This window comes from Notothenia rossii (genome assembly GCF_949606895.1).
Source record: "Notothenia rossii genome assembly, chromosome: 8".
Lineage (NCBI taxonomy): Eukaryota > Metazoa > Chordata > Actinopteri > Perciformes > Nototheniidae > Notothenia > Notothenia rossii.
The window spans coordinates 30,798,673-30,870,761 of NC_136906.1; the positions used below are offsets into that span (position 1 = coordinate 30,798,673).

At 40.3% G+C, this 72,089-nt stretch overlaps 2 protein-coding genes and 1 long non-coding RNA gene across 4 annotated transcripts; all 3 read right to left on the reverse strand.

Moving 5' to 3' along the window:
• Positions 1-3,333: 3,333 nt before the first annotated feature.
• Positions 3,334-36,909, reverse strand: LOC307015192 (MBT domain-containing protein 1-like). 2 transcript variants are annotated; one of them, XM_079643668.1, is made up of 18 exons: positions 36,807-36,909; positions 32,969-33,209; positions 31,978-32,111; positions 31,650-31,761; positions 30,822-30,901; positions 30,591-30,708; positions 28,274-28,408; positions 26,330-26,418; positions 23,640-23,738; positions 22,396-22,531; positions 22,079-22,134; positions 21,806-21,910; positions 21,439-21,586; positions 16,162-16,244; positions 15,355-15,592; positions 14,857-14,925; positions 11,076-11,258; positions 3,334-10,184 (listed from the first exon to the last, which is right to left on the reverse strand). In XM_079643668.1, exons 1-18 carry the CDS (start codon positions 36,840-36,842, stop codon positions 10,075-10,077), a joined length of 2,172 nt encoding a protein of 723 aa, XP_079499794.1. In that variant the 5' UTR covers positions 36,843-36,909; the 3' UTR covers positions 3,334-10,074. The 2 variants fall into 2 exon arrangements, with proteins under 2 accessions (XP_079499794.1, XP_079499793.1); XM_079643667.1 differs by having other exon boundaries at positions 36,712-36,814.
• LOC307015193 (putative nuclease HARBI1) lies at positions 19,649-21,426 on the reverse strand. The gene is made up of 2 exons (XM_079643669.1): positions 20,080-21,426; positions 19,649-19,990 (listed from the first exon to the last, which is right to left on the reverse strand). Exons 1-2 carry the CDS (start codon positions 20,883-20,885, stop codon positions 19,768-19,770), a joined length of 1,029 nt encoding a protein of 342 aa, XP_079499795.1. The 5' UTR covers positions 20,886-21,426; the 3' UTR covers positions 19,649-19,767.
• Positions 36,910-40,546: 3,637 nt separating the features above from the next.
• On the reverse strand, positions 40,547-47,567 carry LOC307015194. Its single transcript, XR_013801435.1, has 4 exons — positions 47,412-47,567; positions 41,450-41,555; positions 41,243-41,317; positions 40,547-40,947 (listed from the first exon to the last, which is right to left on the reverse strand). It is a non-coding gene; the product is annotated as an uncharacterized lncRNA (long non-coding RNA).
• Positions 47,568-72,089: the final 24,522 nt, after the last annotated feature.

Here is a 72,089-nt window from a genome sequence, read left to right on the forward strand (position 1 = left end):
CACACACACACACACACACACACACACACACACACACACACACACACACACACACACACACACACAGGGGCGGGCCCACCTGTCACTTCTTATGCATGCTAATGTGATTGAAACAGCATTTTCTTTAGTTTAATTTATTTTTGTTAGTTTTTTTTTTTTTTTTTTACGCCATAAGGCGTTACAGTGGGGGCTTTTCAAACCTGTGAATACACATCACCCCCTCCTATCGACGGATCTCACACCTACTCGGGATATCACACCTACTTGGGATATCACACCTCGACCAAATGGGAGGCGGGACTTAGATAATTTGCATAAATGGGGGAGTTGTGACCTGTCACCTTTTTATGCATACTAATGAGACGAATGCGGCATGAATATAACTACTCCACTGAGATAACTTAGACTAAAGTTAACTATCTAAACACTGAGTCTCTCAATCTGAAAGGAGAGCACTCCTCCACTTTGTTGTTGAAAAAGCTCATTATATCTGTTAGCGTAGCTCGCTAGCACCAGAAGTTAACAACAATGATCTCCGGTACCGGTGCGCTCTTTCTCTCTTGCTTGCACACTAAATGGCTCGTTCCACACACACAGAGCCGAGCTTTAATGAAACAGCGAACCAGACTTACTTGTACTGTATCATATTATTTTCGAATCAATCATTTTCCAAATTAAGATTTTTTTTCTTTCTCCTTGTCTCTTTATTTCTCCTGGTCTCTCGCTGTCGTGCCTCTGCGGCCCCTAGGGGGTGCGCGCCCCCCACTTTGAGAACACTGGTATAGTACTGTATGTTGAAATATATCAGAAAAAACGAATAAAACTAATATTATAGTATGTGTAAACTATTCCCAAAAATGTATGTTGAAATATATTAAATAAAACCTCATAAAATAGTATGTCAGAAAGAAAACGTCATAGTATATGTTGAACATTTTGAAAAATACGTCAAAATATATATATATTTAAAAAATGCATAGAATAGTATGTTGAAAGAAATCCTCTTATGCATGGGTTAATACTATGTATAAGAGGGTCGACATCTTATACTATGTCGAAATGTCTGAGAATTTTTTTTCAGACAGTATGTATAGTATGTCCCAAATAAAACATCGTAGTGCAGTATGATATGTCCCAAAATATCAGTAAAAAACGTCATAATATACTAAGTAAAAAAAACTTCATAATATACTAAGTAAAAAAAAAACATTCATATTTGTAGTCATTATGGTTTGTCGAAATATATCAGAAACAACTTCATAGTATACAAAGTAAACAAAAAATGTCATAGTATAGGACAGGGCTATTCAACTACACATTCAGTTGGGCCAGATTTTATAACTACAAAATTCAGCTGGGCCAGACATTCAGCGGCCTGTAAAAAGCGGGTAGTGACACATTTTAAACAAACACATATTACTGCGTTGAAAAACATGCAATTTTTATTCATTGTTCATCTAACAAAGGTAGGTCAAAAAGTGCATAAAAACACAACAAATTAGCATTAATTTAACAGAATCTGGAAAAAAGTGCACAGTTGTAGCATTACATTTGTTTGCTTTAGAAGTCAAATATTCAGGTTATTTTTTTTGAACCAGGCACATCACAAAGTGCATTTACTGAATACAATAATAGCAGTCTTAATAAATGTGCTCACATACAAAAAAAACAGCTAAAGAGCTCCAATGTAACACAAAGAGGTAGTACTGTTGCAATATCTTTTCACTTTTCAAGTAATAACAAAAAAATCATACGTTTTGGTCACATTTGACCGAGACACATTACAAAGTGCACTTAAATGAATACAGAAAGAACTGTCAAACACTTAAGTGCACAAACCCGTAACAAGGGATAAGGGTAACTAACATATGAATGAATACTACACTACACGTCTACTATAGTAAACTAGGTGCTTACTATCACCTCATTTGTGATTTGTCATCGCTGACTTTCTCAATGGGAGAAGGGACATTTTTTTGTTTTGAACAAGAGCAGTGATTTTTGGCTCATAGGATGTCAATGCAATCCTAAGACATTGGTGAAGAGTGCTGTCAGTCAGGGAGCAGCGAGTGCTACTTTTGATTGAGTTCATGTGTGAAAAGCTTGATTCACATGTGTATGTTGATCCAAACATACTGAGCACACAGATCGCTACTTTTTGAACGTTAGGGAACTGCTGTTTTTTGACATCAATCCAAAACTTCGCTGGCCCGTTAGTGCGCTGCATGTCAATAAGTTCCAGTGTATATTTCCCCTTGTCGATGCAGGGGACCACTTCCTTTGCTCTGGTTAATACGTCCCCCTCTATTGCAACAGCGAAGGGGTCTCTGGCAAAGCCCATCATCACGTCTGTGGGCAGAGCAAGTCCATCTAATCGACCGGCAAAGTTCTCTTTCAACCTCGCAAGGAAATCTGTCATCACTTCCGACCCGTACTCAAGTCGGTAGCGAAAAGGTCCAGCTTGACTTGGATCTGCTCCACAAGATCAATTACCGTTTTGTCTCTGTTTACGCTTCAGAGTTGAGAGGGACATGTTTTAGAGTTGCTATCATAGGACCACCGTTACTAGCACCACTAGATGCACTTTCAAAAAACGTGCTGCGTTGTGGTTTGGTGGTTTCTATGCAACGCGGAGTGTTGTGTTCATGGTCTGTACTAGTGTAGGAATTTGGCTACGGGAGGCTGGGCCACTCGGGAGTTGGTTCTGGGCCGCATTCGGCCCGCGGGCCGCCAGTTGAATAGGCCTGGTATAGGATGTTGAAAAAATACCTATATTTACACTATGTTGAAATGTATCAGAAAAAAACCGTCTTGGACTGGTGGCTAAGAGGTGCCAGTTCCCCTCCTGGGCACTGCAGAGGGGTCCTTGAGCAAGGCACCGACCTGCTCGCCGGAGAGACTGGCAGCCTCTTCGCTCTGGCCCACTCCAGATGCATGTTTATTCTACCTGTATTCGTATAACTGCATTACAGTGCCAGCAAGGGACCACCTTCCGGTATACTGTGAAAACTGAATTTCCCCCTGTGGGGATAAATAAAGGTACATGGAAGAGTTGTTGTTATGGCTGCCGGATTTTGCCCCCCCTCCGTCACTTTGGCCAGGATGGTCCTAGTCTCACCAGAATCACACTGGTGGTAGTTATTCCCCTTTAGTTCAGGCAAACAAAAACAATTTACTCAGGTGAGATATACAAGAAAACCTCATAGTAGAGTATGTCTAAAAATATCACAAAAAAAACGTCATGGTGTAGTATGTTAAAAAAACCTTGATCAAATAGTCAAAACACCGCATTCTTAGGATGTAAATAATATCGGAAATAATGTGCAAAACTCGTTATTTTCTCACATTTTTTTTATTGCATAAAAATGTAAAGTGAGTCATCTAAATGTAATAAATTCTTTACAATCATGCTGCCAAAAATTGCACAATGTATTAAAAAAAGCTTCATGAAAGTTAACATCAGTACATAACTACCTTTCTTTTGTCATACACTTATAGTATATAGATGTATATCTATAAATAGATTTTTTTGTACGTTTTTAAAGAGCTCAGTAAGCGTCATGTTCACAACACGAACATCTGGACAAAATGGACATTAACGCAGGTTTTCGTTAACCTTATCAGTGTGGGACACAAATAGATTCAAACCTAATGTTTTTTTTGTATCCAATGGTACATAATTATAGTAAAGTATTTGATTATTTTACTATTTTAAAATGAACACTGTACCAAAGGAATATAAAATAAAAAAATGTTTTGCACATTGGGATTGAGTGGTTTTTTGCACATTTGTTTGAGACCCGATCCAATCCTGATCCAGTGTTGGATTGGTTCAAACAATTAGCAACTGATCAAAGCCCTTCAATCTAGAGTTAATAAACGTTTGACCTCGACTTAACAATCTTCATATATTGTATCAATGAAACTCATGATCTAGTGGAATGTCGTATCCAATCATGTCTTGGTCTGACTTTTGGTTTTTGTGCAAGATGTTGGCCTTTTTGCCCAATTTAATCATCTCAAAAACGTTACAATACATGTTAAATGTTTTGACACAAGTCCAAACTTTTGGACCTGATTCAAGACCTCTAATCTCGAAATAAAACACTAACTCCAGAAATGTGTTCACGGTACTTTTTTATAAATCCCTCATCTTTCTTCACAAAATCTTGACCAAATTTCATCCGAACATTGTTTAGTTGTGATTCCAGTGCAACATTTCGTACCCAATGCCAGTCATCTAATCACAATATATTAAACTCCTGATTTTGATTTCATTATATAAAACATATTGTACTTAACCAAAGGGTTTTGTTATCCAATCCTGTCAAGGATTTATCCAACGATTTTTATCTGATCACATTTTTGACCCAAATTCTCCAAGGCATTAAACTCATTACCTTAACTTATTTGTCTCTAAACTTCAGTTCTAGTTTTTTGTACCAGTGTGTCATATTTTTTACTTGAGCTGATCAAAGATCTTTAAGTCTTTGTACCCTAATTCAAGATCTCAAACGTCAAGATAAAAATTCACGATTGGTTTGATCGTGTTTACCCGATCACTAATTTCAACACATTCAACTGATGACCTTAACTCGGTTATCTCAAAATGTGTATACTTTTTTCTGTCTTTGTAACTGGTTTTGGTTCCTTAGTCATTTAATCTCAAGAAATTAAACTCCTCAGGGTCATTTAATTGTCTCCAACATTTTGTACCTAGTCAAGTTTTGTCCGAACTTTTGACCCTATATCTTTAGCATCCACACTTTTTGAACTGACTAAGACTGGAGTTAGAACAACAACTCTATAATGACACAGAGTCATGATAACCGTTGAACTATGTTCGATACATTTAAATAATCCTTAGATTCGATACGTTGTCAGTTGTGATCACATAAAAACTGAGATATTGGGTTTGAAGAAACTAAAATCAACCACAGCTAATCTTCCGGTCACAATGAAGTATTATTTTTCTTACGGTCCCACACCACAGTCAACTAAAACACTGCTACATTAGACAAAACATTTATAAAACCCATGAAGTCATCTTTCCAATCACTGATGTACACAAATAACATCACAAACTGACAAGGAAGATAGCAAAATTCAAGGTCTTAAACTCAACTCTCAACTTGCGTCATAGCAAACACAAATATTTTTACCTTGAAAGACACATCAATCATTTTCTCCTTTTACAAAATCTGCTGCTTCCAAAACATGACTTCTTCACCGGGCTGCAGAAAGTCTGTCAAAATCCTTTCGTAGAAACGTTATCAAATGTGTATGTTTCATCCTTATATAGCACCATAAAACAAATGATGGTTAGACGTTGTTAAAGATTACATAGAAAAAGACAACACTAACCACACACACACACACACACACACACACACACACACACACACACACACACACACACACACACACACACACACACACACACACACACACACACACACACACACACACACACACACACACACACACACACACACACACACACACACACACACTTTGGATAAGTATTCAGCTTATCTACCTTCTTTAGAGTTATTAGTGATTTAAGATTAATTATTAAATGGGGTACATAAGATAAAATAAATAAATAACTTTGACTTGATTTTGTTCGCAACATTAGACCTGTCCTCTAATCTCTACTAGAATTTGATTATATCTGACCTGTTGATTCATCATGCCTCTTCCCCCTGAACAACTATCACCCAAGGAAAGTAATTGCAAAATACTTAGATAATAATCACAGTTAAATTCTAAGTAACTAAATCAAATATGAGAACATATTTTAATAATTTGGAGTTCCTTGGTAACAATGATGCAATAGAAAGTCAACATTTTAGTTGCTTTGACAAAACATTGCGAAAATGTAGTTACAAATTATGAAATGAAAAGTCAAAATGTTTACTTTAGTAGGAATTGTTGGAGGAAGTCAAAGTTTTAAGTCAAAATAAAACAAAATTACATTTTTACTTAAATGTTCTCTTTACTTGTCATAAGAGTGTCCGTAGTTTAAATTATATTTACCTACATTAAATACAATGTAATTTTCAGTGTTCATTTTGGCACCAAATTTGAATGTCTTTTTGTGATACATTTTGCATTTAAAGCTCAGTAAAACATTATGTAAACGTTAGCTCTCTCTTTTAAAAATTATTATTTTTAGAGTTGTTTTTAGTTTTTAAATATCCAGCATAGGTTGTTCACGGACTGTTATCAACTAAACTAACTTGATAAGGATAACATTTTGAATTTGGTTAGTTTTTATTTCCAAAGTTTGAATTTGGTTAGTTTTTATTTCCAAAGTTACTCCTTATTTAGATTGTCTAGATTTTGACATTTTTAAATTTGGAACCAAGATGTAATCAATTATTTGCGATTGACACTGACAAAAATCTAAATTAGATTAGATTGACTTTTACACTGCAGTTGCTGTCGAGTGTAGCTGTACTATAATGTCTGCGTTATAACCTATCATTGTTCCAAAAACCCAATAGTATGTTACGTTTCGTAAATTGAATACTAGTAGTTTGCTAAATATGTTATGACAGTAAAAATATGTCAATGTTGTTTTTTTTTGTTCACACAGGACATGAAATGTGAAACCTTGTGTTTGTTTGATCTGCCCATTAACCAAAATGTACAAATGTAATCCGGGAATTATATAAATTATGTTTCCCTCCAATCTTAATTGACAATGCAGTTTTCTTTTATGAAAACCTCATTTTTAGGAGCCCTGTCCGGTCAATACAAACTAACTAGGCGATACACATTCAAAATGATTCATTATTTAAAGTCACTTGCTGTTTTTATAGATTACTGCAATTTTACCAAATCTACAATGGCACTTACATAGACAAGTGTAGACACAACTGACACTTAGCATTACTAAGACAAACACATTTTACAAATATTTTATCCAATAACGTTTTTAAAGGCATCTTTTGTTTTATGTTGTCCTTTTACACCAAGGCGTTTTCATCTCAATAAACTGAGCATCTCTAAAAATGATTACTACTTAAATTAAAAATATTTGTAAGCATAATTATATTGTTTAGTGTTAAATTTAAGGTATGTCTTTTTTCTTTTTCTTTGTGTAGCTTTATTTAAAATACTTAAAATACTTAGTCGTTTTTTTTTAAAAATGGCAATCTTTACTAGAGTTTTTAAATCAAAAATACTCTTCTATGTTTTTGAAATAACCTCTGCTATACCATATTATACTTTTTTGTTCCAAGATCCATTTAATCCTTACTTAATACACTTTTTGTGAGGTATCAATAGTTAGCAAAATAAAACATTCATCATAACTCTTTTAGATGTCGGACAAAGTTGTTATTTATGGAGGGGAGTCTGACTGTGCATTTCCTGTTTCCATCAAAACCCTTCACATTCATACGGTCAAATCAAGTGACTCCTGGGAACATTCCAGTACAGCTTGAAGTTGTATTTTTGCTTTAAAAAAAACAAAAAAACAAGGGAAGAACCAGAGGAAGCTTACTTAGCTTACAGCCGTGTTTCTAACATTCAGTTTTCAAATGAAAGTCGTCTTTTGAAAACATTCTTTTAAAAAATAAAAACAATGTTATTATAATAAATTTAACTATTGACACATGTAAACCAACATTGTTTTTTACATATAACTGCTTAATTATTTCAGATTTTAATGAATTTCATGTGCCTTTTATGTTTTTTTAATTATTGAATGAAGTAAGATTTTATAAACTTAAAAAGCTGCCAGAATGCTGATTTATATAGCATTTTTTAAATATGAAACAATAAGGTCTGACATTTAGTACCAACTAAACTTATTGCAATCGTTTGGACGTTTAGTTATTGCAATTACTGTGGCAGAGCACTGTGGCTTTGATTTAACTGATTCTGAACACACAGAAACAATATTCAAATAACTGGAGCTATCGATTATCTGGCCTGCTGAGAATGTGTTACCCTGCACACTTGCAGCAGTGTTCAGCAGCAACAAAACTAAACAAGAGTAACTCTTGTTGGCTGGTTTCTTGCTTAATGGCATCCTGACAACTTGTTCCAAACCACAGCATGCGCGCACGCGCACACACACACACACACACACACACACACACACACACACACACACACACACACACACACACACACACACACACACACACACACACACACACACACACACACACACACACACACACACACACACACACACACACACACACACACACACACACACACACACACACACACACACACACACACTTTTAAATGACTGCTAATCTCAACATGACATTACACAGCATCCAGTATCATCATTACGTCAAGTTTTGACCCTTGAACACACAACATCAACACCTAACACATTCTGGCTTTGTAAAAAATCATCATAAAAAAGTTCCGTTATTTTTTCCTCAGTAGACATATAATTTTCTCAGAGGAACCAAAGATGAGTAACACTGTCCTGGACGTAGCTGTATATCATCAGCTTCATTATCTAAACTTTCTCTGCATTCTTGTTTTCTTTGCCCTGGTTGCCCAGTCAGAAAACTCTTAAGAGCATGTAGTGAACGTTCCAACAGCCATAGGACCATAGGACCATTTTCCTCACATGGTTAAGAAACCAGCAAATGGCGGCAGACATTTTTGGAAAGGATGATTAAGGGCCCGGTCAGACCAGAAATAATTATATAAGAAATCATTTCAGCTGAAAATCAATTTCATTCAAAACTAATTACAACAATTTGCTCATTAAGAAATCCTGATAAAATCACAATCTCTTCATAAGTGGCTATTGCCATGCTAGTTAGCTGGAGGCATTTTGTTGATGGCTAGTGCTACTGTAGTTCTAAAAAAATATTAAATAGACTTTAAATAGCAAAATACACAATGAAGTCATTGTGCTGAGATGTAATTAAATTCATTCATTTGGATTTTGTCTGGCTAGCGGCTGATAGTAAGTTCTTCACTGGCAGTAAGTAAATAATATGTTAGCTTGGCATGCTATTGTGGCTGGTTAAAATTATTCCAGTAAAAACACTGCAGCTCTAATAAAACAGATTTTTGCAAGATAAGAATAATACAATAATGTTAATAAAACAATTTGAGCCAGTAAAACATTTGGCTGGTATGAAACAGTTAGATGTCTGCTAGCTTAGTGTGCAATAATTGTAGCAGGCTTCAACATGTTTTCTGCAAAAATACTGGAACAAAATTAAAGGAACAAAAGCCAAATGTGATATTTCCTGTTGAGAATGGAGCAGCTTCCTAACTGGCAGTTAGCAGCAAGTTAGCTTGGTGAGCTATTTTGTCTGGTTAACAAAAGCACATTCCAAGCTAGCATGTTAACAATTAGCTTACATCCGTAAATAGTAATTTTGCAATCATATACCATTTATATTTAGCTGCTATATTAAATATATTCCCTTATTTACAATTAATATATTTTTGTTTAATAACCCAAATGTGTTTCATTATTCCTCGTACTACTCAGACAGATACACAAGGATTTTAATACTACGTTCAGCAGTCTTGTTTATACATTTGTTTTTGAAAAGTTGTCACTAGGTTCTTTATTTTTATGTACTCACAATTGTATCATTGTAATTAAGTAATGCATAATGTATTTATTTTTATTATTTAAAGTTATAATTTTGAGATACTGTAACTGGCTTATTAAATATCCACATGTCTATGTTTATAAATGGGAGAATGTAAACTCACCCTAGAAACAACACCTCACAAGACATTAAGACCTGGTTGTCCTAAATGTAGCTCTTAACCCAACTACCTCACCAAGCTTTAACTCAACCTAGAATTTAAGTCACTTTCTTGTCTGACCGGGCAAAAAGAGAAAGACTTGACGTAAAACTGGGAAAAAGTTACTTTTGTTATACGTTTTGAAACAAAAAGATTTTTTTTTAAAAAGATTTTTGGCCGAAGCGAAGTGCATTATGTAGCTTATTTAGCCTGTTCAAAGTGTTCAGAATGATCTGATTTAATCACAGTTTGATGAGTATTGAAACTCACGATTTCAGAAAAAACATTAATGGAGAGATGAAGACAGAGAGGGATGAGTTACTGCTTTATGTTGGTGAAGAATCCTGCAGAAGATCCATTGGTTTCGCTTTCAGTCCTTTCAGAATAAAACTCACGTGCTTCCAAGTTCTCTTCTTTAATCTGCGAACCTGCAAAAACAAAAGTAGAGATTTAGAAAATCCCTTGAAACAGTTCTGACATTTTATAGGGAAGTTATACAAGTGTTATTAATATGTTTGGTGTTGTCGTTAGTCATGTTTTTTAATTTAATTGTATTGCTTTCTTCTATTTATTTATTTTTTGTTGAAGTCATTGTTTTATGTTTTGATCTTTAATATTAGTTGTAATTATTAGCGTTGTTTTTTTTGTGTGTTTTAAAATATATTCTTCCTATGTTTTTCTAATCATCTGTGTTTACATGGAAAATAAGCATTGCATTGCATGTTATACAATGACAATGTTGCACAATATTAATGTAATTATTATTATGTTTTTAATGTATTTATTTGTTTATTGTTATATATTCATATTTGAATTTTTTTACATATATTTGTATTTTTTGCAAACAATATATTAAATTCTTGCTAATATTATATTTAATTTAGCTATTACCATTGGAATGTAACTTGTATTTGTTTATTTAAATGATATTAACTAAATATTTTGTTTCTAATTACAATAATTTTCTATTAACTAAAACATTCAAAGTTTGTCTTTTATGTTGCTTTCTACATGTAATACTTTTACATAAATGCATAAGTATTAATAATGTAATGATATTATATATAATAGTTGAAAAGTCACAGCATTGGACATTTTTATACTTTTAATAACTTTAAGTTATTATTTAGTGAAATCTTATTTTTTATAAATGTATGGCAAAATGGAGACAAAAATCCATTCCAGTGTTTTAATTTTTAAAAATATATTGTATATTAATTCTCAGTGCACCGCCGTTAACAGTAGTGAAGCACAACTTGTGTTAGTACTTTTAACCGCAGTATAGTATCTGAATGAACAGTATTTATGTGTTTGTGTACCTGCTCCCCCATCAGTGTTGGGGCTGCTCTCCAGGTCAACTGGGGGGGGCGGGGCTGCAGGAGTGGGGGGTGATGGGTAATTTGGTGGTGTCTCGTTCTCGTCTCCTGATATGCTCCTGGAGATACCCGTTACTATAGTGCCAGAGAAGCTGACCGGTCGCTTAGCAACAGGCAACTTCCTCTCTGAGGGGAGAAGAAGGTGAAGTCAGTAAAACTGTTTAAAGTAATACATGATGAAGCAAAAAGTATTCTTACAACACTAAAATAAGTTATTAAATCAGAAAACAATATTTACACAACCTTTAGTTGAATTCTCCTGGTAATTCACAATAAACAATAACAATAGTTACAAAATATATATATTCAGGTTCAAATTATATTTTTGAAACATAAACACAGACACATGCATTTTTATAAATTATAAGAGAGGAAGGGCAACGCGCTTGGGCTGCAAAAAAGATAAACATAAATATATTTTTACCGAATTCTTATAATTTAACGAAATAAAAAAGGAAAATTAAAACTGCTGTCGCACATGTGCGCGCAGTGATGAGCGGGCCCTCGCGTCCGAGCGCCTGTCGGGGAGGGCAGCCGGTCGTCCCGGTGTCAAGCAGACGCGCGCGAGTCCTGGGAAATGAGCCGTTTGTCATTTCTATAATTTTCGCGTCACAGACTCCCAGGTCATCCGGCAGCGACCCGGAAACGGATGTCGGTGCGCCGTCTCGAAGGAAAACAAATTTCTCTAAAGGGTCGTCGAGGATCGATTATCGAAGAGGCTGTTTGGAGGAGCCGTAACCGAGGATACACTGATTTAGAGGAGAGAGGAGTCTCTCTGGAGGAGCTATGACCGAGGGTACAAAGATGTAGAGGAGAGAGGAGTCTCTCTGGAGGAGCTATGACCGAGGGTACACTGATGTATTCTCCGGAGTTGATTTCAGCCAACAGTGATGTTTAAAAGAGGCGTGACGCATGGCTGGAATTATGTCAACGAAGCCCAGCTCTGCAAACTGTTCCCGTTGTGATTATAAGTTATTCAAGATGATCAAATGTGCATCAGATTTTACACCCTTTACCGTTTGTTTACTCACTAATCACATCCCCCTGGATGTTAGGCTATTTATTTTAATACAACTGCTTTCATTGTGAGGCGATGTTTACAGTGAGAACAGCAATACTATATGTAACAGGCCTACATTACACACTTTATTTGTATGCTTTAGTAGATATCTACAAGTAAACACTAGATATTTTTCATGAAACCATATAGTGCTTCACATAATAAAATATACAAGGGCTGTAGCCTGATATACATTATATGCTTTAGGAGCTGTATGTGTGTGTTGTACAGTCAGTAGGTGTCTGCTGTGGAGTCTATAGGTGTCTGTTGTAATTGAATTTGCCGCAAACAGAGCCGGTGTGTGTGTGTGGGTTAGGGGTAACCCTAACCCTAAACCCTAACCCTAACAAGTTATGAGCATTTATTTCTAAGCCCCGCCTTTTTGTTGAGATTAATGACGGGCATATTTATCGACCGAACATGCTCATTTTCTACGGTAATGTGTCTGACCCTCCACCGATGCTGTATACTAAGTTTGGCGTTGAAAAAGAAAACATGGACATTTAAGGTAATATTTCACTGTTTTTAACATTATGCTAATTAAACAAAAAAAATGAAGTAGGTCGAGCTTTGGGGTTCAAGGACATAATATGTAGAGTTTGTCCACCCGAATAAGTGGGCAACATTTCAGGTCATTCGGAGTTGCGGTGCCACTTTGTAAAGGTTTCCAAAAATGGAAATGTAGTAGTTTGGATTAATTTGTGACATGTAAATCGGCAAAAATGGTACATTCTCTGTTAGTTTACGAGCTCCCCGTTTGAGCTAGCCACTATTTTCTTCGCAATTTAGCATCATATTGGATAGGGGTTGAATTTGTCCTGGATTGGAATTTTTCCGATCATACCCCTAGGAGGAGTTTGCAAAAATGTCCTTAAAATGGCTGAAAAACGCACATTTTTCAAAATGGCCGACTTTCTGGGGGGCGTGGCTAATGAAAAGCAATTTGAAATATGTGTGCAATTATAATAGCAATGTGTATACAGCGTTTTGTGAATATCGGAAAAACTATATGCGAGTAGTTTGTGACATATAAATCGTCAAAAATGGAACATTCTCTGTTTGCTTACGAGCTCATCGTTTGAGCAATCAATTATTCCTTCGCAATTTAGCATCACATTGGAAATGGGCTGAACTTGTCATGGATTGGAATTTTTCCGATCATTCCCCTAGGAGGAGTCCGCAGAAATGTCCTTAAAATGCATGAAAAAACGCACATTTTTCAAAATGGCTGACTTTCTTGGGGTCGGGGCTAATGGAAGGCAATGTGAAATATGTCCGCAATCATAAGAGCAATGTGTATACAGCGTTTCGTGAATATCAGAAAAACTATATGCGAGTAGTTTGGAGTAATTTGCGACATGTAAATCGTCAAAAATGGTGTATTCGCTGTTAGCTTACGACCTCCACGATTGAGCTATCAAATATGTTCTTCTCAATTTAGCATCATATTGGATAGGGGCTAAAGGTGTCCTGGATTGGAATTTTTTCGATCATTCCCCTAGGAGTAGTTCGCAAGAATGTGCTTAAAATAGCTGAAAAACGCACATCTTTCAAAATGGCCGAATTCCTGGGGGGCGGGGCTAATGGAATCTATTTACAAATATGTCCGCAATTCCATGAGGAATGTCTGTGCCAAAAATCATGAAGTTCTGAGAAACTATATGTGAATACCACACAATAGGGGGCGCTAGTGAGCAATTTTTTATATTTATTTTTTTACATTCTCGAAAAGGTTGTGGGCTGTGACGTATGTCCCAAGTTTTGCGTCCGAAGCTCAATTTATGCTATCGCAATTTAAAAATTTTTTTATAGGCCACGCCCACATTCTGCATTTGTTGCAACACTTTAAATCTCAGTTTGTAGTCACCCCCAGAGTATGTGTAAAAAACAAAAAAAACATTCGTCCATCCGTTCTTGAGTTATAAATTGGTGGTGTTTTTGGCGCCCCCTATCGTCCAAAATGAAAATACTTTGTTGTGCCTATTCCCCAAGACAGACTGAACCTATCCACTAAAATCTGTGATGTTTGGAGACATTGTTGATTAGTTATGAGCATTCCTTTCTAAGCCCCGCCTTTTTGCGAGTACGTTTTGATTGACGGCGGCAATATTTATCGTCCTAACATGCTCATTTTCTACGGTAATGTTTCTGACCCTCCACCGATACTGTATACGAAGTTTGGTGTTGAAAAACAGAAAATTGAAATGTAAGTGAATATTTAACTGTTTTGAATATTATGCTAATTTAAATTATGTAGGCGGAGCTTAGGGTTCCAAGAGGATTATTTGTAGAGCAGGTCCACCCGGATATGTGTGCAACATTTCAGGTCATTCGGAGTTACGGTGCGACTTTGTACATTTATTCCGAAATGGGATTTTGATAGGTGACGCTAGTGAGCAGGTTGGAATATTTAACCCAATGACTCCAGAATATTGAATTTTCCACCGGTCCTGGCGTCCGTGCAAAATTATACAACTTTTGAAGCATCCTAAAGACCTCAAAAAGAGGAAACGCCAGCACTATAATAATAATACCACTAATAACAATAGGTTCCTCGCACTTCGTGCTAGGACGCCGTAAGGTCCTAGCGCTCCGTGCTCGGGCCCTAAAAAAGTATCCAACTATGAACATGTTTGCTTCAGTGTGTGTCCAGTGTTTACGTACTTTTCTTCTGTCCCTTATACTGCTGAGACTTCTTCCTCTGTTTGGATGCTGACTGCAGTTCTCTGGAGCCTGAAAACAGAGGCTAATATTGTAACTGTTGTAAATTAGGTAGAATAGGATTTCAGTGATGGCTGCGTAGACTCGTTTCAAACTTGTATGATCTAACTTTTACAAATAACTCAACAACATTGTAACGTACAAAAACTGACATTTTCCTAAATAACGATTATACTTCAAAACACATATGTTGATGTTTTTTAATCTAACTTAATATCATTAAATAAAGTTTTTAGATATTAATGGCACCAGATCAGATCCAGGAGAAGTCATGTGTGGTGTTCCACAGGGATCAATCTTAGGACCACTACTACCAAATCTAATATATGTAAATATATGTTCCGGGTATCGATTAACATTTTTAATCATGATTAATCGCATGATTTTCTTGCTATGCGCAGACATATCTGTTGATGTTTTTTCTCAGACAGTATGAGTTACCCGCAGTGACAGCAGGCGGCTGCAGCTGGTATCCGGTCAGCTGACACCACCCCACCGGGTACAGGTCAGGTGACTCGCAGTCCACCCACTGATCGTACTCATCCTCCCAGCCATCAAAGTGTATCCGTAGCAACCGGTGGACAATGCGTGTCACCGTGGCGACGCAGACAAGTCGCGGCTCCATGAGGTCCACGGCCTCCAGCTTCATGCCGGGGCAGAATCTGTGGTTAGGGACTTCCTATGAGGGCAGGGCGGAGGACACACATCAGGAGTTATTCATACAACTACATAAAAGGAAATATTATCAAAAATGTTATTATTATTTTTCATTTTTGTCATTACTTTTTATTCATATGATTTTTATTATTTGTACTTTTCATGGTAATATTATAATTGTAATCATCATATCATATCATCAATATCAAAAATATTTGAAACTCAAAACTGAAATGTATTTTTTTGCAATAAATGACAATAGAAAACAACAAAACAAAAAAAACAAAAAAATAACAAGATTCAAACATTTATAATTTAGGAAATATAGAGACAGAAAACCTCAATAATGAAAAAAATAAAATAAAAAGAGAAGATAAAATCAAATAAAGTAATCTTAAAAAAAAAAGAGTTATGTATATTGAATATTTATTATTTTTTTGCCTGAAAAGGTGAACTATAATTATTATAATAATAATTTCACAACCGCAAAATATGGGTTTGGGTTTTTGCTTCCGTAACAATTTAAGACATAACCACAAAAATCCTTACACTTGAGATACAGGAGCCATTTTGATGTTTGCAGAGGCTTACCTTGTTGAAGAGGTTGACGGGAGCCGCCAAAGACTTGCTCTCCTTCAGATACTCAAACCATCTGAAGGGAAGATTGCTGTAACCTTGAGACACAAAAACGACATTAATCCACAGCTCTTATTCTAACAAACGTTAGTCTCTAAAAGTGATGTTATTTCTCTTTTAACTTGGATCTTTAAAGTCTCAGTTTGATTAAAGTAATATTAGGAAAAAAAACAGACTGCGAAAGTGAGTCCTATTTATTTTGGTATTGGAGAAATAATGATTATTTAAAGGTCCGATGTCATGGCCATTTCTACTGATCATAATTCCATTGTTGAGGTCTACTAGAATACATTTATATTGTACACAATGTTCCAAACTCACGTTGGTTTCTCATACAGCATCTCTGTATAGTATGTGTATTCACTCTCTGTCCTAAACGGCTTGTTGGAGCTCCTGCCCCCCACACCCCCCCTTCCCTGTGAGCCCAGTGGCCGTCTGCGAGACAGCGAGACAAAGCGAAACCCAGCCCGAAACACACACACACAGCCTGGCTGGGAGTTTGTGCTCACACACCGACTCACAGCCCCGCCGTCTCAGGGAGGAGAAATCGGCAGAGCTGCAGCTGAGAAAAAATTGAGTGTGTGTTTGTGAGGAAGTCCGTGGATTGGTCGTAACGGCTCCGCGACCGTAGCGTAAACATCCATTTGGACCAATGGGTCCATTTGGGTATGGGCACGTCACTGTACCCAGGAAGAAAAATAAAAATCCCCAACGAGGCGTTCTGGGGCAGCATAGACAGGTATTTTCTGTGTTTTCTGTGTTTTCTGTGTTTTCAGAGTTTTACTCGCTCCAGGGTGTATTTTGAGGGTTTGTGACTCTGCAGACCGTTTACATGCAGAAAAACTTTCATAACACACAAGGGGACGGGTAATAACCGGAAAAGCATGACCTGGGCCCTTTAAGATAATGAACTTAACATTAAATAACTAGACTTTTTTTATACAGTGGAGGAAATAAGTATTTGATCCCTTGCAGATTTTGTAAGTTCACTCACTGACAAAGAAATTAACAATCTATAATTTAAATGGTAGATTTATTTTAACAGTGAGAGCAAGAATGTCAAAAAGAAAATCCAGAAATGTACATAATATAAAAGATAGAAATTGATTTGCATTTAACTGTGGGAAATAAGTATTTGATCCCCTTGCAACCAACAAGGATTCTGGCTTCCACAAAACGGTTAAATAAGTCCTCTTCCTTTAGGAAAGTACTCCTTATATCAACTTGTTACCTGTATAAAAGACACCTGTCCACAGAATCAATCTATCAGATTCCAACCTCTCCACCACGGGCAAGACTAAAGAGCGGTCTAAGGACCTCAGGGACATGACTGTAGACCTGCACCAGGCTGGGATTGGCTACAAGGCCATCAGAAAGCAGCTTGGTGAGAAGGAGAAAACTGTTGTTGTGATTATTCAGAAGAAGAATGTGTGTGTTTCTAAATGGAAGAAAGACAAAATGACCATCAGTCGCCCTCACTCTGGGGCTCCACACAAGATCTGGCCCCTTGGAGTCTTGATGATGATGAGAAAGGTGAGGGATCAGCCAAGAACTATACGGAGGAACTTGTTAATGATCTCAAGGCAGCTGGGACCACAGTCACCAAGAAAACTATTGGTAACACACTACACCATAATGGATCAAATCCAGCAGCGCCTGAAGGCCCCCTGCTCAAGAAAACATGAGAGGCCCGTCTGAAGTTTGACAAGGAACATCTGAATGATTCAGAGAAGGCTTGGGAGAAGGTGATGTGGTCAGATGAGACAGAAATGTTGATCTTTGGCATCGACTTGACACCCCATGTTTGGAGGAAGAGAGATGCCGACTATAACCCCAGAACACCCACCCCAACCGTCAGCATGGAGGTGGAAACATTCTGCTTCGGGGTTGTTCCTCTGCTAAGGGGATAGGACCACTTCCCTGCATCGAGGAGATGATGTACGGGGCCATGTACCGTAACATATTCGCCGATAGCCTCCTTCCCTCAGCCAGGACACTGAAAATGGGCCATGGATGGGTCTTCCAGCAGGACAATGACCCTGAACATACGGCCAAGGCAACACAGGAGCGGCTAAAGAAGAAGCACATTCAGGTGATGGAGGGGCCTAGCCAGTCTCCGGACCTTAATCCCATAGAAAATCTGTGGAGGGAGCTGAAGCTTCCAGATGCCAAGCATCAGCCTCAACCCTCAGGATCTGGAGAGGATCTTCAGAGAGGAGTGGACCAACATCCTTCCTGAGATGTGCACAGACCTGGAGTGGAGTGCACCAGCTGGGCGTAAAAAAGCAGGGCTTAACTCTAACGTCGGGCTTAGCTACGTCCGACTTAGTGATTCGAATTTACACCGAGTGCACAAAGCCTGACTAGTCTCAGGCGTAGCTGCGCCTGGTCTTAAGATGCGCGTCCACGTGAATACACGCGAAACAGTAATTGTTGCCAAGCAACACACGTCTATATAATTTAACACTCAAATTCCTCCATTCAGAGCAAACTAAGACTTGGATAACGAACATGGATAACGGAAAGAAGAGAAAAAAACAATTTTACTGATAGAGAGTTTAGAACATTAATTGAAATATATGCAGTGCATAAAAACTCGCTAACTGCAAAAATGTAATAATACCATGACAAACAAACACAAACTCGCAACCTGGAAGTCAATCACTGGTGCAATAAATGACTTGGGGGATGGAGGGATATGGACGGTGGAAGAGTGTAGGAAAAAGTGGAAGGACCTACTATCCAGAGCCAAAAAGGATGCATCGGTTCTCAAAAACCCTCCGACCGGCGGAGGCCCTGCTCCAAAAACCTCTCCATACAGCAAAATCATTATAGCTATTTTTGGAGAGGATTCCCCAACTTTCACCAGGTTGAATAGGATCGACAGCTCAGAGCCCTCAACCTCAACATTTGAAGAGGTTGACGCAGACGTGTCAGCTGTCACTAATGGTAAGTCATTAATAGAGTAATATCACCCTACATTATCTACATAAACATTACCCCCATGAGACATTACGGCTAGCAAGATAACAATTAGCAATCGCGGCAGTTGATAGCAACTGACAATAACTGACAGTAACTTGCCATTTTACAGACTCAGAGGACCGCAGAGAAGAGGGAAGTCCCTCACCCACAGCGTCAGCAATGACTTGAGGGGAATCCCAAATGGCCACACCCCAAAAGAGAAAGAGGGATTTGTCAGAGCTACAGCGGGAACTGACGGAGAAAGAAATTGTTCGTGTGGAGGTGGAGACCGTCAAATTGAGAGCAGAACACGAAAAAATTGAGCTGGAGAAGGAGAAATTGAGACTCCAAATAATCATTCTTAATAAATCAGCTTCTAATCACTGAAGAAGACAATGTGTTCACCATTCTGTAATCATGTTGTACTTGTTTTTTATCTCAATTTCATGTTAATAGTTCTCCAAAATGTTGTTATTTAATGTTCTTCTGTGTTCTTTGAATAAAATAGGCCTAATGAAAATATGTGGTCACAAAGGGAGCTTATTGAAATGCGATTGCAAAAAAAAAACGCGTTCATATTACAAATATATAGGTCTATTATAGGTTGTTTATTATATGATAAATAATAAGTCGTCCACCGATATCTTCACGGATGGCAGCAGGAGCCACAGGGTTCTCATCCGCCTCCAGTACCAATTCTCCTTGTATCAGAAGGGGGATTCTCTTTTTCACACAGATGTTGTGCAGCACCGCAGTGGCAGCAATGATCACGCAGACGCGCTCAGGGTGCATTCGCATTTCACTGTGGAGGCAGTGAAACCTACAAAAAAAAGCAAAAAACAATTTAGCCTATATCTAGGCTACATTAAAAGGCTGGCCTTTTATATATTATAAAAATGACTTACTAACCTACGTTTGAGCACTCCAATGCAGCGCTCTACAATGTTCCTTGTTTGTGTATGCTTCTCGTTATAGTGGCGCTCTTGTGCAGTTCTCTCTGCGATGACAGGTGTCATTAGCCATCGCTTCAGAGGGTATCCACTGTCTCCGAGAAGAAGACCATTCACTCTCCCTGCCTCAAATTCCCATTGAAAGGCGCTCTCTCTCAGGATGCGAGCATCATGGGTCGACCCAGGCCATCTTGCAACGAGGTCGACAATGCCCATGTCCGAGTTGCACACAATTTGAACATTTATAGAATGGTAACCCTTTCTATTAACATACAAATACTCATGTTCAGAGGGGGCCTGAATGCGAACATGAGTACCGTCGACACATCCGACAATAACAGGTATACCTGATTTTAACAAAATATCTTGCCTGGATTTCTCTGCTTCTTCTTGTGTGGGTAGGTGAATATAGTTCCTAAGGCGGTGCTGGAGGGCCAATGAAACTTGTCTTATAGCCCGACATGCAGTTGTGCGATGAACATTAATCATGTCTCCCACAGTATTTTGAAAGGCCCCGTTCGCGTAGAATCTGAGCGCAATCAGCACCTGCAAGGTTGGGGAGAGCGCAGCGTTTCGGTCTGATCCGTGCTGGAGTTGAGGGGAGATCTCCTCGATTAAATCAAAAAGGGCTTGTCTGCCGAAACGAAACCTCTCTATCAGTTCACTGTCTGAATAGATGTCCAGTGGGTTTGTTCGATCACGGACGACTCTTTCTCTTCTTAATGCCCTTTCATTGTTAAACCTGTAAACAAAACGCCCTGCCATCGTTAATATCCTTCTTGCCTGTTTTGCGTTACTATGGATACTAGTCTGTCTTTCCGATTTACGCCTGCTCCATACTAGGCGTAAAAGTTACACCCGGGCGCAACCCATACAGGGCTTAAGTCTAAGTGGTGCACTAGTCATAACTTTAGTTTGGTCTTAACCTTTGGTTCTACGTCGGACGTATAGTTACGCCCAGCTTACGCCCATCTGGTGCACTCCACTCCTGGAGACCAGCTACAAGAAGCGTCTGACCTCTGTTTCCAACAAGGGTTTCTCCACCGAGTACTAAGGCATGTTTTGAAAAGGGATCAAATACTTATTTCCCACAGTTTAATGCAAATCAATGTTTATCTTTTATATGATTTCAATTTCTGGATTTACTCTCACTGTTTATATAAACCTACCATTACAATTAAAGACCGTTGATTTCTTTGTAAGTGGGTAAACTTACAAAATCTGCAAGGGATCCAATACTTATTTCCTTCACTGTAAGGAGGAATTGTATTGTATGTATTTATGGAGTCATAAACATGACACAATAATCAAAAAATACCTCTGGGGGGCGTCAGCTCGATGTTGTTGATCTCACAGAACCCAGCAGGGAAGATGGATGGAGACATGGAGTGATAACAGAACCAGTCCGACCCGTCAGCCGCCTCGGAGCCGTCGATCCCGATCATCAGATACCCGTCTGCCAGCACCTGAGGAAGAGGACAGGCTTACTATCAGGTGATTAATCAGGTTATTTCATATCAGATGATTCATCTAGTGTTTGTTGTATTCATCTTAATATTTTAGGTGATTAATCAGGTGATTTAGTTGTATCTGTTAATCAAGTGGATTCAATCAGATGATTAACTATCAGGGTTTATTCAGGTGATTAATCAGGTGATTTTTCAGGGACATTAGCTTCTCCCGACCTTCCTCACTGTGGCCACGCAGATGGCGGACAGGTTCAGAGGGTCGATGGCTTCTAGTTTCATCGTGTCTTCAAACCAGAAGCCGCTTTGATCCACCTCCTTCACCTGCAGATACATTACACACTCATCAAACTCATATTATTATTATTATTATTTTTCCAAGCATTTTGTCCGTTGGACTGCACACGGCACACATTTAGTAGAATGTCAGAACAACTACTAACTCCACACACACAGTGAAATATATCCTAAATCATGGATTCATAACGTTACCTTAGCAAAGACCTGTCCAGGAGCGTCCAACTGAACATTCAGCTTCTTCGACACATCTGGAAAAAATAGTTTCATCTTCAGTCTGCCTGCTTAAATTGAACATTTCCTAAATGCAGTCTGGTGACATCTGCACACATCAGTGAGTCTGATCTATGATTATTTTTAACACACATTTTTTATTTATATTTTATTGATTTATTATTGAGTTTTCTCCCTGTTTTTATATTCATTCTGTGTGTGTATTTCCTTATTGTGAAGTTCTTTGTGATGCCGTCATGCAGTCCTTTATTTATATCATTAAATGAGTTGGAACCCACCGGATCGTTTGAATCTGTGTCCGATGGAGCGCGACCAGCCAATGCTGTGGATCAGAGGACTGTACATGTGACACCAGAAGTCGTCAGAGCCGTCGTCACACTCCTCGTACACCAGACGGAGGCGACCTCCGATCACCTGTAGCAACACACACACATAATCATCGTCAATCATACTATACAAAGACGTCTCCATGTGTGGACCCCGATTATTGATTTTTTACTCAAAAAGCTCAAAATCATTAGAGATATTAGTTAAATGTTTCTAAAACGCCAAATAAGAACTTTTTAACGACTAAGCCTTTCAACTTTTGGCTAGATTTAGGGTTAATTTAGAACAACACCTCATGTGTGATTACATCTTGTAAGGTTTTTGCAAACATCTCCTTTGTAAAGTAACTCGTAAAATACATGTATACATTTGAAAAGATATTCAAAATGAAGGAGCAAAGAAATCAATAATCCTGCACCACATGATTAACTTTCACTGTGACAGAAATAAAGGAGACTTAATACCGCAATACAGCTTTTAAAAAATTATTTTAAGGCGACATATATGGAAAATATGACCAGGATGGGACTGTAGACGGCTTTAAAGATGATTACGTTTTGAAAACCTCCAAACTTATTCTGCACAAGTATAATAAGCTTCATCAGCCTTTTATTTTGAAAAGAAACCCAGAGAAAAACCTCAAGAAAATAGGAACATTTTGGACAAAAAAACTAGACTTGATCCATAAAGCTTACCCAGATACATTTAAAGATGATCCTTTACATTATGATACTAAAAAAAGACTACTCTGCTACTACTCTGCTACTCTTACAGTATATTATTAAGTAATATTTACTAAAAGAGCCTTCTTTCCACCTTTCTTAAGCTCTTTTCTGTTCTTTGGTTTTAGCGCCTGGCCGACACGCTCACACATCACTCAGAGATATATTGTTTGTTTTTGGTACATTTATTTCCATGTTATCGTTTCCATTTCTTCACTGTTCATTCTCTTCTTTAAACACACAAATGAAGGTATCTTACCAGACGATGTGGAAACAGTTTTCGTCATTTACCATAAAGTCCTAATGAAAGCTTTTGCACTTAAGATAAGCAGGCTGTAGCATTCTTACAGTATAAGCATGCAGAGACTTGCATTGAAGCACCAGCATATTCCCAACAGGCACTGCACGATTAAACAGGAATACGCATTAAAAATTAAATTGTTCATTTATTTCATGTGTGAATATTGTCCCACCTGTTCCACCAGAGCCACACGAGTTCGACACAGGTGAGTTTTATCCACCACCTCCACCCTCATCTGCTTCATAAAGGGAACCTGCAGACTCTCCTGCACCTGAGGAGGATTTCAAAGCAAGGACATTTTGAAAAGAGCTGCACAGAGGTGGGTTTCTCCATGGTCAATAATTTCATTAACTTTTTATTTTATTTAAAGCTCAAGCTTTAACTCAAGTTCAATGCATTGTTTAGCCCCTGCTGCTGTAACAAAGAAGAAGAAAATGAATGCCAATTTGGGACGATTAAAATACATCTAATCTTATTTGACGTTATAATTTATGGTTTTTCGTTGCATGGCCTCTGATCTACTTCATATAGTAAACAAATCTCTTCACTCAGGTATTTTTCCATAGGCCCTGAAAACTTCAGTCATTAAACCGCTCTTAAAATAGAATAGTCTTAGAATAATCTAGACGCTTCAGTAATGAACAATTAAAGGCCCATATCAAACCTGCCATTTATAGGTAAAATCATTGAAAAAGTTGTTTTTCAACAGTTGAGTAATTTCTTGCATTTAAATAACTGTTTCGATGTGTTCCAGTCAGGCTTTCGTCCAAACCACAGCACTGAGACTGCTTTTGTAAAGGTATTCAATGACATCCACTTAAACACAGACAGTGGCAGAATTTCAGTGTTAGTATTATTAGATCTCAGTGCTGCGTTTGACACTGTTGACCACAAGATATTACTAGACCGACTGGAAAACCGGGTGGGAGTTTCGGCAACAGTTCTAAATTGGTTTGAATCCTACTTAAAGGACAGAAACAACTTTGTTTCTATAGGTAAATACACATCTGAGTTGACAAATATGACATGTGGGGTACCTCAAGGCTCCATCTTGGGGCCTCTTCTCTTTAACATCTACATGCTACCAGTGGCTCAGATAATGAAAAACAACAAAATAAGTTATCATAGCTATGCGGATGACACACAAATTTACGTAACAATTTCACCAGGAGACTATGCTCCAATTCAAACACTGAGTAAGTGCATTGAACAAATCAATGACTGGATGTGTCAGAACTTTCTCCAATTAAACAAAGATAAAACTGAGGTAATGGTTTTTGGAGCCGAGGCAGAACATTTAAAAGTTAGCGCTGAGCTTCAGTCTGCAATGTTCAAAACAACAGATAAAGCCAGAAATCTAGGTGTAGTCATGGACTCTGACCTGAGTTTCAACAGTCACATCAAAACAGTTACTAAATCAGCCTACTATCACCTAAAGAACATATCTAGGATTAAAAGACTGATGTCACAGCAGGATTTGGAAAAACTTGTCCATGCTTTTATCTTCAGTAGACTGGACTACTGTAATGGTGTCTTCACAGGTCTCACTAAAAAATCTATTAGAAAGCTGCAGCTAATTCAGAACGCCGCTGCTCGAGTCCTCACTAACACTAAGAAAGTGGATCACATCACTCCTGTTCTGAAGTCTTTACACTGGCTTCCTGTATGTCAAAGAATAGATTTAAAAAATACTGCTGCTGGTTTATAAAGCTTTGAATGGTTTAGGCCCAAAATACATTTCTGACCTCCTGCTAAATTATGAACCATCCAGATCTCTCAGGTCTTCAGGGACTGGTCAGCTTTCTGTCCCCAGAGTCAGAACTAAACATGGTAAAGCAGCGTTCAGTTATTATGCTCCAAATATCTGGAACAAACTCCCAGAAACCTTCAGGTCCGCTGCAACTTTTAATACTTTTAAATCCAGGCTGAAGACTTTTCTTTTTGTCGCTGCTTTTAATTGAACTATTCATATCTTAGACTGCACTGTAACTTTTATCCATGTATTTTTCCTTTTAATGTTTATTTTATTATCTTTTCTTTTTAATGACTGATTTTAAAAGCCATTTTCTTAATGTCTTTCATTTTTTGTAAAGCACTTTGAATTGCCTTGTGTTGAAAGGTGCTATATAAATAAACTTGCCTTGTCTTGCCTATAATATGTTTCTTTGCATCTGATAGGAGCAACAAATTGGACGCCACATTACTGAAGTGAAACCAACATCTATTTAACCTACTTATTGTCAGCATTGTCCCACAGTGCACTTTTTTTTCAATATAAAAAATAAACATGGAGTTCAAGTGCACTTAAAAGCAGCATTACTACTATTCAAGCTTATTTTACATAGTATGTCCACTATTTATCTTGTAGTAGCTCATATCTTCATCATTTATTTATTCACAAATACAAGTACAATCATACGACATGGCGGTGACATGGGAAATGGGACACCCAGATAAGCTGGAAAGTATGGGCCCAGAATGTAAAAGGTACATTAAATATGATTAACACATCTTGTATTGGAGAGGGTTCAAAATCACACCTAAAACTAATAATTTATAAACTAATCCAATCTAACACTAAATGTTCCAAAATATGTATTTCATCCGGAAACATTGATTTTAAATTGGTAACAAATAAACACTGACACATTAAAAGGGGAAATATTCATATATATATATATAAATGCATTTCAGAGTAAGGACACTTGTGACACCGTGTGTGGTGTGGTGTGTGTGTGTGTGTGTGTGTGTGTGTGTGTGTGTGTGTGTGTGTGTGTGTGTGTGTGTGTGTGTGTGTGTGTGTGTGTGTGTGTGTGTGTGTGTGTGTGTGTGTGTGTGTGTGTGTGTGTGTGTGTGTGTGACCTTGGAAGGAAAGTCCTGTGGCAGCGTTTTGGACCCCGTCAGTCTTTTGATGAGGAAGGTCTTCCAGTTGGTGATCCTGTGCAAGATAGCTACATACACACATCATCAAAAACATAATAAATTAATATTTAGATGTATTTCTGTTTCTACTATTTATAAAGCTCATAAAGATAAATCATTATGCTAGCTAACTGAGGATATTTACTCATACAAGCATAACATTTCATAACTTCAGATTTGCTGTGTTATGTAAGTGAAATGTAATTCAAAATTTCAAAATGTTCTTTTTTCTTATCAACTTAGATTTGTTAGAAAATGTTTTCAGCTTTAAAGGTCACCTATCATGCAATTTTTAGTCAATAGCATAGGACTCAGATATATACAAATTAGGGCCGGGACTTTAACGCGTTAATTAAGATGAATTAATTACACAAAAATTAACGCATTTTAATCAAACTTATTTTTGCACCGCGGAACGTTTCTCACTGGATGAGTTTCAGGGGTACCGATTATACTGGAGCACCAACTAACGTTCATGACTTCAGACAACAACAAACCACAGTGAACAATAGTCAAACATGAACGAAGAAGCTGATGAGACCGCTTTGGTTGGCCCCGTGGATGGGACATTTTGTTTTAAAAAACGGACGGATGGAAGCGTCAATAAGAGCATGGTTGTTTGCAAATTATGCAAAAAGGAATTCGCATATCACCGCAGCACATCAAGCCTCAAGTATCACATCAATGCAAAACATATAGCAGCTAGCGTGGAAGCTAGCGTGGACGTTAGCCCGACTCGGAGTACAAGGACCCACATCCAATACGCGTTGATCAAACAGTGGCCTATGCAACAGAGAGATTTTATCAGGATATTGGAAGAATAGGAGGGATTGAGGTCAATCACTGGCACTTTTTTATTTTATTTTAAATGGTACACTTTATGTTGAACTATTTATTACGTTGTTGGTGCAACTGGCACTTTATGTTGAACTGTTTATTGTTTTGGCCAAGGTTATTGAGAGAATTGGACTGAAATTGATTAGATTTTTTAAATCAACTGTTGGTAAATCAACAATGGCCTCTGCAGCAACAGAGAGATGTTTTCTATTAGTCAGGGTTTCCAATGTTCTGAATGTACTTGAAAGTATTGTGTTTTACTTAAAAAACAAAGTGTTATAGTTTACAGAAGGTCTACCTACCTATAGGCTACCTGAATCTCTGAAATGTACTATATTCCTAAATATGCTATTGCTACACTTTATGGCAAAAATTGCACTTTTCTGTTGGTCTTGGTTAAGTACCACCTTGAAAAAAATAAACAATGCTTTGTTGCTTAAGCTTATGTATTCAGTCATTATTCAATGGTATACTAAAATCCATGTGAAAAAAATTGCTTGCACTGTTCTCAGGTCAAATATTTATATGTGATTAAAAATGCGATTAATTTCGGTTAATTAATTACAAAGCCTCTAATTAATTAGATTATTTTTTTTAATCGAGTCCCGGCCCTAATAAAAATATATAAAAAACATGTCTACGAAGTGTTTTGCTCAAAATACCAAACAGATCACCCATTCTAGCCATGCCTCATATCCCTCTATTTAAAAAAAAAAGAGAGGGGGCGGAGCTTATGCCTGCTCATGCGGGTACTGGCAGATACTGTCTAAAATAAGACACAGTTTTGTGAAAAGAAACAGGTTGAACAGGTTAAGAAGTAAAAGACAAGCATAAGTTTAATTATATATTTTTAATTTGCTGAGGGCCGATTCAAAATGGTCCGTGTGCCACATTTGGCCCCCGGGCCGTAGTTTGGAAACCCCTGATCTAGAGTAAAACACATTGTTACTAAAGCATGTGTAACTCTGGCTCTTTCTCTGGAGAATTCAGAAATCACTTTTGCAGGAGTTATATCTACTCCACAAGACAGGAAGTTGTTAGTCTTACTCTGAGGGGGCACCAGGGGTTTCCCCCCAGCAGCACACCAGCCCACCGGATGGATGTCCGGCACACACAGGTTCAGCCAGAAGTCTCGGGTGGAGTCGCCGTCGAAGCCCTCGTACCGCAACAACGCCTTAAAACCTGCACACACACAACATGTCAGGAGACATTAGAAATGAGAAGAACTGTATATAATTAACTGTTTAGGTGCTAAGCATTATTTTGGATAAGCGTACAACAAAAGATCATTCAAATGTATCTCGGTCATTACATCACACGGTGACAGAAAATAAAGTGATAGGGACGAATGAATACAGAAATGCAGAAAGACAGACAGTGAGAAAACTACAATTAAATTCAGAAAAGCATTTTTATAAAAAGTTGTTTAAAGTCCATCCATCCATCTTCTCCCGCTTATCCGTGGTCGGGTCTCGGAGGTAGCAGTTCCAGCAGAGAGCCCCAAACGTTCCTTTCCCTGGCCACATCAACCAGCTCTGACTGGGGGATCCCAAGGCGCTCCCAGGCCAGCGAAGAGATGTAATCCCTCCACCTGGTCCTGTCTACGCCTTGGTCTCTTCCCAGCTGGACGTGCCTGGAACACCTCCCTAGGGAGGCACCCAGGTGGCATCCTAACTAGGCGCCCGAACCACCTCAACTGGCTCGCGAAGGAGGAGCAGTTCAACTCAGAGAGAGACTGAACTTCTCACCTTATCCCTAAGGGAGACACCAGCCACCCTGCGGAGAAAACCCATCTCGGCCGCTTGTATCCGCGATCTTGTTCTTTCGGTCATGACCCATCCTTCATGACCATAGGTGAGGGTAGGAACGCCCGGAAGACAGAGAGCTTTGCCTTCTGGCTCAGCTCTCTTTTCGTCAAAACGGTGCGGTAAAGCGACTGCAGTACCGCTCCCGCTGCTCCGATTCTCCGGCCCATCTCATGCTCCATTGTTCCCTCACTCGAGAACAAGACTCTGAGATGCTTGAACTCCTTCACTTGGGGTAAGGACTCATTCCCTACTTGGAGTGGACAGTCCATCGATTTCCTGCTGAGAACCATGGCCTCAGATTTGGAGGTGCTGATCCTCATCACAGCCGCTTCACACTCTGTTGCGAACCGATCCAGTGAGTGCTGAAGGTCGCAGACCGATGAAGCCATCTGCAAAAAGCAGTGGTGCAATCCTTAGTCCACCGAACTGCAGAACCCCTCCCCCACGACTACGCCTCGAAATACGATCCATTTATATTACAAACAGGATTGGTGACAAAGCGCAGCCCTGGCGGAGGCCAACCCTCACCGGAAAGGGGTCCGACTTACTGCCGGACACAGCTCTCACTTTGGGAGTACAGAGATTGGATGGCCCTGAGTAGAAACCCCCTCACCCCTTACTCCTGCAGCACCTCCCACAGTAACTATCTGGGAACCCGGTCATACGCCTTCTCCAAGTCTACAAAACACATGTAGACCGGATAAGCGTACTCCCAGGCCCACTCCAGGATCCTTGCGAGAGCAAAAAGCTGATCCGTCGTTCCACGACCAGGACGGAATCCGCATTGTTCCTCCTCAATCTTGTTTAAAGTCAACATGTAAACATTTGTTTAAACATTGTGTGACTGTGAAGCACTTTAAAATGGATTGTGTGAAAACTCCAACTTATTGTGCACCACTATAATAATCTTTCTCTTTGACAACTACTAATTTGAAAAAATGAGTAGTGAACTAACGGAATTATTTGGACAATCGATCAAATCAGATTATTTAAATTGAATAGAGACATAAATAAAGTAAAGAAGGCTTAATACAGTAAATCATGTTTATAACATTTCGATTTCAGTCGACATTTAGCATAAACCGTGCTTTTAAGATGATGAAAGTGAGTAGTAATTCCAAACTAATTCTACACCAATTAAGGGAGCTTTATCTTGGCTATATAAAAGCACATATAAAACAAGCCAAAGTGACACAATAACAGAAATAATTGGAACAATTGATCCAAGAAGATAATTTGCATAACCCTAACCCTAATAAAACTAAGATGGAAAGAATGACAGATGACTTAATAATTAAATGTATGATTATAAATTAAAACATTTAACCGGATGCGACTTTTCGAAGCGTTGGAAGGGTGATAACATATTCTGCTCCACTATATTAAAGCTCAATCTATGATGAATTTCACTTTTGAAAAAACAACCATGGAATAAGACAACGTAGACATAGCGGAGAAGCCTAAATGTTAGTTGTGGAATCTTTCTGGTTTGGCTATTTATGGTAAGATATTTGAAAATAGATTACATTTTGGATTGAATATTTAAAACATTGTACCAGCTAGTTTGATGATGCCAGCGATCCAGTAGACCTTCATGGGCAGACCGCTGTCCGTGTTAGTGACCTCCACCCGAACGCCTTCACTGATGTCGCCCCATGACCTCCCCATAGGGACCTAAACAACAACAACAACATCATATTTTGACATCAAAAATGTTCGCAGAGAAAACAAGTGAGAGCTCCAGAAGGTAAGGTGTGTGTTCATGTGCTGTGTGTGTGTGGACCCACGTGTTTAAAGCAGTCGACTGGCGCTCCCGTGGCTTCAACGTCTTCTAGGTAACGACCCCAGTCGAACACCTCCACAGTTACTGCAGTAAACACACAAAGAACATATGGCTTAAATACACCAGAAGAAGAATAAATACTTTTGAAAGTTTGACAACTTCTAACATCCAACGACAACGTGTCATAAGGATGTGTTGTTCTATATTTAGGTGCCAACAGTTAAAACAGTAACATACATGCTCACTATGATTAAAATGTTGTCCTATACATCTGAGTCATTCATAGTACTTCTCCAAAATACAGTCAGTTTTAATGGAGTGTACCACCAGGATTTGAAGCCATTCATAGGTTGATTAGTGAGTTAGTCAGTGTGAGGACCAAAGGTTAACCGAATATTTTACGTCTATGACGGATGTTTTTGAACCATTACGGAAAAATCTGAAAGCATTCCGTCATTTTGATAGATTAGAGCAAACTCGGGACAGCGCCAAAGTTTCCCCGCAGTGAGGCTCCGGTGTAATGGCGTGTTATGCATGTCCTCCAAAAAGGAAATGATACCGTTTCCAAACCTAACTTTGCCGTACAAATCATTGAATGTTGGCTTTGCGCTGTGCGCGCGCTCCTGCGAGGTGCAATGGGCATGCATAACACGGCGCTAACAGTTTACGAGCGTGCGCCCCCCCCGTTGACAGTTCATGAGCGTGCGTGCTCTTTCTCTCCCCCCCCCCCATTGTCAGAGTTGTGTAAAGGCCGACGGGTAATACTGGATTTTGACGGAAATGTTACGATCCTGTCCGTCAAAGTCTAGCGCAACCTCTGATGAGGACTCACTGCTTTTCTTGACGCCGCCATGCTGGTTGGCCTGATGCTGAGCGTACGCAGCTAGTTTTGTCATCAGAGGCTGTTTCTGCAGAACCTTGGCCTTCTTAGTGGGCGGCTTCCCCTTTAAGACAAAGAGAAACAGAGACACAGAAACAGGTTATGCTAGGTGCTCTCCAATATCTATCTTTATGCAGATACTATTTCGTACTACAATGCGATATCTCTCTTTATGCAGACGACAATAGTTAGAAAAGCTGGAAGCGTAATAACAGAAATATTTCCAGTAATATGAACTCCTGAAACAGCAGCAGGTTAAAGAGTTGCTGTGTTTTTTTACCTGCAGTCTGGCGAGGATGCTGGCCTTCTTGGAGTTGGACGAGTAACTCCTGGAGCAGGAGACGCTGCAGAAACGTTTTGTTTTACTGTAGAAAGCATCTCTGACCCCCACCATGCCACACATCTCACAGGTCGCTGAGAATCAGACATACGAATATAACTTCAGTCACTTTGTTATGAAAAATAGACATGTTCCTGGGATGACAAATAATCAGTTAAAGAATGAAGCTCCAAATGTAATAAGATTAGAAGACAATGCTATGGTGCAATTAAACAAAACCCCACGAAAGTATACCAAGTCTATGCAAAGAAGTGAGAAGAAAAAAAAGGAAACATTTAAATTCCAGAGAATGATTGGAGGAAATGCGGGCAAAGCTTGTCTCCGTTGAGATTCTCCTGACGTTCTGACTTCAGAAGTGTCTGAAAAGGTTTTTCTTGCGTATATGGGATAATATCATCAAAAATAAACACCTGAAATGCACAGTACGTTGCTATCTGTGCGTAAGTATTAATGCCTCATTTAGAAGATGGATTAGCTGAAATTTTAGCAGAGACCTGATCAACTAAAAACCAACATTTTTCATTTTGACAAATCACCATTATGCTGGAGTTATTTCTGCATCATTTTGATACGTTTAATGAAATTCAGCCGAATGAAATTATCCCACGGTCAAACTCACACGATTACCAAAATACAGATTGGTGTGTCTATGTTAATCATCTAAATGGTATAGAAATTGATTATTGCTGTGTTTGGCACACTACAACAGTGATCATACTTTGTATTCATGTATGTTTAGTGGCGTAATTTTTACATCTCTTCATATGTATCTATTTCAATTTTTGCTAAAGTCTAGATGCCAAACGGCCTTTAAATGACAGCTAATACAGATCTAAATAGTCTATTAATAGAGAACCAACATCTCCAATTATTTGACTTGCTGTCTGTTTATCACAGTTTTGGGACGAGGAGGGGGATGCATCAGACTGACCCATGCCGGCCTTTCCGTCGGGATATGTGTACACCTGTCCGTTGGTCTTAATGAGAGTCAGGGAGGAGGAGGAGGGGTTGTAGTGAGCCCCCCCTCCTCCCCCCAGCTCCTCCTCGTCACTGTCCTCGGGGCTGGAGGCGCCGCTCCCCCCGCTGGACTCAGTGCTGCAGCTGCTCCGGTCCTCCTCGAAACCGTCCAGCATCCCGAACGAGTCGCGCCGTTTCCTGCAGGGACGCTCCGCCTGGGGAGGAGCAGCTACCGTCAGACAAAAATAGTTTGGAGGCATGTGTTGCTCACAAATGGAACTTATGGCTTTGCATAGGTTGAACATAATTATCTTGTAGACCAGTGGTCCCCCCCTTGATATCATAAGACTTTTTTTTTACATATAAGGCAATACATGATTGTCACTAAAAGCCTTGTAGTTACATTACAATAAAATATAAAACATAATTGATTGATTAATTTTTTATAAAAATTCAAGTTAGTAGCTATTAAAGGCATAAAAAGATATAAATGTATAATTTTTTCTTTAATAGAAATGTTTCTTCTGCCCTTAAAGTGTCCAAACCAGGCTTTTCTGGATAAGTGCATTTTTAAAACATAGTCATTGTCCATGCCGATTTCATTTGGATTATTTGTCAGTTGCTCCGATCAGATTGGTCTCCTTCATTTTGTAGATTATTTACGATTTTTTAATCCACATAAACACATCGGCAAAATCCAGTTTACTTTGAGCATGTGTTTTAAACAGTTTAATCCCTTTGTGAATTGTTTCCACTTGCGCCATCCTTTAATTTCTTCATACAGCGGGCATCCAAATGAATTAATCCTGAGTCCAATAACCATCAGAGTCACTCCAATAGTGCTCCTTAATTACGCTTTCATCCTCCTTTAACAAAATACTTCACATTCATCCAGTTTGTGACAGTAGTTGTAGCATTTTTTAGACTTTTAAACTTTAATTACCGCTGTTCCCCCCCCCCCCAACTTCCAACAGGAGTCATTTGGGGGGGCTCTTGGGAAAAAAGGTTGGGAACCCCTGTTCTAGATGACACACTTCCCCCCCTGAAACACTTCCCCCCCCTGAAGCGCTTCCATTGGACTCATATGTTCAATTCCTTACCATAGTGATCTCACTATGTAACACTGCCGCTTCTATTGGCTAGCGCTTCAACACATTGTAAGTGATTGGACCAATCACAACAGAGCCGGCCAGCTAACCAATCAGAGCAGAATGAGCTCTGGTTTCAGACAGAGGGTGAAAAGAGGTGCTGCAGCACAGGCAGTATGAGAAAAATAAAGAGCTTTTTGAACATGGAGACATGTCACAGTAGAGGAACTAAATACAAATATGAACCCTATAATATGAATCATATTATACTATCACTATTACCCCAAGTGAAGGAGTTCAAGTATCTCGGGGTCTTGTTCTCGAGTGAGGGAACAATGGAGCGTGAGATGGGTCGGAGAATCGGAGCAGCGGGAGCGGTACTGCAGTCTCTTTACCGCACCGTTGTGACGAAAAGGGAGCTGAGCCAGAAGGCAAAGCTCTCTGTCTACCGGGCCATTTTCGTTCCTACCCTCACCTATGGTCATGAAGGATGGGTCATGACCGAAAGAACGAGATCGCGGGTACAAGCGGCCGAGATGGGTTTTCTCCGCAGGGTGGCTGGTGTCTCCCTTAGGGATAAGGTGAGAAGTTCGGTCATCCGGGAGGGACTCGGAGTTGAACCGCTCCTCCTTCGCGTCGAAAGGAGCCAGTTGAGGTGGTTCGGGCACCTAGTTAGGATGCCACCTGGGCGCCTCCCTAGGGAGGTGTTCCAGGCACGTCCAGCTGGGAAGAGACCAAGGGGTAGACCTAGAACCAGATGGAGGGATTGTATCTCTTCTCTGGCCTGGGAGCGCCTTGGGATCCCCCAGTCAGAGCTGGTTGATGTGGCCAGGGAAAAGAAAGTTTGGGGCTCTCTGCTGGAACTGCTACCTCCGCGACCCGACCACGGATAAGCGGGAGAAGATGGATGGATGGATGGATGGATTATATTATCAGTGTTTAAATAAATATTGTGAAATATATGTCATATGTAATCATCTTGAAATGCTATGGTTGATTAGGGGACAGATGTACGTTTAACATGTACAAATATGGTTGGTGTATGGTCCATGAGTAACTGGGAAAAATACAAATACAAAACAAAAATAATAATAATAAAGGTCTGCAACCAACAATTAAAAACCACTGAGAAATGTGAATTCAAACAATAAAACAAAGAATAAAATTCAAATAAATTAAATACAAATTAATAATTGAGACAAACAGTCTATACAAAATGTTTAGACATTAATCTATTAGTAATACAAAACAATTATATTCATAAAAAATATAATTTAATATATTAAATTCACAGAGCTATGTTTTTTGCATTATTCATACTTTTATGTTTGATTCTTTGAGTTTTGCTATGACTAGTAAGGTAAATTCATTGCAGGAGTTTAACTTGTAGTGAAGACATGTTTATAGTGTGGTATTAGTACTTATACTGCAATTAAGGATCTGAAGGATTAGTGTATTTGTAGGAAATATTAAAGAAACAGAGGGATCAGTGGATAAATTCTTGCCAGTTTTTTTAGTATTGTGCAGGATGATGCAGAAATACACAAGTCATTGTATAGTACCATAGAAGTAGTAGTACCATTTTGAGAGTTTTGATTTTGATGATTGCCGGGATAATATATTGAGTCAGTTCCAAGATATTATCCAGGGTAATCATGCCATGATATTTTCATATTGTCCCAAGCCTAGCTGCAGCCAATAATTATTGCCATTATTGATTCTTCTGCAGATTAGTGTCAACTAATTATTGCAGTTCTATTGTCAATATACTAATTTAGGGTCTATGAATTATTTGATTTTCCCCACACACATATAGTTCTGCTGCCAGCACCACTGCAGTGCGGTGCACAGAGAAAAGAACAGGCAACTTGACTAGATGAGACACGATATGACCTCCAAAATTCAGACCATTGTATATTCATTTGATTCGAGAAGAAAGGAATATACGTTATAATAAAGGTCGGGTAGTATACGATTCGGCTAAAGCCCACCTTTTATTCGGCATACACTGAATACACCTAGCACAACAGCGTGTTATGGAAATTGCATCTTATTTTCAATGTATTCACATTGCCTATCACTGCTCTTCACTGTGCTCAGTGTTGAGCGTTATGAGACTGTACTGTGAAAACAGCTTTACGATAATAAAGGGACATTTAACTGATTTACAAACTGCTTGGTAAAATAAATGCATGCATAATTTAACGGCGTCTTGTCCGTTTTAGTGACCAATTTAAAGTTCTGGTCAGTGAAATGTGTGCCCATTGTCAACCAGAAAGGAGTCCTGATTTCGCTTGATTTTGCAGTGGAGTTCAGTGGATAGAGGTGTTGAGACCAGGCGAAGCAATTACAAAAAAGCTCTGTTTATGAACGAATTAAATAGTACCTGGACGTATTCTGTGTGCCGAATGATTGCCGATATTGACCTGCTAAATACAAATTTGGATATTATGTTAATGAAGGATATTTTATTGTGACATAGCACTAAAACTTAAAAGTAGAGGTTTTCTCAAAGGAGTTTGGCACTGACTCTGAGCGGTCTCTGAAGAATCCTTCAACGCCGCTGGTACAGCCACAACAAAGGACTTGAATGCGGGTTCCCGCCGGACAGACAAACCGGAGAACTCACCAGATCTCTGGGGTTTTCCATCAGGCCGGGCCGCGGGGGGACTCTCACTGAAACCCTAAAACCCAGCAGAAGATATCGCAACAAAATGATCATACCTGCAGTGCGCAGGCGCCGGGACTGCAGCTGCTCATCTCCCATTGGCTGATGCCTCTGCTCGTGTGTAGAGTTCAGACGAGGTGATGTGTCCACCAGCGACCCCTGCTGGACAGGAACAGAAATGTTTTTGTCGTTTTCCATCATTTCCATTATTCAGGGATTTATGGTTTAGTGGGGCAGCTGCTTCTGAATCCGTGTATCTACCGTCCAATTGTTTTTCTTTATTAAACACGTAAACGGAAGAGCGTCTGAGAGGCGTTTTTGCTTTTTACTTTTCACCTTACTAAATGGTCAAATGGTCCTTGGAGCGAGGGGCGGGGCGAAACTCACGGAAGTGATTTCAAAACAAAAGCACTCGTTTACTAAAATCACACTTTGAATCACTACAGTATCCTTCTGAAGGAACGGTGATTATTATAAACAAGGGGAATTTAGCGATCACAACGAAAAACGGCTAAGACACATATTGAGCCCAGAAAAATGGATGTTATTAAGGGCTGTAAATATAATAAGCCTCTGTCTAAAATGGACAACATTGTTAGGAGATTTAAAATATACAGCGGTTCTGCACTGCGGTCACTCAGCCGCCTCTCCAGTTTGTTTTTTCAAATCAGCTGCTCTTCATTCCTGCTATATTTGACAAGTGATACAAATATGTTTTACCACAAGTTCTTAAGAAAACTGACACTGTTGGACTCGGTTCTAGTTTGACTTCTACAAGAATTAAAATGAAGTACTTTTGCTGTGTACTTTGTGAGTAATCCTCCGTCAAAGTCCCCTCCTTAGTACATAATGCATGTTTTTCTGCTATATTTGATGAATGATAAAAATATAATTTTACCATTAGTTCTTAATGAAATTGATACTGTTTGACTTTGTATTAGTTAGCCTATTACTACAATACATTGAAGTACTTTTACTGTGTATTTTTCTCAAAGTCCCCTGCTGAGAACAAAATCAAGTCACTTCTGCTCAGTTTGATTAGGGAATTCTTTTTTGTTGCCATTAGTTCTTCGTGAGATCGATCCTGTTGGACTCAGTACGAGTGAAACTACCCCCACAAGTACTATGAAGTACCTACTATTTTCCCAGTACTCCTCTGTCAATGTCCCCTCCTGAAAACAAGAATGCATGTTTCTCTGCTATTTTGAATAAGCGTTAAAAAACCTTTCTTCAAGAGACTAATATTGTTGGACAGATTATTTTAAGAGCATGGTAGACTGCACACTGACACACTCTTGTTGGCCTCTTATGATGCTGCTGTCTTTTAATATATGATTATTAATCTGCTCCTAGTTCATTCCTCACAGATTCTTCCATCAGTCCCAGTCATTGCATGTCAGTCAATAGAGCTTCTAAAAATGTTTTTTTGTGAATGAAAGCCAGAGCTAAATTATAGATTGTTTGATTGTGTAATTACAAGGTGAGAGAAAATAAATCCACATCCTCCTATGAAACGTATTTTATTTCCTTTTCCATGTTATACTTACTTGCATTAGAACATTTGCATGTTGAACTACATGCTGGATATCTTCCCAGCCTCAAGGAAATACAATAAAATAAATGGATTCATAATTTTAAAAAATTGATTAAAATGTATACATTAATAATGTTGTGGGCAAATATTTCAAATTTAAATATAAATGAAAATAAGTTTACTTTTGAAATGATTTCTCACAAAAACCTTTCTAATTTATAGTAAATTATTAAAAAAGGTTTAGTCAATCTACGTTTTGCTGCCTAAAATAGTTGAAATTGAACGTAAACTATATCAAACACCACATGCATGGCAATTAACCTATTTTTGCCCGCTATTTAAATTGACTTTGGTTAGTTAATACAAATATTGATATTATACTGTATATATATATATTTAGCATATAATTGATGCAGTCTTTCTGAACACTTTTAAAACAAAATACTGCAAATGAAGAATATTTTAAATCTTCTGCACAGACAGTGCCCTAAATTACAGCAGTTGAAAAGATGTGTGGAAGGATAAATTATTGATGGACTTCAATGGCTCTCTAGATAAAGGGCATTGTATGGTTGCTTGTATTATCCTCAGATAATGGTTTGTTTAAATAACTAGTGACATTTTAATAAATATTGCAAAAAGGGCTCCAAAAAAGGCATATACAGTATAACCTGTCCGGCTTAGCCAGTGTGAATTTCTTCAAGCATCACAAGATTCATAGTTTATAAAGTACAATTCTGGGCCATTGATTGTGTCATTTCTCCAAACACATACAGTAAAAATGCCTGTTTTGAAGCCTTCAAATGGTGCAGGAAAAGGACTTTACATTGTATTATACTTAAAGACAGGGCTATTCAGTTAAGAGAAGAGAAAAAGGAAAGCAAATTGTTATAATGGGTGATGTAACATTAATGACATACATAATATGAGGTCCTTGGCACTGTGTGATCATGGGGCATCACCCTTACAGCATTAGGACAATATCATATGGAGTCAGACACTGGAAGTGTGTTCTAGGCTGATGCGTTGACTGGGACTGATGGAAGGATGAGGCTGATGAGACTGAAGAATCTGTGACGAACTAGCGGCTGAGAAATAATCATATTAAGAGACAGCAGCATCATCAAGAGGCCAACAAGAGTGACAGAGTGTGTCATTGTGCAGACTACCGTCCTCTTAAAATACTCTGTCCAACAATATCAGTCTCATGAAGAAAGGTTTTTTAACGCTTATTCAAAATAGCAGAGAAACATGCATTCTTGTTCTCAGGAGGGGACATTGACAGAGGATGGTTGGAAAAGTACACAGTAAGTACTTCATAGTACTTGTGGGGGTAGTTTCACTCGTACTGAGTCCAACAGGATCAATCTCACAAAGAACTAATGGCAATAAAAAATAATTCCCTCATCAAACTTAGCAGAAGTGGCTTGATTTTGTTCTCAGCAGGGGACTTTGACAGAGTATTTCTCAAAAAATACACAGTAAAAGTACTTCAATGTATTGTAAGTAGTAGGCTAATACAAAGTCAAACAGTATCAATTTCCTTAAGAACTAATGGTAAAATTATATTTTTATCACTCATCAAAGATAGCAGAAAAACATGCATTATGTAGCCCAGGGATCGGCAAGCTTTTTGATATGAAGTGCCCAAAAAATTGTTATCAGCGTGCCAACGATCGAGAATTGTCAACGAGGGGGGGGGTTGAGGAGCTTGACGCTCGGGGAAGCAGTGTGTGGACCTGTCAGCGCAACTTACATGATGTCGAATTTAACAATCACATTTAAATAATTGGTTTGAACGGCATAATAAGGACGATCGTCCATTCTGTGATTCTCCAGAGCACACATGTTATGATATTAGGGTCATGCAGAGTGAGATGAGATCGCTGTCCCTTTAAGAGAGAGAGAGAGAGAGAGGGGGGTGTGGCTTGTGCATGTGTGTTTGTGGATGGTAGAGCGACAGTGAGAGAACGTGTGTATGCAGGGGTGGACTGGGACAAAAATTCAGCCCTGGCATTTTCTGTCCAGACCAGCCCACTACATTATCAGCGGACACTACATAGAAGTACACTAATCTCGCGGCATCTTCTCTCATGCATACTACAAAGAAGAGTCATATTCCTTGATAGCAGTTAACAAATAAAGCACTTAACTATGAACTCAAGGACTAAAATTGACAGCTATAGCAATCAATCAATCAATCAATCAATCAATCAACCTTTATTCATTATAGTGTCAAATCACAACAGAAGTTATGTCATGACTAGGGGTGGGACGAGACTAACGGGAAGAACCCTTATGCTACCCTTTCAGTTTTTAGTCTGTGAAAATCTTTTGGTGTAAGCCCAGTATTAGTTAAAACCAGACTCGGACAATAATAACAAAAAGATATCCTGACAAATAATCTAAATAGAAACATATTACATACAGTAGCAGCATTAGAGCTGAAACTCACTCACTCAACAGTGACTCAGTCATTATGAAACCATAAATCGAGAATTGGAAAAATATATATATATATATATAGCTGTGTGAAAAGTCTAAGACATGGGTTACAGGTCTGAATAGATATGCATTCTCATATACGTGTATGTGCACAAGTATGTATTGCTCTACTTCCTCGTCCGCAGCCAGCCAGCTCCACTCCTCACCAAATTCGTGACCTGCAAGAAACAGGAAACAGAACTTGTACTCAGTATCTGTGTACTGACAAGTATATGTAGCCATGTAGCCTTTTTGTGACGTAGTGACACTTAGTGAACAAATGTATCTGTCATGAAGGATGACTTAAGTCTCAAAAGAGCCATAAGGCCTACCTGCATAACTGTTAATTGAACTTAAAAGATATGCAGATGTTTGAAATTAAAACCATCAATATGAAAATATTCAGCAAGGAAATAATCATAATCAAACCTTTTGTTTCAATCTGAGACAAAACAAGTTGCATAATAAACTCACAAAGTCAAGACGAAGCTCTCAGATATGATGGATGACTCAAGCATCATAGAAGAACTTCTAGCAGGTCAGGAAAACCTGTTTGACAGGAGATAATGGTAGCAGAGAATATAAAGAGACATTTATGAATTACCAATTGTCATTTTATCACACATATAGTATGTTTCTTCACATAAACCTTTAAACATACACATATTGCATTCCTCTCACCACATGAAATAAGCTCAGGAACCCAAAAGTGGCCCAGTGAATGATGGAGGAGACAAAGCAGGTCCTCAAAAGGGGACAGAGGGAAAACAACTCCTTAGGCTAAAACCTAAAAGAGACATGGAAACATTATTAAGTCTCTCATCATCACAAATCTAGGGGTGTAACGGTACACGTACCGAAATTATTCGGTACGGGCCCTTCGGTTCGGTACACGTGTGTCATAGAACGAGCAAGTCATTTCATTGGACGAGAGGCATACTATGAGAGCTGGTCAGAGGGATGCGTTCAAATTTAGTCATTAATTTGAGGAACAAGCGAAATGGCGAACGCAGCTACAGTTGAGCTCGAAAATCCTCCAGCATCATTGAAGTCTCCGGTTTGGGAACATTTTGGTTTCGCAGTTACGTACAAGGATGACGGACAAAGACAGGTGGACCGAACCAAGGCTGTTTGTCGGCATTGTTCAACTAAAATTGGTTACGCGGCTGGCAATACATCAAACTTGCACACTCATTTGAAAAGGCATCACCCGAACGTGAATATCACTGGTACCAAAAGAAAAAAGACTGAAGTGCAAACCGAACTCCCACTAGCATTTAAGCCTCCACCACTCAAAGAAAGTTCAGACCGAGCCAAAGCTATTACAAACGCCAAATATCCTTATATTGCCATGTTAGCAAAGCGCTACCTGTCTGTATCTGCTACCTCTGTCCCTAGCGAGAGGGTGTTCTCCAAAGCGGGAGACATTGTTAGTGCCAGCAGATCTACCCTTTCGGCAAGCAATGTGGACAAGTTAATTGTTCTTTAAAAAAAACATGAAAATACATGAAAATACAATGACAAGCAAGTCATAATGTCAAACTGGCAATACAGATTATTTCAGTTCATCGAAATGCTGCACCTTAATGTTTATTTTATTATATGTTGTATTTATTTGAGTGAATATTCACAGTTTAATAATAATTAAAAACCCAAAACTAATAGTTTATGTTTTGTGAGTACTAGTACAGTAAAGTTCAAATACAGATTATTTCAGTTCATCGAAATGCTGCACGTTAATGTTTATTTTATTATATTTTGTATTTATTTGAGTGAATACATTATTCACAGTTTAATAATAATAAAAAAGATATATATATATATGTTTGGTTTTGTGAAAAAAAATTCTGCTGTACCGGAACTTTTTTTAAATTATGAAGTATGAATTTATACAACATTAAAAAATACATGATAAACTTACCAAATTCTAACAGTGACAAAACAAGTCCACATATAGAACAGAGGGAGAACAACTCCTCAAATATATCAGAACAACCTGTAATGGAGAATAATTGATAATTTAGTGTACATGATCACACCATTAAGGATCAACACATAAGCACAATAAAACTTCTGAAAAGCATCATTAAAATGACAAATAATGAATTACTACATCCATAATGTGTGATAATAACAATAATATTAAATATTTCTCGCCTTATCAGTGGAGCAGCTTTTCAAGCAGCTCACTCTTCTCTGGAAGTCTGTCTATCACAGAGTCAGAGTCCAAGGCCATGAGGATGTCTTTCTCTGTGGCCATCAACATAAATGCCTCCAATTTATCAGATGAGAGGGTGCTTCTGAGTCTGTTTTTAATAAACTTCAAAATTGAAAATGTGCGCTCACAAGCCACCTGTGTGAGGGATAATGTAAGCAGGTATTTATAAGCAAGGCCTAGGACAGGGTATGCATCTGTTAGCATGTTGAAACGGCGAAGTGTCTGGTAGCAGCACAGAGGGCATTCTTTGCAGGAGCAACAGTTTATGGGAGTTATCTCAACCTCTTCTGTGTTGTCCTCCTCACCACCTGATCCATCTTATACTGTTCTTGCTTTGTACTCTGCCAATGGGGATGCCTTCAGCCTGTTCCACTGGAGTGCAAAGCTTTTCAACTCGGCCTGCATATTTTCCTTGGTTGCCCTGCTGTCAAATCCTTGCAAGCACTTGCTTAAGTCTTGAACGGCAGACTGGGGAAGAGCACTGGTGCTGAGGGAAGTTTCTGGGATCCAGACATGCCAAGTCAGCATATAGATTGCCGTGTGTTAAAAAGCGCCTATGAATGGCTTCAATTGCTGTGTCCATGATCCGGTTAAGCTCATTTACCCCATAGGATTTTTCTGCATCATCCAGGGTCTCATCCTGAGCCATCTCTCCAGGCAAGACTTTCTTCATCCTCCTCCTCTTTTGTGGCAGTGTGGCCTCCACTTCAATGTCCGTGTCATCTCTCTCTTGGATTTCTGTGTTTGTCCAGTTGACAAATGTGTCTGCTGCTTTTTTTACAGATTCAAAATCTCTTCCCAAGCTTTTCAGCGTATCCTGTGTCGATGCTACCATTCTTTGAGCAGAGAGGATGTCCAATCCTGCGCTCTGAAGGTATTTAGACAATGGAGAGGTATGTTCAAATATGCGGAGGAAGATTTGAGCCGTCAAAATCGTCTCATACTTGAGCAATGACTGCATATCCTCTGGCCATGACACAGATACATGGTTTCACTGTTGCCTGTTTCTGTATAGCTGATAATGTAAACAGCACATCAACGTACAGACCATCTTCCGGTTTTCCAAAGGAGCCAAACACCTTCTTCAGGGCCTCATTCTTGGCCCACCAGCGTGTCTCGTCAATAGAAGCAAGGCGTCTACGTCTCTTGTTTCGGCCTGACTCTTCCCACACATTCATCCTTTTATATGACTCTTTGATGAATACCGCAATGCCATTGAGGAGCGCAAACAGGGACCCACTCTCAATAACAATCTGGGTTGTGTTTGCAAGCACCAGATTTAGTACATGTGCGTAGCACCATACATGCACCTGGTTTGGAGATTGTGCAGACAACAGTGAGGAGAATCCTTTGTATTGGCCTTGCATGTTTGATGCCCCATCAGTCGCATTTACGATGCACATGGTCTTGCTGAGGCCCATTTTGTCCAGAACTTCTGACAGCATGTTGACAAAGGCCTGTCCAGTGGATGAACTGCACTTCAGCACTGCAACAAGCCTCTCATGAACAACATCAGTAACATACCTCATAATTGTAGAGCATTGATCCTGAGAGGTGATGTCCTGTGTTGTGTCCAGCTGCACTGAAAACATTCCTGCTTTCTTGATATCACTGAAGATGTTTTCTTGAATCAGATGGTGAATTGCATCTATCACTGAGTTGACTGTGGTTTTGGAGAGTAAAGTTAGGGAGCCTCTGCCTCTCGTGCCACCAGACAAATGCAACTTTTTGCTGTTCTCAATAAAGCTGTCCAGGTGCTCTTTTAAACAGAAATAATACTTCCCCAGTAGAAGTATGAGTTCCAAGAAATTACCATGATCAACTCTGTGGTCTTCCAGAGTATATGCTGCCTCATTTTCTGACATCCTGTATGCAAGCCCCCTCTTCCCAGGAACCTTGATGACATCTATGATGTGCTCCAAAACCTGCCGTCTCTTTCTGACCTGCTCTCTGTGCGCCGACATCTGACTGCCACCAAACACACTGCTGATATCAGCACTGGCGGATTTCAAGAGGTAAGCTTCAGCACAGTTTCTGTGTGCACTGCTTCTCTCATGCTCCTCTGTGCGCTGGTGTATATGCCTCCAATCTGACATTCCACTGATGAACAGACTGCTATCAGTTCTCTTACCGAATGCCATGCGGATGAAACCATACAGCATGTGACGCTCTGGACAGTACGTCAGCCACCTTCTACTGGTGCCGTCTCTGCTACAGAACACTTTCTGCAACACTGGATTGCTACTTTTTTGCTGAGGATGGTAATTTAAAAATGACTGGAGATTTTTCTGATCAGGTTTTGAAAAAAAATCACTTATTTGACTGGCACACTCATAGCTCTCAACAGCTGTTTCCCTCTCAGGTGATCCTGTCTTTGGGCTGACGCACTCCTCACTCTCTACAGCTGTTTGCCTCTCAAGTGATCCTGTCTTTGGGCTGACACATTCCTCACTCTCTACAGCCTTTTCCCTCTCAGGTGATCCTGTCTTTGGGCTGACATACCCCCTCACTCTCTACAGCCTTTTCCCTCTCAGGTGGTGCAGTCTTTGGGCTGCCTGAATTGGTCTGGCTCTCTCCCTGAACTGACCAGCTGGACTTGCCCTGAACTTGTCTGGGCTGGACATAGGGAAAGCATTTATCATTGGATGGGGAAATAACTCAAAACCACAGAATAATGTACAAGATAAAAGATTAGTTCATATTGAACGAAACGTTGGCGAGCGTAACAACACTAGTGGCTTTTCCATGTTTTCATTATGACACTTACTAGTGTTTTCCAATGCAAAAAAGTCAGATCTTTGTGACAATACCTGAAAATGCTCAAGAAAGCACTTTACACAGCCATTTGAAAACTACAGTAAAAGTAACACATTTACACAGAAATTAAAGTTACACACAAATTATGAAACAGTTATCACCTCAGTAAACAATAAATTAATTGAAAGATTACAATAAATTCAATGGCAAATATTGCAAATTAAACTAATTATTTCCTATACTGTAGGTTTACTTAGATTTTGTGTTAAAATTCAAAGTATCTCATCTGTATTTACAATACAGCTTGATTCTGCATCTCTACTTACAGCTCGTTGGTCCATGTGAACGTTTACTGTTGCTATGGCAACAAGAGACCGCTGACGTTAGCAGCTCTTAGCTAGCCTAGCAAAATCATCTGAACAATAATAACCCATAATATCACAATTCGGCATATTTAAACAAAATCAACCACAACTACCAACATTCACAGCCCTTCAACTCTGGGCTAATATGTTGTCACAAGTAGGACTATGCAGTTAATTAGGTCACATCACATTCAATGTAAAAACGTTTTCTACTTTTTTTTTGGACATAATCTCAAAAAATTTAGCCTAGCCAGCCCACTGCGGTCAAGCAAGCCGTCTTTCACTTTTGCGTGGTCAAACCAGCCGCCCCTGTATTTCGAGTGCGCAATTAGTTACAGGTTTACGGTAATGCAATAAAAACAACCCTGGGAAGCTGGATTTCAAAGTAAAGGATGGCATGTGGTTCATTTCTATTATTTGCGATTGAGGAACAGGTTAATTTATGAGAATAATTGTAGGACTTATTGCTTCATAAACTTGTTGCACAAATACTATGAACTACTTTTACTGTGTACTTTTTGAGAATGGCAAAATTCCCTCCAGAGAACAAGAAGGAGCATTTTTGTCTAACTTTGACGTGGGATAAAAAACATTTCTTCCATAAGTAGTTTATGAAACTGCCATGTTTGTACTTAATACTTCTAGGACTACTTGCAAACATAATATGAACTACTTTTACTGTTTACTTTTTCAGTAATTTGAGTTTCAAAGTCCTCTCCAGAGAACAAAAATGAGCATTTTTGTCAACTTTAATGTGGTCTAAAAAACATTTCTTCCATAAGTAGTTTATGAGTCTGCCATGTTTGTACTTAGTACTTCTTAGACTACTTGCAAACATAATATGAACTACTTTTACTGTGTACTTTTTCAGTAATTTGAGTTTCAAAGTCCTCTCCAGAGAACAAGAATGAGCATTTTTGTCAACTTTAATGTGGTCTAAAAAACATTTCTTCTATAAGTAGTTTATGAAACTGCCATGTTTGTACTTAGTACTTCTTAGACTACTTGCACAAATAATATGAACTACTTTTACTGTGTACTTTTTGAGTAATTTGAGTTTCAAAGTCCCCTCCAGAGAACAAGAATGAGCATTTTCGTCTAACTTTGATGTGGTCTAAAAAACATTTCTTCCATAAGTAGTTTATGAAACTGCCATGTTTGTACTTAGTACTTCTTAGACTACTTGTACAAATAATATGAACTACTTTTACTTTGTACTTTTTCAGTAATTTGAGTTTCAAAGTCCCCTCCAGAAAGACGGCTGGCTTGACCGAAGTGCCAGCCCCAGGCTAACTTTACTTACCATGTATGCCTCCACTCGCTCGTCTCCCGGCGCAGCAACACCTGCTGGGGTGGTGACCCCGGCACGGTCCGTCAATTTAGAATATTTAGCAGCCTCCACCTCCAGAGACTTCAGCTTTTTAAGTCGCAGTTTTTCAGCGCCACCCGGGCGTTTCTTCAGCTTATCCATTTTCAGCTCAGCAGCAGCCCGTCCCGCGACTCCCGCCCATGCCATGAGGTCCCGCCCCACCCTGGTTTGTGTTGTGATTGACAGCACTGTCAGGGCTCTCTGAGCCTGTCAGGCCATGATTGATTGACAATGACAAACAATAGACCAATAATATGTGTCGATGCTGGCAACACACTGCTAGCCCTCTGTAGCCAATTGGCCGGCCCAATTGGAGGGAATTTAGAGAAAAAAAAGAAAAGAAAAAAAAAACATAGCGGACCGGCCCACATTGGGTCAACGGCCCACCAGGACGATGCCCGGTATGCCAGATGGCCAGTCCAAAAGTGAAACGAGGAAACAGAAAAACAGAGGTCTGTGATGTATTTTGTGAAACAGAAGAACAGCTAAATAAATGCAACGGCCTCCCAAGAAGAGCTCACCTCTCTCCAGTCATTTAAGCTAAAGTGGGTTATTGAACCTGAAGCTTGTTGCTTCTGCCCTCCTCGACTACGGTCTGGGAGCCGACAGGAAAGTTCAACACACAGATGGCCAGTACGCCCCTTTGTTGCATATTATTTCGATGAGAGATGAGCAGATCGCCACTGGGCTTTCAACTAAATACACAGCCACGCAAAAACTGCGGCATTTGTACAGCTCCTTATGGGTACTGCAATTAGTGAAGTGCATTCTTCCGTGGTGAAACGATCAGCACTGCACCACGGTGGAAAGCGGCAGAAAGTCACCTGGAGTTAAAGAGAGCGGGGCTGCGTTGCGTGCATGGCTTCCTTCTGCAGGTAACGGGGAGACGCGCTCTGGCGGCGGTCTCGTTCAGGATCCGAAAATACAATTTAAATATTTTGTACACTTATTCCACTTATTCCTAGTGTGCCACTGGTTACGGTGCCGCGTGCCAATGCTGGCACGCGTGCCAGGGGTCGCCGACCCCTGATGTAGCCTATATGGAGGGGACTCTGACAGAGGATTACTCACAAAGTAGCTACACAGCAAAAGTACTTCATTTTATTTCTGGTAGAAGTCCAACTAGAACCGAGTCCAACAGTGTCAGTTTTCTTAAGAACTTGTGGTAAAACATATTTGTATCACTCGTCAAATATAGCAGGAATAATGAAGAGCAGCTGATTTGAAAAAAAAAACCCACGAGAGACGGCAGCGTTGACCGCAGTGCAGAATCGCTGCCTATAGTTTAAATCTCCTAACAATGTTGTCCATTTTAGACATAGGCTTATTATATGTACAGCCCTTAATAACATCCATTTTCTGGGCTCAATATGTGTCTTGGCCGTTTTTGTTGTGATCGCTAAATTCCCCTTGTTTATAATAATCACCGGTCCTTCAGCAGGATACTGTAGTGATTCAAAGTGTGATTTAAAAAAAAAAAAAAAAAAAAGCAAAAACGCCTCTCAGACGCTCTTCCGTTTACGTGTTTAATAAAGAAAAACAATTGGACGGTAGATACACGGATTCATGTTTAAAAGAGAAACTTCCCATTTATTAACATAACGACATTCCAAATATAAAATGATAACATTGGCACAATCTGTGTTTCTGTCTTTAATACAACAACAAAAAACACATAATTGCTATTAAGCAGAAAATAATATTCCTTTATAGATTTGTGTGCATTAACTGAGCACAATGTTAGTGTTACAATTCCAAAATAAGACTGAGGTTTATAAATGCAGAGTTAATATTTCTCTAAAAAGCAAGAACACACTACATTTTAATTTGTTTTCGCAATTGAAATTTGCATGGACTCAAAACAATTGCCGTGCTTTCCTTCGGTGATTTTTTGCTTTATATTCTGATACATGAATTAAAAATCATTTCCACAACTTCCCACAACCAGATGTGCATATGAAATATAGTATATGTTCTGACAGGTGTCCTTTGGCCCTCAGGTTACAGAACACAGTGATCCAGAACATCCGCAGGGCAAGTGAAAACCGAATGTCGTTTTCTCACAAGCTTTACACTTAAATATGGGGAAGGGCTGCATTGCTGGAACCTGTTCTAAATTTTCATGATTTAAAGGTTAGGATGATTAAACCAAGACCTGATATACCTGTGAAATAAACACTTCACACGCAAAGATTGGAGCTTAGACAGCTGCTGAAAGAAGATATTTAGATGTGCAGCATTAGAATGAGGCCGAAACTGACCTGAACACCTGTATTTGTGCAGAGAAAGACACCTTAAAGGAGCAGGGAGGAAAGATGAGTTGACATCCAGAAGTGAACACAAGTGAGTGGTGAGATGACACAGGTTCTCCGTGCAGGCAGAGCATCCCATGCAAGGGTGGGTTACCATGTTCATCATGGACCTGGAGTCTTGGTGCATTACAGCAAGGCTCCTGCAGCCGGGGCTTGGGACAGCAGCCGGAGCTTTGTTTGTCCAGAGAGAGGCTCAGCATGCAGCAGCTCAACAGGAGGCTGGCCTCGTACCTGCAGCAGGTAGGAGACGCATGAGATGAACATAAAACAACATTTCTCCTAAGATGGTTCAGCAGCAGCACAGAAACACCAACATTTAACTGCAGCTATGGAGCTTTGTATACTGATCTAAGTTTTATGATTATTTCTACATGTATTTATATGCATCAACTTTTTATTATTTGATGCTCCAGGTGGAAATATTCCAAAACCTTCCCACTCTTCTCTCCGATGTATCTCGCAGAAGCACTAACACCACTATAAGCATTAGGATTTATAAGTGTTATTTTATTTATTGTTTTAAAGGGGAAGGATAACATAAGTAGCAATTTCTAAACAGACTTCTTCTTTGACTGAGCACCGAATGTTAGAGCTTGGCTAACAGCAACACAGGTTATGCCCTATTTAGTGTTTAAGTTTTAGAAATTATGGGGGATTAATAATAGTTCTCCACCATATTTTTTCCTTTTGAATTTAAGCTCGAAGTTTCCTGTGAAGAACTATGTAATAGGTTATTAGCTGAAGTACACATATGTAAATTAGATTTAAAGAATCTTTCCATTCTGCAACTTCATTTTTTTCCTTCAATGGGTTCCACAGGGCTGTGACATTTGTATGTAGAGTAATGAATAACAATTTTCAAAAATATTACACAACATTACTTTTCACCACTGATTGGTGGATGCAGGTCCAGAGTCTGGAGGTGACCAATCAGAGGCTGGAGTGTCAAATCCAGGAGGAGCTGGACTGGAAGTGTCACCAAGAGCTGAAACACCTGGACGGACACCTGAAGGCGGTGTCCCTGCTGCAGGGACAGGTGACACAGAGAAACACTAATGATCCAAGTTAATAACAATTAGAGCAATCTGACTACCATAAGAAAGCCGAAACAACGAAATACAAAAATAAATAATAATAATAATAATGATAATAATAATAATAATAATAATAATAATAATAATGATGATGATGATGATGATGATGATGATGATGATGATGATGATGATGATGATGATGATGATGATGATGATGATAATAATAATAATAATAATAATAATAATAATAATAATAATAATAATAATAATAATAATAATAATGATGATGATAATAATGATGATGATAATACTAATAATAATAATGTTGGTTTACTGACAATACAATAATAAGTAAAGTAAGTAGAGAAAAAAGTAAAGAAAATATGGTAAAAAATTATAATATGCAATAAAATAAAATAACAAGACAACAAGCAGATGAAGGCAAAATAAAGACAAGTTAAGGCTAAATATAGGCCTGATATAAATATAATATTGATCAGGTAAAAAAAAAGGAAAATAACGACCAAATAAAAGCAACATAAATGCAAGTAAAAGGCTAAATAAAGTACATAAAACGCTGAGAGAATGACCAGATAAAAGCCAAATATAGAATGATTACAGGCAAGGTAAAGGTCAAATAAAAACCAGATGAAGGCCAGATAAAGGCCAAAAAAAGCCAAAGTAAAAAAAGACATTAAAACCAGATAAAGACTAAAGAAAGATCAAATAAGGACCTAATATAGTCCATTCAAAAGCCAATCAAAATAAATTGAGCCAAATTACAATCAGTAAATACCAAATTCAGGCCTGACGCAGCTTGCAGGGGAATGGAGGCTTAGCATCTTCCTCTGGCGCTGACTCCTCAGGAAGTTTTGCTTCTGCTTAAAGGTTAGACAGGTTGAGACGAGTCTGACTGTAAAATGTCACGATTCAAATGTCAGAGATTAAACTTGAACTTCACCATGATCTGATAATTTATCAAACAACAACCTGAAGAGGTGGGGTAAGTGTTAGAAGTGCTTCATTGGATAGTGCCCTCCACAAGCCTGGCAAGATTAATAATTTATATATTCTAGTAACTTTCCCGTCATAAATACAAGTCACCTTTAAAGCGCCAATTCAATCTAGTATGTCCCCAAGTCAATACCAACATGTCAGAAAGTCATGTCCAAAATCAGGAACAATTCCCCAAATCAGGTCCCAAGCAACACATAAACGTCGCAAATGAAGACCAACAAATCAAGACAGCGAGTTCCAAATAAGTCCCAAATCATGAAAAGCAAGTTTCAAGTCAAGAAAGAAAGTCTCAAATTATTATTATAACTAGTATTTATTTCAAACAAATCTAAAAGCATTTGAGTTGAGAGCAATGAGTCAGAAAGTCCAGACAGCAATTCCCGAAAAAATACAGTCCAAAATGATTTCCCATGTCATGACAAACACATTCTAAATTGACCTTTTCAGGCCCCAAATCAGTAACAATAAACCAAAATCAGGTCCCAAGCTAAAAAAACGTTGCAACTTAAGACCAAAATGTCCCAAGTCAATATAGTGCATCTCCAGTCTAATAAGTCCCAAGTCAAAGCAAACCCTGCTTTTTGTTTATTTGACTAAGAATAGGAGCATCATTTCTAATAAAAGTCCCGAATTCCAAAGTCATGAAAAACAACTTCTAAAATGACCAGTAAGTTCTTAAGCTGCCTTCACATGATGCGCAATTTGCGCTTTGCTTACTGATAGGTTGGGCGCAGAGCCTTGCAGTGAAAACAACTCTTTAAAGGTCACCTATTATACAAAATCCACATTTTCATGTATGTTATAGATGATTAAGTGTCCCCTCTGTGTCAAGACATTTGAAAAGTTTCAGGAAAAAGATTCCCTCTCTTTTTGTCCTGATCCATACAAGTCTGAAAATGAGCTGATCAGATTTTGGCCACTTTGTGATGTCACAATGATTTTTTTGCTTGTGTAACCATTAGCCAATAACCAACCAAGGTACCCCCCCCCCCCCCCCCCCCCACCCACACACCTTATCACCTGATCTCCTCCTAGCATGCGGCCCCCACCTCTTTTTTTTTGCGGCCCTCAGATTAATTGATAAATAACGTAATAAAAAAAATATTTTTTTATTTGTTTACTTGTAGTACTGATACCGTCCACTAGACTCCTAGTTACGTCGCGAGCTACGTACATGATTTAAAATACCGCAAAATAATCTGTGACGCATTTGTGTGTAGGCCTATTGTGTTTTTTTCCCGGGGAAACACTCTCAAGAAACACCGGCTCTTGTTATGTCTGCTGTGACGTTAGGTTGCCTCTTGTAATTATGCCTTTACAAGCTTAAAAGTTGTATTTATCATCTGAATTTGGCGAAACAAGTTTAATATTCTTAAAACCAAGACTTTATTTATTTGAAATCAGATTAAAACAAGCTGTCACGGACCCTGGAATGTTATCTATGATTACTACGCTTTTCATTCATAATTTCAGCGGGAGGGAGGGGGAGTGGTGCTGAGGAACAGCAGACTGCGGAGTGAGAGGTGTCTGTGTTGGCATTCCCCCTATTGTGGAATAAGGGGAATGCAGAGACTGGCTACAAGTGTTTTAGGCTCAAGTTAGACAACTAATATCTGGGTTAGTGTTCATGACTTCATATTTATGTCATCTTAATGGTTAATCTCAATACACACACATTTTCCGTGCTTTCCAATAGTTTAAAATAGTTGTATTCCACTGTTTAATAACCTGTTCAATACAAACATGCCACTTGTAAAAATGAAATAAAATTTCTGTGAGCTGATATTTGTTTAGTGAGCTTATTAGAGGATGTTCCCATTTTTGGGGATGTTCCCTTTGATTCTAAAATGTCAATGAAGATGACAGACTTAGTATATTTGTTAATAATTACATACAACACATGGAATTTTTGTGTGTGTATGTTCCAAGTGAATCTGCGGCCCCCTGGTGGCCAGTACATCAATTATGTGGCCCCCACCACCATCAAAGTTGCCCATCCCTGTCCTAGAGCAACAATGTGTTTTTCCCAAACGATTGTTATTACACACATTTACAGACAATATTCTTGCAGGTTGCATGATGTTCTTAATTGTGTTTCTTTATGGTTGATTGCAGTTAGCAAGATAGTAGTAGTATAGCGCATTGCTTAGGATAGAAGCCTCAGCTAAATGAAATGTAATGTAACATATAAAAATATATAGTTTATTACTCTCTCTCTCTCAGATCAGTGATTGTGTCTCGGCCCAGGCTGAGGTGAAGCTGCAGCTGCTCGGTGCAGAGCTCACCGTCTTCGATTTCAGCTCCATGTACATCCCATTTACACTAAAGGTGCACTGAAGTTATTTTTCATTCTTTAAAGGCAGTTCTCAGCTTTTTCAATATGGTGATTTGTTGCTTTTCTCTTACTTATATCATAAGGTAAATCTTGGACTTTTTATTTTTTTTCTGAAATTTTACTTACGCCAATAATCTAGAGAATAATCTACAGATCAATCCATGATTAAAATATGTGTTAGCTGTAGCCTTACTGAACATTAAAAAAAAAATCTAAATAAGAGCATGCTGGAGATCAACCCAGTCCCTTTTTTTTCGATTCATACATACGGGACATTTCAAGCATCATTGCGATACACACCCACTGAACTGATCACCCAAGATCCTCAGCTGGTTTAATCTCTGTAATTGGGTGTTTTAGCCACAGTGCACATTGGGATCCGGTGTTAATGCGATACAGACAGAAAGGTATATCCGTCATTTTATGGTAAGCTATTGAAATTCTGAATCCATAGATGTGTCTCCCATCACCCAAACCCCTGACTATTCTCTCAACTCAGTATTTACATTCTTATATTAAAAGAAAATCAGTATTATCTTTAAAAAAAGTCCTTTTATATCAGCTGTGCACCGTTATGGTGTAAATATAACCAATTGGATCAAATATAAAAGTCAGCCGAATTACTATTGATACTGCAAGGAGACGTATTGTGTGAAGAGAAATTGAAGATGTTGTTTAATTGCTGATATATTTATGATCCACGTCACATTACATTACATTACATTACATTGCATTTTGCTGACGCTTTTCTCCAAAGCGACTTACAATAAGTGCATTCGACCAGGAAGATACAAGCTTGAAGAAAACAGAATCATATAAGTCCATCAGGTTTCATAGAGCCAAACATTTCAAGTGCTATTCAACTGGCTTTAGAAAGCCAGCCCTTTATTAGTATATAAGTGCTTTGTTAGTAATTCAATCGCTCGAAGTGGAGTCCAAAGAGATGAGTTTTCAGTTTGCGCCGGAAGATGTGTAAGCTTTCTGCTGTCCTGATTTCAATGGGGAGCTCATTCCACCATTTTGGAGCCAGGATAGCAAACCCACGTGTTTTTGCTGACGGGAACTTGGGTCCCCCTCGCTGTGTGGGTGCAGCGAGCTGTTTGGCCGATGCAGAGCGGAGTGCACGTGCTGGGGTGTACGGTTTAACCATGTCCTGGATGTAGGAAGGGCCAGATCCATTCGCAGCATGGTACGCAAGTACCAGTGTCTTGAAGTGGATTCAGTTTCGGTGGCAGTTCTTCCAGTTTGTCCAGAAGTCATCTAATCAGGGCTCTATAAATAGAAAACTACCGCAAATGTGTAATATTTAATGCAGCCGAACCGTGTATTACAATGCATTTATGTGATGACTTTCAAAGAGAAAAGCAAATACACTCGGAATAAAGTATTATTTTATTTAAAAAAATTAAATAATCGGATTTCATATCGCATAAACACCATATTCCAACGTGCATTGCAGCTAAACAATCCAACCACCAAGCTTAAACCATAGCTGAGGATCTTGGGTAATCAGTTCAGTGGGTGTGTATCTGTTTCCGGTTATTTTATCTTGAAATTCAGTTCCAGACAGATGCCAAAAAAGCCAGAGATTATGGAATAAAAAAAAAAAAAAAGGATTATTGTGTGTTATTGTTGAGTAAATAGCAGTGTGTTATTTAGAAAATAATAACAAATTAGAAGGAAAAAAAGATTTTAAAAATACAGATTTCAGTATTCTGAGGTTCAGAGTTCATAAAGGGGCGAAGGGCACAGCGGGCGAACTCAGGGGGCCTAGCATGAGGGCGAAGGCAGCGGCTGGAAGAGTCAGGGGGCCGGGCCCGAGGGCGAGGGTCGCGGCCGGGAAAGTCAGGGGGCCGGGCTTGAGGGCGAAGACCACGGCTCTCAGGGGAACGGGATCGAGGGTGAAGACCGCGGCTGGGGAACTCAGGGGGACGGGCAAGAAGGCGGCGACGGGACAACTCTGGAGGCCGGGCAGGACCCGGTGTCGGCCGGACAGGAACCGGACCCGGTAGGACAGGTGTGGACGGGATCCTGGACATGACATGGGCTGGTGTCAATGGGACCCTGGATGGAGCAAGGGCTGGTGTCGATTAGACCACCAACACAACAGGGCAAGGAGTAGGCAGGACCCCCGGCGGGACAGGTGTCGGCAGGATCCCCCACGGAAGAGGACAATGAGTTGGCAGGACCCCCGGTGAGACAGGTGACGCCGGGACCTCCAACGGAACAGGACATGGGTTTGCCATGACTCTCAGTGGAACCCCCAACGACACAGGACATGGAGTTGGCAGGACCCCAGACGAAACAGGTGGCGGCTGGACCTCCAACGGCACCGGACATAGGGTTGGCAGGACCCCCGGCAGAAGAGTTGTTGGCGGGGCCTCCAACGGCACAGGACATAGGGTTGGCAGGACCCCCGGCAGAAGTGTAGTCGGCGGGACCCCCAATGGGACAGGACATAGGGTTGGGACTTGAGTAGGGACTTGAGTAGGGACTAGAGAAGGGACTTGAGTAGGGACTGGAGAGGGGACTCGAGAGGATACTCGAGAGGAGACTCGAGAGGGGACTCGAGAAGGGACTTGAGAGAGGACTTGAGAGGGAACTCGAGAGGTGACTTGAGAGGGGACTCGAGAGGTGACTTGAGAGGGGACTCGAGAGGTGACTTGAGAGGGGACTCGAGAGAGGAGTCGAAAGAGGACTAGAGAGGGGACTCGAGAACAGACTCGAGAGGGGACTCAAGAGGGAACTCGAGAGGTGACTCGAGAGAGGACTGGAGAGGTGACTCGAGAGGGGGCTTGAGAAGAAACTTGAGAGGGGACTCGAGAGGGGACTTGAGAGGGTACTAGAGAGACGACTTGAGAGGAGACTAGAGAGGGGACTAGAGAAGAGACTCAAGAAGAGACTCGAGAGGGGACATGAGAGGAGACTTGAGAGGGGACTTGAGAAGGAACTTGAGAGGAGACTTGAGACGGTCGGTACGCCGACAGAACACGGGGGGCTGGGAAACTCAGGGTGCCGGGCACAAGGACGGGCAAGAAGGCGGCGACGGGACAACTCCGGAGGCCGGGCAAGACCCGGTGTCGGCCGGGCAGGAACCGGAGCCGGTGGGACAGACGTGGACGGGATCCTGGACATGACATGGGCTGGTGTCAATGGGACCCTGGATGGAGCAAGGGCTGGTGTCGATTGGACCACCAACACAACAGGGCAAGGAGTAGGCAGGAGCCCCGGCGGGACAGGTGACGGCGGGACCTTCAACGGAACAGGACATGGGGTTGGCAGGACTCTCAGCGGAACCCCCAACGACACAGGACATGGAGTTGGCAGGACCCCCGACGAAACAGGTGTCGGCTGGACTTCCAACGGCACCGGACATAGGGTTGGCAGGACCCCCGGCAGAAGTGTAGTCGATGGGACCCCCAACAGGACAGGACATAGGGTTGGGACTTGAGTAGGGACTTGAGTAGGGACTAGAGAAGGGACTTGAGTAGGGACTGGAGAAGGGACTCGAGAGGATACTCGAAAGGAGACTTGAGAGGGGACTCAAGAAGAGACTCGAGAGGGGACTTGAGAGGGGACTCGAGAGGGAACTTGAGAGGGGACTCAAGAGGGAACTAGAGACGGGACTCGAGATGAGACTTGAGAGGTGACTTGAGAGGGAACTCGAGAGGGAACTTGAAAGGGAACTAGAGAGGAGACTTGAGAGGGGACTCGAGAGGTGACTCGCAAGGGGACTTGAGAGGGGACTCGAGAGGTGACTCGAGAAGAGACTCGAGAGGGGACTCGAGAAGAGACTTGAGAGGGGACTTGAGAAGGAACTTGAGAGGAGACTTGAGATGGTCAGTACGCCGACAGAACACGGGGGGCTGGGGATCTCAGGGGTCCGGGCACAAGGACGGGCAAGAAGGCGGCGACGGGACAACTCCGGAGACCGGGCAAGACCCGGTGTCGGCCGGACAGGAACCGGAGCCGGTGGGACAGGCGTGGACGGGATCCTGGACATGACATGGGCTGGTGTCAATGGGACCCTGGATGGAGCAAGGGCTGGTGTCGATTGGACCACCAACACAACAGGGCAAGGAGTGGGCAGGACCCCCGGCGGGACAGGTGTCGGCAGGATCCCCCAAGGAAGAGGACAAGGAGTTGGCAGGACTCCCGGTGAGACAGGTGACGGCGGGACCTCCAACGGAACAGGACATGGGGTTGGCAGGACTCTCAGCGGAACCCCCAACAACACAGGACATGGAGTTGGCAGGACCCCCGACGAAACAGGTGTCTGCTGGACCTCCAACTGCACCGGACATAGGGTTGGCAGGACCCCCCGCAGAAGAGTTGTTGGCGGGGCCTCCAACGGCACAGGACATAGGGTTGGCAGGACCCCCGGCAGAAGTGTAGTCGGCGGGGTCCCCAACGGGACAGGACATACGGTTGGGACTTGAGTAGGGACTAGAGAAGGGACTTGAGTAGGGACTGGAGAGGGGACTCGAGAGGATACTCGAGAGGAGACTCGAGAGGGGACTCGAGAGGGGACTAGAGAGGGGACTCGAGAGAGGACTAGAGAGGGGACTCGAGAACAGACTCGAGAGGGGACTTGGGAGGGGACTCAAGAGGGAACTAGAGAGGGGACTCGAGATGAGATTAGAGAGGTGACTTGAGAGGGAACTCGAGAGGAGACTCGAGAGGGGACTCGAGAGGTGACTCGAGAGGGGACTTGAGAGGGAACTCGAGAGGGGACTCGAGAGAGGACTGGAGAGGTGACTCGAGAGGGGGCTTGAGAAGAAACTTGAGAGGGTACTCGAGAGGGGACTTGAGAGGGTACTAGAGAGAGGACTTGAGAGGAGACTAGAGAGGGGACTCGAGAGGTGACTCGAGAGGGGACTTGAGAGGGGACTCGAGAGGGGACTCGAGAGGGGACTCGAGAGAGGACTTGAGAGGTGACTCGAGAGGGGGCTTGAGAAGAAACTTGAGAGGGGACTTGAGAAGGGACTCAAGAAGAGACTCGAGAGGGGACTTGAGAAGAGACTTGAGAGGGGACTTGAGAAGGAATTTGAGAGGAGACTTGAGACGGTCGGTACACCGACAGAACACGGGGAGCTGGGGAACTCAGGGGGCCGGGCACAAGGACGGGCAAGAAGGCGGCAACGGGACAACTCCGGAGGCCGGGCAGGACCCGGTGTCGGCCAGACAGGAACCGGAGCCGGTGGGACAGGCGTGGACGGGATCCTGGACATGACATGGGCTGGTGTCAATGAGACCCTGGATGGAGCAAGGGCTGGTGTCGATTGGACCACCAACACAACAGGTCAAGGAGAAGCCAGGACCCTCGGCGGGAAAGGTGACGGCGGGACCTCCAACGGAACAGGACATGGGGTTGGCAGGACTCTCAGCGGAACCCCCAACGACAAAGGACATGGAGTTGGCAGGACCCCCGACGAAACAGGTGTCGGTTGGACCTCCAACGGCACCGGACATAGGGTTGGCAGGACCCCCGGCAGAAGAGTTGTTGGCGGGGCCTCCAATGGCACAGGACATAGGGTTGGCAGGACCCCCGGCAGAAGTGTAGTCGGCGGGGCCCCCAACAGGACAGGACATAGGGTTGGGACTTGAGTAGGGACTTGAGTAGGGACTAGAGAAGGGACTTGAGTAGGGACTCAAGAGGGAACTAGAGAGGGGACTCGAGATGAGACTTGAGAGGTGACTTGAGAGGGAACTTGAGAGGTGACTAGAGAGAGGACTTGAGAGGAGACTAGAGAGGGGACTCGAGAAGAGACTCAAGAAGAGACTCGAGAGGGGACTCGAGAAGAGACTTGAGAGGGGACTTGAGAAGGAACTTGAGAGGCGACTTGAGAGGGTCGGTACGCCGACAGAACACGGGGAGCTGGAGCCGGAACCATGGCTGTGTGGGCTGGTACTGGAGCAGGCACCATGGCTGCTGGGCACGGAACCGGAACACGGAACCATGGCTGTGTGGGCCGGCACTGGAGCACGGAACCATGGCTGTATGGGCCGGTACTGGAGCCGGAAACATGGCTGTAGGGGCCGGTGCTGGAACCGGAAACATGGCTGCAGGAGCTCGGGCTGGTAGCCTGGACTTGGGTCTCCTTCTCTTAGGAGCCTTTTGGAAGCTCCGTGGACCTGGAGAAGCTATGTTCGGAATTGTGGCAGGCAGGGGGCTAGCAGGCCGGGAAACGCATGACTGGAGGAAGTCCATAATCCAGCCAGGTAAGAACTTCACTAACCCTGGTTTCTCTGTTGCCCTCTGGTACACCTCTGCCAGGGCAGCCCTCTTTTGCTCCACACTGGTTGCTCCCCTCCATTTACCATAGCTGCAAGCCAAGCCAGCCAAAGTAGGTAAATTAGTACAACTCCACTTCAAATGGATCATCTGCTGGGTCCATATGTGGTTGGTTCATTCTGTCAGGGTTGGGGAAAAATAGGACCCAAATGCAGATTGGGGAGGAAGCAGGTTTCAAAAGGAAACAAAAGTCGAGCTTTTTTTAACAAAAGCTGAACAAAACAAGAATCCATGAACAGGTACGAGGCACGAGGTAAAACAAGAACCCATCAACAGGTATGAGGTAGCATCCAAACAAAAGGTGACTGTGACCAACATGAAGGGGGACATTAACGACAAATAACCCCACAACTAGAAACAACAAAACTCAAACCCTGACACCCTGAGCCCCATTTCTTTTCCTCGCGGACGGCAAAAAAAGTCAGACATTGTACGATTAAAAACAATAATCGTGGCTTGATATTGAGTAAGAAAATGTTTTTATGAACCACACAGCTTCCGGTCTTCCAAGACCCGACAGGACAAAAAGACGTGTTGCAGGCACGAAACACACTACCAATAGAAATACATTGCTTTTAGAATCGTTCTGTGTGACACGAAAAAAAGGGGGAAATCGTGTTGGTGAACAAGAATCAATAGATTAAATGTTATGACTATAACACGAGATGCCGTGAGACTGGGTTGTGTAGATCACAGGTTCCACAGGTAATTGAGTTTAAAGAGTGTAAATACTTATCTCAGCATAACATTTTTCATTTGTAAGAAGAAAAATTTAATAAAATAGTACTCATTCATATCTCGGAAACACAGCATTGATAATATAATTATTAACATCCATTCATATATTAATGTTTATATTGTTGTATACTGTAATAAACACATTTAAAAATATTTATTGTTGTTATATATGTTAGTACAATGTGTTTATTGTTTTTCTTCATATAAATATTTCACAAATATTTCATCCTATGATCACAAAACAATTTCAATCCAGGATAAAAACATTACATTGCATTTAGCTGACGCTTTCATCCAAAGCGACTTACAATAAGTACATTCGACCAGGAAGATACAACCTTGAAGAAAACAGAATCATATACTGTAAGTACATCAGGTTTCATAGAGCCAAACATTTCAAGTGCTACTCAACTGGCTCTAGATAAGCCAGTCCTTTATTAGTATATAAGTGCTCTGTTAGCAGTTCTTTGTTATTAATTCTATCGCTCGAAGTTGGTTCAAAAGAGATGAGTATATAAAGTTTTCTTGATTCTGATCGATCCAAAATGAAAGTGATTCAGGTTTCAACAGTAATCCACATACCTTCAACACATGCTCATGAAGAGATTTCCCATCATGCCCTGCTGTGTGAACAGGTGTGACAAGGAGAGTGAGCGTCGTGGTAGTGTGGAGGCGGAGCTCAGTGACATGAGGCTGCTGCAGGAGGGGCTGCTGCTACACACCCTGCCAGAGCTCCACAAACTGCGGAGAAACCTCACACAGCGACTGACGGAGCTGCAGAGACAACACCAGCAGGTAACAACACCATGCCGTTACACCAGCAGGTAACAACACCATTCATTACACAGGCAGGTAACAACACCATGCATTACACCGCTAACAACACCATGCATTACATTAGCAGGTAACAACACCATGCATTACACCAGCAGGTAACAACAACATGCATTACACCAGCAGGTAACAACACCATGCATTACACCAGCAGACCAGCAGGTAACAACGCCATGCATTACATTAGCAGGTAACAAAACCATGCATTACACCAGCAGACCAGCAGGTAACAACACCATGCATTACACCAGCAGCAGTGGCGGCTGGTGGGAAATATCTTTGGTGGGGCTATGGAAATGGTGACAAAACCATACTAGGGCGGTCCGGGGGTTCGTTCAATAATTTTTGTGAGAAATTACCCCTTAAATGATGACTTCTGGTGATGTTAGAGGGGGGGGGGGGGAGGACAAATTGAGGCTTAAAAATATGAGATAATCCATAATCTTCAGTGTGGTTAGCTATGAATTTTCCTGTGCAACAGCACAGTAGGCCCACACAAACTGCAGAACACTGGTGCTTTGGGAAGACTCAAATGATTTAACTCCCATTTAAAATCAGGAGACTAAATACGAACATTGTGTGTGTGTGTGTGTGTGTGTGTGTGTGTGTGTGTGTGTGTGTGTGTGTGTGTGTGTGTGTGTGTGTGTGTGTGTGTGTGTGTGTGTGTGTGTGTGTGTGTGTGTGTGTGTGTGTGTGTGTGTGTGTGTGTGTGTGTGTGTGTGTGTGTGTGTGTGTGTGTGTGTGTGTGTGTGTGTGTGTGTGTGTGTGTGTGTCGCACTCTCCAAGAACTTGGATTTTCAGTTACTGCACTTTCACTGGCTTCCGGTAACTGCTAGAATCCACTTCAAGACACTGGTACTTGCGTACCATGCTGCGAATGGATCTGGCCCTTCCTACATCCAGGACATGGTTAAACCGTACGCCCCAGCGCGTGCACTCTGCTCTGCATCAGCCAAACAGCTCGCTGCACCCACACTGTGAGGGGGACCCAAGTTCCCATCAGCAAAAACACGTGGGTTTGCTATCCTGGCTCCAAAATGGTGGAATGAGCTCCCCGTTGAAATCAGGACAGCAGAAAGCTTACACATCTTCCGGCGCAGACTGAAAACTCATCTCTTTCGACTCCACTTCGAGCGATAGAATTACTCACAAAGCACTTATATACTAACAAAGGACTGGCTTATCTAAAGCCAGTTGAGTAGCACTTGAAATGTTTGGCTCTATGAAACCTGATGTACTTATATGATTCTGTTTTCTTCAAGGTTGTATTATCCGGGTTGAATGTAGGCTACTTATTGTAAGTCGCTTTGGATAAAAGCGTCAGCTAAATGCAATGTAATGTGTGTGTGTGTGTGTGTGTGTGTGTGTGTGTGTGTGTGTGTGTGAGCCTGGCCCTGCCCCCTCCTCCCCCCTTCCTGCCATCTTATCACTAGACAGAGGGGGGATGTATTTTAAAAACACTTACCTTACACTTGTATTTGTTCTCTCTAAAACACAGTGTCTGTAAAGGTGGGGGAGACTGTCTCCCCCCTTCCTGCTATCTCTCTCTGTTTCTGCTGATGTGTAAAATATACAAAATAACGTTTTATATACTTACTCTCTTGTTAAAAGGTGATGAAGTTTGCAGCGTAAGCAAGCCATCAGTGTTCTAGTTTTAAGGTTTTGCATACCTCAAAGTGTGTCTAAAAGTATCTTGGCAAGAGAAAAAAGCCAAAATCCGCCTAGGCCATTAAAAAGAAACCGAATTCCACGTTTTAAAAATGAACAGACACAAATGCAGACTTGACTACTTGGCAGTTGATTAAAGCAGATTTGTCCTTTTTCATCTCTCAAAGGTTTGGGTCCTGTTCAACACTGGGCACAGAAATATATTCAATATACAGTCATTTGTACATAAAGATTTTTTAAGTTGTAAGCACTTAGAAATATACATTTGATTGCATTTAAAGTGGCTGTAGACAACTTATCATAATGAAGTAGTTGATTGCACAAATTTGTAATGGATGTAGAATAAAGACGACATTAGCATTTAAATTGGCTCCCTATAGAGAACCGCAGTGACGCGTCCTTAAACCCGGAAGTAAACTTCTTCCGGTTCCTTCGTCTAAAACGCAATGCAATTTCTCCATAGGATTTTGGAAAATAGCTCGAAATAAGGTCTGTGGTTGACACATATTTAAGAGATGGATCACGTTTTGTTCAGCCGGATAATCTCCACATGTCAACCCTACTTTTATAATTTTTGAATCATAAATCTAATCGCCAAAAGCGAAATGCTAACGTTATGCTATAAACGAACTACAAGCCAGTACAGCAGCAGGGTCGCACGACTTCAACGTCACGCCAATTTAAGATCGTTTCAACTGACTTACACTGAAACTGGACTGTGAACACTTTAAATATATTAACATTTTAAACTGTATACCCCGGTTATCTAGGCCCGTTTTGTTTAATGTATAACACGTTTATCTAGGCCCTTTTTGTTTTATGTATACATGTCACACTGTGGGAAACGATATTTCTGGATGTATAACACATGTAGAATTTGACAATAAAGCTGAATTTGACTTTCGCGTGCTTGCATATTTTAACAAAGCTTTTCATTTTAGCCACACTGAATTTAACTAGAAGTCATGGCTGTGTCAATTACCAGTCTGATATCGTTTTACAAAGATGACAAGAAGAGTGCAGATAGAGGAGAGAACCACTACAAGTCAGGACAGGTTACAGTGCAGCCTAGATGAAGGTGTACTTACCGGTGTTGTCAGGGCTAGCATGAGGGACAAGGTTTATAGTGTCGGTGAGTAGTGATAGCAAGAGTACCGTTAACCTTTTAAGACCGAGTTAATTTATTCACATTAATTCCCATCAACAAATCAATTGTATGTGTCACATGAAATCTTTATTAGGCAAGGCAAGTTTATTTATATAGCACTTTTCAACACAAGGCAATTCAAAGTGCTTTACAAAAAAATGAAAGACATTAAGAAAATGGCATTTAAAATCAGTCATTAAAAAGAAAAGCTAATAAAATAAACATTAAAAGAAAAAATACATGGTTAAAAGTTACAGTGCAGTCTAAGATATGAATAGTTGAATTAAGAGCAGCGACAAAAAGAAAAGTCTTCAGCCTGGATTTAAAAGTAGTAAGAGTTTTAGCGGACCTGCAGGTTTCTGGGATTTTGTTCCAGATATTTGGAGCATAATAACTGAACGCTGCTTTACCATGTTTAGTTCTGACTCTGGGGACAGAAAGCTGACCAGTCCCTGAAGAGCTGAGAGACTTGGATGGTTCATCATTTAGCAGGTCAGAAATGTATTTAGGGCCTAAACCATTCAGTGCTTTATAAACAGCAGCAGTATTTTGAAATCTATTCTTTGACACACAGGAAGCCAGTGTAAAGACTTCAGAACTGGAGCGATGTGATCCAATTTCTTAGTGTCGGTAAGGACTCGAGCAGCGGTGTTCTGAATCAGCTGCAGCTTTCTAATAGATTTTTTAGTGAGACCTGTGAAGACACCATTGCAGTAGTCCAGTCTACTGAAGATAAAAGCATGGACACGTTTTTCCAAATCCTGCTGTGACATTAGTCTTTTAATCCTAGATATGTTCTTTAGGTGATAGTAAGCTGATTTAGTAACTGTTTTAATGTGACTGTTGAAACCAATAACTAATTTAATCCGCTGACAAGAGAGCCCACCTCCGAAGATCGTGACTGGCTGAGGGACAGACTCGGGGGCAGGTTTTCGGGAATTTCTTGGCTTCTCTCCCCCGAGCCAATAGAGGAACACTACAGCTTGGAAACACTTACTGTTCCTGAAATGATCAAATCTGTTGGGCATCAGGGACCAGAGGCAATTGTGGCAAGCATGGCATTGTCTGAAGAGCAACAGAGGGCAATTCAGGTGGCTACCACTGGTCAGCGAACCAACCCAAACTGGCATTTGTTCAGGAAAGGAAGGTTGACTGCCAGCAACTTTGGAGCTGTCCTGAGGTCAAAGCGTGTGACTGCTTCCTTTATTGCCAGGGTGCTAGGGCAACAACAGGCCCTTGATGGTGTTTTGTCTGTACAGTGGGGGACTATGAATGAATGTGAGGGCGTCAGGGCATTCACCACTGCAACTCAGATGCAGGTCCATGAGTCAGATTTGTGGCTCTCCCTATCAGGATTGTTGGGGGCATCTCCGGATGGTCTGGTAGGGTCTTCCGCTGTGCTGGAGGTGAAGTGTCCCTACAGAGCCAGGGAAATGACAATTAGTGAAGCATTGCAAATCAAGGGCTTCTTTGTCAGTAAGGAACGAGAAACATTCAGCCTGCGTGAGGAACATCCTTACTGGCACCAAGTGCAAGGTCAGCTTCACCTCACTGCAAGGAAGAAGAAATAAAAAAATTGTGAATTGTTTTTAATTTACATTTACTCGCCTTTGCAATGTTGTGGTTGTTAGAGTGTTAGGTTTCCTGTCAGCTCGTCTGTTGGGAAGATATAAAATATAGTTTCATGGAAGTCACACCGTCACATATACTGTAAGAGCATTAAGACATACAGTACATAGGCTAAAACAAAACATCTAAAGATATAACCTTGCACTTTGATAAGTCTCGTGAACATTTTCACTATTTTGACATTTTTATAGATGAAAATTGAACTAAAGAAATAAATGGTAGATTAATCCATATTGAAAATAGGTGTCAGCTGCTACACTAATTATATTTCTTAATTAATTAAGATAAGATATTACTGTATTGATCCCAATTTGGGAAATGTTTGTATTGCAGCAGCATAACAAGAAAAACAAAATATAAGTTATTATATATACAAAAGTATGTGAGGGATGGAATATTAAATTGAATATAAATGTAAAATGTACATGTGATTTTACGTCCAAGAGAAGCTATGGAACAGAGAGTTCTCTGCCAGCCAGAGGTGATTTGTTATTAGTTCAATATGTCAAACTGATTTCCCTGACTACAATCTTTAGTTACATAGTGAAACGTTATGCTGCTTGTACTAATAAGACTTATCATATAAGCCACACAGGTTTTAATAGGATGTATTAATGATCTTTACTTATGTTGCGGTCTTTTCAGCAGCGCCATCTCTATAACGGCGATACAGTCACTACCCATTATTTACATTTCACCGTGACATGGACAAAAATGTAACGTCAGCTTACCTCATGGCACGAATCCAGACTCTCCTTTGGAAAACATTGGCCGGGAAACGATAGAACAAGCACGTTTCATGCGAAGACCTGTGGCTGCAACCCGGAGCAAAGCAACAAACCATTGCGTAGCTAACTAGTAGCGCTAGCTTTAGCTAACGTTAGCCAACGAAACGAACTGCCGAGTAAAATTGGAAAACACTGGTAATTAATTATTCTATAATTTGTAAAACTACGGTGTTAAAAACGACAATTTCAAAAATACAGATTCTAATGGTCAGATATAGATATACAGATACTAAAGATAGGCAGGTACTTGCTTTCAAGCAGAACACAGGGGAAAACAAACTTCGCGGGAGTGTTTACGTGTTCGGCGTAATGACGTACAACGGCCTCGACAATTTCTGTAGTCCTATTCAGCCATTCGGTAACAACCATCGTTTTTCAGAAACGTAAACTCTTCAAAAATCCCCAGTGGGGTCACTGCTGATGTATTTAATGTCGTAGAACAAAACGTCAATTACTTCTTAAATTTGTGTCAACCACAGACCTTATTATTTCGAAAAAATGCATTGCTTTTTGAGGAAGGAACCGGAAGTGCTAAAAATGCTAACTTACTTCCGGGTTTTACGACGCGTCACTGCGGTTCTCTATAAGACTCGCTTTCTCGATGAAATTATGTCTGGCTCTGAGTAGTGTTCTCCCTTTCACAATAAAAGCCCAAACACAATACTTTCTGAATCACTACAGGAAGTAATGTGCTAAAATGCAAATACAAATACCTTACAGTAGCTCCCAATTAGTTGAACAATTGGAAAACCGCAAGGACTGTGGAAACAACTACTGGCAAAGGATTGTGGATGCAAATTATGCAAAGAGGAAGAAAAAACATTCTATCTAAAGCTATATAACACAATCTACATATTGACAGTATGAGTACAACAAAAACAGTATGCATGTTGATGCAAACGACGATGTTCAGTAAACGATCAATCACAATCGAAGGATCCAATGTATTTTTAAATGGAGCAGAAATAGAACTAGTCTCCCAGTTCAAGTATCTTGAACAGGGAGTGTCATATTGGACTCGCACTTGACTTTTTAAGAAACATATCCAGAAAGTATCCAATACCATTAAATTCAACTTGCAACATTTTAAATAAATTAGACCTTTTCTTAACTGTCAATGCTGCAAAGTCATACCTCCACTGTATGATTCTATCCCACATTGAATACTGTTTTACAAACTGGTCGTTTGCTTGTGCCACACACCTGAAACCCATAGAACAGCTGTTCAAGAGAGCTATCCAGGTGTTTGACAGAAAGCCACAGTCATACCACCACTGTACCATCCTTGAAAATCACAATTTCTTGAGTTTTTGACAATTTTATGTCTTTTAAAAGTATGTGTTTTTAAAAACAATTATATTTACATGGGCTGGCCCCCCCCCCCTTGGGGGAATTCATCCACAGAAAACACACTGGACGCAGCACTAGGTCAGAAACCAGAGGAGACTGTGAAGTCCACCACATACGGACCACCTTTGGACAAAATGTCCTCTCCATTAAAGGCAGCTCATTGTGGAATAGCCCCCCAACTGAGATACGGGGTTGACCCACTCTCAATAGTTTTAAAGGTCAACTTAAAGAATGGTTGAGCAACAAACAGACGTGTAATCACCGCTAAATAAATGCACTTTAACACAGGGGTATCTCCTCTTGCACTTTTATGTAGCGCTTTTTATCTTATCTTGCATTTTATATATCATAGCTGCTACATTGTACTGCCATGTGGTAAATGCTTGTATGCTGCTCATGCTCTTTCTGCATATCATTTATTTATTTTTGCTGAATATATATATAAATGTAATGTTCTTATATGCTGTATGTGACGGGACTACAGATGGAAATTAGCTCAAAGCTAAAATCCGGCTCATTTACACTTGTAAGCATTATTTTTCTTTTTTAAAGTGTTCATCAATGGGCACTACGGTGGCCCTGAAGAAAATTAAACATTAAAATATGTTATCGATGTCCCCATTCCCAGTTTGTTTTGGGAATAATTGCGATGTTTACTATGTTTTGGTAGCTCTTAACAAAACAGAATTTTTGTAAAAGACTGCGACTCCAAAAGGCAAGTTTTGTGATTTTAACACTGTTTCGATGAAACAATGCAGTCTTGATAACTTGACTTGACTAACATTCCTTTTCTAAATATATGTTTTTAGATGCTTTACTTTGATTTCTTTCATGTTATTTTAACACAACATTACTTTTTTCATATTTTTCAACATACTGTGATATTCTGTTTTTTGTCTTTCTCTCCTTTTTCCATTATATTTTTGAAAAACTACATAGTGGTTTTTAGCAAAATACAACATGCAACTAATACCTTATACAATATTACGACTTTTTGCGATATTTTCAACACAATATACTTGTACCTTTTTTATGGTTGTAGGGCTTCAAGATATTTTGCATGTCATGCATAAACACAGTGTCATCTTTTCCTTGAAACTGACGTGCTGTCTGTTTTACAAAACAAGTTATTTTTCTGCTTCTTCATCCTCTGAATTTTCCTCCCCCCGTCCCTCTTCCTTCAGCCAGCACAACAAGAATCAAGGTGGATCTGTGAAATTAAACACCTCTTCCCAAAGTGTGACTTCCCTATTGAGAGCATGCGTCTAGGGCAGTAGGGTCTAAACCAATTGGCCAGATATACTAACATGCAGAACGCACGGTATGTTTGAAGACTGACCATTTATCCAGTTCAAGCTGTCTTTAAGATGTGACATTGCGCTCTGACTATTTCCCGTAAAATGGTGACAAACTATTACTTATTCTTAAATGTGACCTCTTGCTGCTTGGTTGAAAATGATAGATGAAAAATCACTTTAAAAAAAAAGACTCAAACAGTGAGGGACATTATACTGGTGAAAAAACTCTCAATTCTACAGATGACTCCCCCCATTCAACGCAATAACTCCCTCCCTCCACTCAGCAAAGCATCTAAAACTAAGGACCCCCACTAAGACGACAGTTTGAAAACTAGCCATGGATCTGAGAAAAAACAAGTCTCCCCCCGTGAGTTGCAGCCAGGAACAAACTCCTGGACTACCATCATCACCACCATTCTGGACACCCGAATCTTGCAGTATTACTGCTGCTTATTTTGCTCCTTGGGCCAAGACGTCTCTGTTTATGGACACAGTGAAATCAGTGTTGGTTGATATTGTGGAGGGGGTGATACATCGGTACAGAGAAGAAATATGCAACGGATGCCGAGTCAGTCACCCCGGCCAGAGGCAACACGGTTGTCTGAATGACATGCCCGATTTTTTCTTCAGAAACAATTACAACGCGTTAATGAAAAGACTCTGGCTCACCGATTTCATTACTGAGATCGACCAGACTCTTATTGATAAAGACATTTCCACGGATGATTGGAGGATCCAAGGCGCTTTGGAGGCTCTTCTGCACAATCTCAAAAATTGTATTTTGTAATGTATTTTCATGCCTCTGTGCAAGGCTTAAGTCTTTTTATCTTTCTAGCCACATGGTGTAAAGTAACTAAGTTCATAAACTCAACAAGTACTATACTTGGACACAATTTTGAGATACTTGTACTTTATTTAAGTATTTCAATGTTTTGCTACTTTGTTCTTCTACTCCACTACAGTTCAGATGTACATGCTGTACTTTTCCTCCACTCCATGTATGTAATACCTTTAGTTACTTTACAGATGTGGATGAATGATGTGAAATATAATCAAGTGTTAAATCAGACTTTAGTTCCACCTGGAGTAAATCCACAAGCTACCCTGCAGTATACAAAGTCATTCAAACTAGCTGCACCTTTACCAGCTTTGAGAACACTTTCATGATCAATCATTATAAAACATATCATATCTATTATTCTGAAATGGACCAATCTGCACAATGACTACTTTTACTGTCGCTACTTTAACTATATTTTGTTGATAATACTTTTCTACTTTTACCTGAGGAACATTTTGAATGCAGGACTTTTACTGTTACAGAGTATTCCTACACTCTGGTACTTCTACTTTTACTCAAGTACAAGATCTGAAGTACAAGACCTGAGTAATTCTACTTTTACTCAAGTACAAGATCTGAGTACTTCTACTTTTACTCAAGTACAAGACCTGAGTACTTCTACTTTTACTCTAGTACAAGATCTGTGTTCTTCTACTTTTACTCAAGTACAAGACCTGAGTGCTTCTACTTTTACTCAAGTACAAGATTTGAGTACTTCTACTTTTACTCTAGTACAAGATCTGTGTGCTGCTACTTTTACTCAAGTACAAGATCTGAGTACTTCTACTTTTACTCAAGTACAAGACCTGAGTACTTCTACTTTTACTCAAGTACAATATATATATACTAATACCACCTCTGTTTATAGCCTATGAAAAAAACTATTAGAAATAGAAGGCTAAAGCTAACGTTAGCAGATAGTGACAATGTATGCTAGCTAGCTAGGTCAACGATTCCTTAAATAATATTATAACAGAAAAACTTTTCAGTTCACATCACGCTTTGCCGCTCCGACAGGGAGCTCTGCTCTGAACACCTGAACGGGCCGTTCTAACAGCTGTTCACCAGCGGTCCAGTCTGTGCCACAGTGACTCCGGACGCACAGTTAATATTAACGAACGCACCCGTAGGCAGTGGTTAATTTGAGCCGGATCCTGCCGGAACAGGATCCGGCACCTCTTCATTTTGGCCACCCTGTGTTCCGGCACCTCTTCATTTTGGCCACCCTGTGTTCCGGCACCTATTTGGGCAGATCCGGTACCTCTCACAAAAAAAAAAAAAAAAAATGGTTAAAATGAAATAAAATATGCAGATATTAATTTACAG

Coding starts and splice junctions, on each gene's coding strand:
- LOC307015192 (XM_079643667.1), bottom strand. CDS start 36,804: ATGATCATTTTGTTGCGATATCTTCTGCTGGGTTTTAGGGTTTCAGTG. Junction 21,587..21,805: donor GCGTGGCCACAGTGAGGAAG/GTCGGGAGAAGC, acceptor CCTCTTCCTCAG/GTGCTGGCAGACGGGTATCT. Junction 14,926..15,354: donor GCCGCCTGCTGTCACTGCGG/GTAACTCATACT, acceptor CTCTGTTTTCAG/GCTCCAGAGAACTGCAGTCA.
- LOC307015193 (XM_079643669.1), bottom strand. CDS start 20,885: ATGGCAGGGCGTTTTGTTTACAGGTTTAACAATGAAAGGGCATTAAGA. Junction 19,991..20,079: donor ATTGGAGTGCTCAAACGTAG/GTTAGTAAGTCA, acceptor TTTTTTTTGTAG/GTTTCACTGCCTCCACAGTG.